Consider the following 72089-nt stretch of genomic DNA (forward strand, 5'->3'; position numbering starts at 1 on the left):
ATGCCGCAGTAAAAAATGACTTATTTATCTAAATTTTTAAATGAAGTGCTACTACTTATCTAAATTTTTAATTATAGCGCTACCACAGCGCCCAATTTAATCGCTGAGTTCCAGCAATCAAATCAAATTAAGAAGAATTTTATTTCATGGAGTCCAATTGTGTCATTTATCTCATTTATAAGGTCAATGTCCAAAATCAGTTTAATTAAGTCCCACATTCAATCGCTTCACGGTTAAAAGCGTTGCAACCTAGTAATGTCAGAAGAACATTGCTTAATACATGTTGGTACGAATATGTGACGCAACCGTTGTTACTCAAACGGACTGATACTGTTAGAAAGTCCATGAAATGTAGTTTTTAAATCTGTCTCTATTTCTTCAGCGGGCGCTAACGGCTAGGATTGGTCCCACAGTACAAATTGACTTAATTATCTAAATTTTTAAACAAAGCGCTGCCACAGCGCCCTGTGTAACTGCTAAGTTCCAGTAATCAAGTCAAATTAGGAAGAATGTTATTTTTTGGAGTCCAATTGTGTCATTTATCTCATTTAAAAAGTCAATGTGCAAAAACAGTTCAATTAAGTCCCACAGTCAAAATCTTCACTGTTAAAAGCGATGCAAGCTAGTAATGTCAGAAAAAATCGCCAAATACATGTTGGTACGAATGTGTGACGCAACCATTGTAGCTTAAAGGGACTGATACAGTTAGAAATTCAATGATATGTAGTTTTGGAAACTGTCTCTCTGTTATAGGAGCGCGCTAACGGCTAGGATTGGTCCCACAGTAAAAAATGGCTTATTTATCTAAATTTTTATTTAAAGCGCTACCACAGCGCCCAGTGTAATCGCTAAGTTCCAGCAATCAAGTCAAATTAAGAAGAATGTTACCTTTTAGAGTCCAATTGTGTCATTTATCTCATTTAAAAAGTCAATGTGCAAAAACAGTTCAATTAAGTCCCACAGTCAAAATCTTCACTGTTAAAAGCGATGCAAGCTAGTAATGTCAGAAAATATCGCCAAATACATGTTGGTACGAATGTGTGACGCAACCATTGTAGCTTAAAGGGACTGATACAGTTAGAAATTCAATGATATGTAGTTTTGGAAACTGTCTCTCTGTTATAGGAGCGCGCTAACGGCTAGGATTGGTCCCACAGTAAAAAATGGCTTATTTATCTAAATTTTTATTTAAAGCGCTACCACAGCGCCCAGTGTAATCGCTAAGTTCCAGCAATCAAGTCAAATTAAGAAGAATGTTACTTTTTAGAGTCCAATTGTGTCATTTATGTCATTTATAAAGTCAAAGTCCAAAATCAGTTCAACTAAGTCTCACAGTCAATCGTTTCACTGTTAAAAGCGGTGCAAGCTAGTAATGTCAGAAAAATATCGCTAAATACATGTTGGTACGAATATGTGACGCAGCCGTTTTAACACAAACAGATTGATACCGATAGTAATTTATGGAAATGTAATTTTTGAAACAGTCTCTATTTCTTCACGCGCGCTAACGGCTAGGATTGATGCCGCAGTAAAAAATGACTTATTTATCTAAATTTTTAAATGAAGTGCTACTACTTATCTAAATTTTTAATTATAGCGCTACCACAGCGCCCAATTTAATCGCTGAGTTCCAGCAATCAAATCAAATTAAGAAGAATTTTATTTCATGGAGTCCAATTGTGTCATTTATCTCATTTATAAGGTCAATGTCCAAAATCAGTTTAATTAAGTCCCACATTCAATCGCTTCACGGTTAAAAGCGTTGCAACCTAGTAATGTCAGAAGAACATTGCTTAATACATGTTGGTACGAATATGTGACGCAACCGTTGTTACTCAAACGGACTGATACTGTTAGAAAGTCCATGAAATGTAGTTTTTAAATCTGTCTCTATTTCTTCAGCGGGCGCTAACGGCTAGGATTGGTCCCACAGTACAAATTGACTTAATTATCTAAGTTTTTAAACAAAGCGCTGCCACAGCGCCCTGTGTAACTGCTAAGTTCCAGTAATCAAGTCAAATTAGGAAGAATGTTATTTTTTGGAGTCCAATTGTGTCATTTATCTCATTTAAAAAGTCAATGTGCAAAAACAGTTCAATTAAGTCCCACAGTCAAAATCTTCACTGTTAAAAGCGATGCAAGCTAGTAATGCCAGAAAAAATCGCCAAATACATGTTGGTACGAATGTGTGACGCAACCATTGTAGCTTAAAGGGACTGATACAGTTAGAAATTCAATGATATGTAGTTTTGGAAACTGTCTCTCTGTTATAGGAGCGCGCTAACGGCTAGGATTGGTCCCACAGTAAAAAATGGCTTATTTATCTAAATTTTTATTTAAAGCGCTACCACAGCGCCCAGTGTAATCGCTGAGATACAGCAATCATGTCAAAATAAGAAGAATGTTATTTTTTGGAGTCCAATTGTGTCATTTATCTCATTTATAAAGTCAAAGTCCAAAATCAGTTCAATTAAGTCTCACAGTCACTCGTTTCACTGTTAAAAGCGGTGCAAGCTAGTAATGTCAGAAAAATATCGCTAAATACATGTTGGTACGAATGTGTTATGCAGCCGTTTTAACTCAAACGGATTGATACCGATAGAAATTTATAGAAATGTAATTTTTGAAACAGTCTCTATTTTTTCACGCGCGCTAACGGCTAGGATTGATGCCGCAGTAAAAAATGACTTATTTATCTAAATTTTTAAATGAAGTGCTACTACTTATCTAAATTTTTAATTAAAGCGCTACCACAGCGCCCAATTTAATCGCTGAGTTACAGCAATCAAGTCAAATTAAGAAGAATTTTATTTCTTGGAGTCCAATTGTGTCATTTATCTCATTTATAAGGTCAATGTCCAAAATCAGTTCAATTAAGTCCCACATTCAATCGCTTCACGGTTAAAAGCGTTGCAACCTAGTAATGTCAGAAGAACATTGCTTAATACATGTTGGTACGAATATGTGACGCAACCGTGGTTACTCAAACGGACTGATATCGTTAGAAAGTGCATGAAATGTAGTTTTTAAATCTGTCTCAATTTCTTCAGCGGGCGCTAACGGCTAGGATTGGTCCCACAGTACAAATTGACTTAAGTATCTAAATTTTTAAACAAAGCGCTGCCACAGCGCCCTGTGTAACTGCTATGTTCCAGTAATCAAGTCAAATTAGGAAGAATGTTATTTTTTGGAGTCCAATTGTGTCATTTATCTCATTTATAAAGTCAAAGTCCAAAATCTGTTCAATTAAGTCTCACAGTCAATGGTTTCACTGGTAAAAGCGATGCAACCTAGTAATATCAGAAACATATCGCTAAATACATGTTGGTACACATATGTGACGCAACCGTTGTTACTCAAACGGACTGATGCCGTTAGAAAGTCCATGAAATGTAGTTTTTAAATCTGTCTCTATTTCTTCAGCGGGCGTTAACGGCTAGGATTGTTCCAACAGTACAAATTGACTTAATTATCTAAATTTTTAAACAAAGCGCTGCCACAGCGCCCTGTGTAACTGCTAAGTTCCAGTAATCAAGTCAAATTAGGAAGAATGTTATTTCTTGGAGTCCATTTGTGTCAATTATCTCATTTAAAAAGTCAATGTGCAAAAACAGTTCAATTAAGTCCCACAGTCAAAATCTTCACTGTTAAAAGCGATGCAAGCTAGTAATGTCAGAAAAATATCGCTAAATACATGTTGGTACGTATATGTAGAAATTTATGGAAATGTAATTTTTGAAACAGTCTCTATTTCTTCACGCGCACTAACGGCTAGGATTGATGCCGCAGTAAAAAATGACTTATTTATCTAAATTTTTAAATGAAGTGCTACTACTTATCTAAATTTTTAATTATAGCGCTACCACAGCGTCCAATTTAATCGCTGAGTTCCAGCAATCAAGTCAAATTAAGAAAAATTTTATTTCTTGGAGTCCAATTGTGTCATTTATCTCATTTATAAGGTCAATGTCCAAAATCAGTTCAATTAAGTCCAACATTCAATCGCTTCACGGTTAAAAGCGTTGCAACCTAGTAATGGGAGAAGAACATTGCTTAATACATGTTGGTACGAATATGTGACGCAACCGTGGTTACTCAAACGGACTGATACCGTTAGAAAGTCCATGAAATGTAGTTTTTAAATCTGTCTCTATTTCTTCAGCGGGCGCTAACGGCTAGGATTGGTCCAACAGTACAAATTGACTTAATTATCTAAATTTTTAAACAAAGCGCTACCACAGCGACCTGTGTAACTGCTAAGTTCCAGTAATCAAGTAAAATTAGGAAGAATGTTATTTTTTGGAGTCCAATTGTGTCATTTATCTCATTTAAAAAGTCAATGTGCAAAAAAAGTTCAATTAAGTCCCACAGTCAAAATCTTCACTGTTAAAAGCGATGCAAGCTAGTAATGTCAGATAATATCGCTAAATACATGTTGGTACGAATATGTGACGCAACTGTTGTAGCTTAAAAGCACTGATACCGTTAGAAATTCAATGAAATGTAGTTTATGTAACTGTGTCTTTTTCCCCAGCGCGCGCTGACGGCTAGGATTGGTCCCACAGAAAAAAATGACTTATTTATCTAAACTTTTAAATAAAGTGCTATTACAGCGCCCAGTGTAATCGCTGAGTTCCAGCAATCAAGTCAAGTTAAGAATAAAGTTATTTCTTGGAGTACACTTGCCTCATTTGTTACATTCACAAGGTCAATGTCCAAAATCAGCTCAATTAAGTCTCACAGTCAATCGTTTCACTGTTAAAAGCGATGCAAGCTAGTTATGTCAAAAAAATGTCGCTAAATACATGTTGGTACGAATATGAGACGCAAGCGTTGTACCTGAAACGGACTGATACCGTTAGAAAGTCAATGAAATGTAGTTTTGGAAACTGTCTCTATTTTCTCAGCACGCGCTAACGGCTAGGATTGGTCCAACAGTACAAATAGACTCATTTATCTAAATTTTCAAATGAAGCGCTGCCACAGCGCCCAGTGTAATCGCTGAGATACAGCAAGCATGTCATATCAAGAAGAATGTTACTTCTTAGAGTCCAATTGTGTAATTTATCTCATTTATAAAGTCAAAGTCCAAAATCAGTACAATTAAGTCTCACAGTCAATGGTTTCACTGGTAAAAGCGATGTAACCAAGTAATATCAGAAACATATCGCTAAATACATATTGGTACACATATGTGACGCAACCGTTGAAACTCAAACGGACTGATGCCGTTAGAAAGTCAATGAAATGTAGTTTTGAAAACTGTCTCTATTTCTTCAGCGGGCGTTAACGGCTAGGATTGTTCCCACAGTACAAATTGACTTACTAATCTAAATTTTTAAACAAAGCGCTGCCACAGCGCCCTGTGTAACTGCTAAGTTCCAGTAATCAAGTCAAATTAGGAAGAATGTTATTTCTTGGAGTCCAATTGTGTCAATTATCTCATTTAAAAAGTCAATGTGCAAAAACAGTTCAATTAAGTCCCACAGTCAAAATCTTCACTGTTAAAAGCGATGCAAGCTAGTAATGTCAGAAAATATCGCTAAATACATGTTGGTACGAATATGTGACGCAACCGTTGTAGCTTACAAGGATTGATACCATTAGAAATTCAATGAAATGTAGTTTATGTAACTGTGTCTTTTTCCCCAGCGCGCGCTGACGGCTAGGATTGGTCCCACAGAAAAAAATGACCTATTTATCTAAGCTTTTAAATAAAGCGCTATTACAGCGCCCAGTGTAATCGCTGAGTTCCAGCAATCAAGTCAAGTTAAGAATAAAGTTATTTCTTGGAGTACACTTGCCTCATTTGTTACATTCACAAGGACAAAGTCTAAAATCAGTTCAATTAAGTCTCACAGTCAATCTTTTCACTGTTAAAAGCGATACAAGTTAGTAATGTCAGAAAAATATCGCTAAATACATGTTGGTACGAATATGAGACGCAACCGTTGTACCTGAAACAGACTGATAACGTTAGAAAGTCAATGAAATGTAGTTTTGGAAACTGTCTTCATTTTCTCAGCGCGCGCTAACGGCTAGGATTGGTCCCACAATAACAAATGACTTATTTATGTAAATTTTTAAATGAAACTCTACCACAGCGCCCAGTGTAATCGCTGAGATACAGCAAGCATGTCATATCAAGAAGAATGTTACTTCTTAGAGTCCAATTGTGTAATTTATCTCATTTATAAAGTCAAAGTCCAAAATCAGTACAATTAAGTCTCACAGTCAATGGTTTCACTGGTAAAAGCGATGTAACCAAGTAATATCAGAAACATATCGCTAAATACATGTTGGTACACATATGTGACGCAACCGTTGAAACTCAAACGGACTGATGCCGTTAGAAAGTCAATGAAATGTAGTTTTGAAAACTGTCTCTATTTCTTCAGCGGGCGTTAACGGCTAGGATTGTTCCCACAGTACAAATTGACTTATTAATCTAAATTTTTAAACAAAGCGCTGCCACAGCGCCCTGTGTAACTGCTAAGTTCCAGTAATCAAGTCAAATTAGGAAGAATGTTATTTCTTGGAGTCCAATTGTGTCAATTATCTCATTTAAAAAGTCAATGTGCAAAAACAGTTCAATTAAGTCCCACAGTCAAAATCTTCACTGTTAAAAGCGATGCAAGCTAGTAATGTCAGAAAATATCGCTAAATACATGTTGGTACGAATATGTGACTCAACCGTTGTAGCTTACAAGGATTGATACCATTAGAAATTCAATGAAATGTAGTTTATGTAACTGTGTCTTTTTCCCCAGCGCGCGCTGACGGCTAGGATTGGTCCCACAGAAAAAAATGACCTATTTATCTAAGCTTTTAAATAAAGCGCTATTACAGCGCCCAGTGTAATCGCTGAGTTCCAGCAATCAAGTCAAGTTAAGAATAAAGTTATTTCTTGGAGTACACTTGCCTCATTTGTTACATTCACAAGGACAAAGTCTAAAATCAGTTCAATTAAGTCTCACAGTCAATCGTTTCACTGTTAAAAGCGATACAAGCTAGTAATGTCAGAAAAATATCGCTAAATACATGTTGGTACGAATATGAGACGCAACCGTTGTACCTGAAACAGACTGATAACGTTAGAAAGTCAATGAAATGTAGTTTTGGAAACTGTCTCCATTTTCTCAGCGCGCGCTCACAGCTAGGATTGGTCCCACAATAACAAATGACTTATTTATGTAAATTTTTAAATGAAACTCTACCACAGCGCCCAGTGTAATCGCTGAGATACAGCAATCATGTCCAAATAAGAAGAATGTTTTTTTCAGAGTCCAATAGTGTCATTTATCTCATTTATAAAGTCAAAGTCCAAAATCAGTTCAATTAAGTCTCACAGTCAATTGTTTCACTGTTAAAAGCGGTGCAAGCTAGTAATGTCAGAAAAATATCGCTAAATACATGTTGGTACGTATATGTAGAAATTTATGGAAATGTAATTTTTGAAACAGTCTCTATTTCTTCACGCGCGCTAACGGCTAGGATTGATGCCGCAGTAAAAAATGACTTATTTATCTAAATTTTTAAATGAAGTGCTACTACTTATCTAAATTTTTAATTATAGCGCTACCACAGCGTCCAATTTAATCGCTGAGTTCCAGCAATCAAGTCAAATTAAGAAAAATTTTATTTCTTGGAGTCCAATTGTGTCATTTATCTCATTTATAAGGTCAATGTCCAAAATCAGTTCAATTAAGTCCCATATCAATCGCTTCACGGTTAAAAGCGTTGCAACCTAGTAATGGGAGAAGAACATTGCTTAATACATGTTGGTACGAATATGTGACGCAACCGTGGTTACTCAAACGGACTGATACCGTTAGAAAGTCCATGAAATGTAGTTTTTAAATCTGTCTCTATTTCTTCAGCGGGCGCTAACGGCTAGGATTGGTCCAACAGTACTAATTGACTTAATTATCTAAATTTTTAAACAAAGCGCTACCACAGCGACCTGTGTAACTGCTAAGTTCCAGTAATCAAGTCAAATTAGGAAGAATGTTATTTTTTGGAGTCCAATTGTGTCATTTATCTCATTTAAAAAGTCAATGTGCAAAAAAAGTTCAATTAAGTCCCACAGTCAAAATCTTCACTGTTAAAAGCGATGCAAGCTAGTAATGTCAGAAAATAACGCTAAATACATGTTGGTACGAATATGTGACGCAACCGTTGTAGCTTAAAAGCACTGATACCGTTAGAAATTCAATGAAATGTAGTTTATGTAACTGTGTCTTTTTCTCCAGCGCGCGCTGACGGCTAGGATTGGTCCCACAGAAAAAAATGACTTATTTATCTAAACTTTTAAATAAAGTGCTATTACAGCGCCCAGTGTAATCGCTGAGTTCCAGCAATCAAGTCAAGTTAAGAATAAAGTTATTTCTTGGAGTACACTTGCCTCATTTGTTACATTCACAAGGTCAATGTCCAAAATCAGCTCAATTAAGTCTCACAGTCAATCGTTTCACTGTTAAAAGCGATGCAAGCTAGTAATGTCAGAAAAATGTCGCTAAATACATGTTGGTACGAATAAGAGACGCAAGCGTTGTACCTGAAACGGACTGATACCGTTAGAAAGTTAATGAAATGTAGTTTTGAAAACTGTCTCTATTTTCTCAGCACGCGCTAACGGCTAGGATTGGTCCAACAGTACAAATAGACTCATTTATCTAAATTTTCAAATGAAACGCTGCCACAGCGCCCAGTGTTATCGCTGAGATACAGCAAGCATGTCATATCAAGAAGAATGTTACTTCTTAGAGTCCAATTGTGTAATTTATCTCATTTACAAAGTCAAAGTCCAAAATCAGTACAATTAAGTCTCACAGTCAATGGTTTCACTGGTAAAAGCGATGTAACCAAGTAATATCAGAAACATATCGCTAAATACATGTTGGTACACATATGTGACGCAACCGTTGAAACTCAAACGGACTGATGCCGTTAGAAAGTCAATGAAATGTAGTTTTGAAAACTGTCTCTATTTTCTAAGCTTGCGCTAACGGCAAGGATTGGTCCCACAGTAACAAATGACTTATTTATCTAAATTTTTAAATGAAACGCTACAACAGCGCCCAGTGTAATCGCTGAGTTCCAGCATTCAAGTCAAATTAAGAAGAATTTTATTTCTTGGAGTCCAATTGTGTCATTTATCTCATTTGTAAGGTCAATGTCCAAAATCATTTCAATTAAGTCCCACATTCAATCGCTTCACGTTTAAAAGCGTTGCAACCTAGTAATGTCAGAAGAACATCGTTAATACATGTTGGTACGAATATGTGACGCAACCGTTGTTACTCAAACGAACTGATACCGTTAGAAAGTCAATGAAATGTAGTTTTTAAATCTGTCTCTATTTTTTCAGCGGGCGTTAACGGCTAGGATTGGTCCCACAGTACAAATTGACTTAATTATCTAAATTTTTAAACAAAGCGCTGCCACAGCGCCCTGTGTAACTGCTAAGTTCCAGTAATCAAGTCAAAATAAGAAGAATGTTATTTTTCAGAGTCCAATTGTGTCATTTATTTCATTTATAAAGTCAAAGTTCACAACCAGTTCAATTAAGTCTCACAGTCAATCGTTTCACTGTTAAAAGCGATCCAAGCTAGTAATGTCAGAAGAATATCGCTAAATACATGTTGGTGCAAATATGAAACGCAAGCATTGTACCTGAAACGGACTGATACCGTGAGAATTTCAATGAAATGTAGTTTTGGAAACTGTCTCTCTTTTCTAGGCGCGCGCTAACGGCTAGGATTGGTCCCACAGTAACAAATGACTTATTTAACTAAATTTTTAAATGAATTGCTACCACAGCGCCCAGGGTAATCGCTGAGATACAGCAATCATGTCAAATTAAGAGGAATGTTAATTTTTAGAGTACAATTGTGTCATTTATCTCACTTATAAAGTCAAAGTCCAAAATTAGTTCAATTAAGTCTCACAGTCAATCGTTTCACTGTTAAAAGCGATGCAAGCTAGTAATGTCAGAAAAATATCGCTTAATCCATGTTGGTACAAATATGAGACGCAAGCGTTGTAGCTGAAACGGAATGATACCGTTAGAAAGTCAATGAAATGTAGTTTTTGAAACTGTCTCCATTTTCTCAGCGCGCGCTAACGGCTAGGATTGGTCCCACAATAACAAATGACTTATTTATCTAAATTTTTAAATGAAACTCTACCACAGCGCCCAGTGTAATCGCTGAGATACAGCAATCATGTCAAAATAAGAAGAATGCTATTTTTCAGAGTCCAATTGTGTCATTTAACTCATTTATAAAGTCAAAGTCCAAAATCAGTTCAATTAAGTCTCACAGTCAATCGTTTCACTGTTAAAAGCGGTGCAAGCTAGTAATGTCAGAAAAATATCGCTAAATACATGTTGGTACGAATATGTGACGTAGCCGTTTTAACTCAAACGGATTGATACCGATAGAAATTTATAGCAATGTAATTTTTGAAACAGTCTCTATTTCTTCACGCGCGCTAACGGCTAGGATTGATGCCGCAATAAAAAATGACTTATTTATCTAAATTTTTACATGAAGTGCTACTACTTATCCGAATTTTTATTTTTAGCGCTACAACAGCGCCCAATTTAATCGCTGAGTTCCAGCAATCAAGTCAAATTAAGAAGAATTTTATTTCTTGGAGTCCAATTGTGTCATTTATCTCATTTATAAGGTCAATGTCCAAAATCAGTTCAATTAAGTCCTACATTCAATCTCTTCACGGTTAAAAGCGTTGCAGCCTAGTAATGTCAGAAGAACATTGCTTAATACATGTTGGTACGAATATGTGACGCAACCGTGGTTACTCAAACGGACTGATATCGTTAGAAAGTTCATGAAATGTAGTTTTTAAATCTGTCTCAATTTCTTCAGCGGGCGCTAACGGCTAGGATTGGTCCCACAGTACAAATTGACTTAAGTATCTAAATTTTTAAACAAACCGCTGCCACAGCGCCCTGTGTAACTGCTAAGTTCCAGTAATCAAGTCAAATTAGGAAGAATGTTATTTTTTGGAGTCCAATTGTGTCATTTATCTCATTTATAAAGTCAAAGTCCAAAATCTGTTCAATTAAGTCTCTCAGTCAATGGTTTCACTGGTAAAAGCGATGCAACCTAGTAATATCAGAAACATATCGCTAAATACATGTTGGTACACATATGTGACGCAACCGTTGAAACTCAAACGGACTGATGCCGTTAGAAAGTCAATGAAATGTAGTTTTTGAAACTGTCTCTATTTTCTCAGCTCGCGCTAACGGAAAGGATTGGTCCCACAGTAACAAATGACTTATTTATCTAAATTTTTAAATGAAACGCTACCACAGCGCCCAGTGTAATCGCTGAGATACAGCAATCATGTCAAAATAAGAAGAATGTTATTTTTTAGAGTCCAATTGTGTCATTTATTTCATTTATAAAGTCAAAGTCCAAAATCAGTTCAATTAAGTCTCACAGTCAATTGTTTCACTGTTAAAAGCGGTGCAAGCTAGTAATGTCAGAAAAATATCGCTAAATACATGTTGGTACGAATATGTAGAAATTTATGGAAATGTAATTTTTGAAACAGTCTCTATTTCTTCACGCGCGCTAACGGCTAGGATTGATGCCGCAGTAAAAAATGACTTATTTATCTAAATTTTTAAATGAAGTGCTACTACTTATCTAAATTTTTAATTATAGCGCTACCACAGCGTCCAATTTAATTGCTGAGTTCCAGCAATCAAGTCAAATTAAGAAAAATTTTATTTCTTGGAGTCCAATTGTGTCATTTATCTCATTTATAAGGTCAATGTCCAAAATCAGTTCAATTAAGTCCAACATTCAATCGCTTCACGGTTAAAAGCGTTGCAACCTAGTAATGTGAGAAGAACATTGCTTAATACATGTTGGTACGAATATGTGACGCAACCGTGGTTACTCAAACGGACTGATACCGTTAGAAAGTCCATGAAATGTAGTTTTTAAATCTGTCTCTATTTCTTCAGCGGGCGCTAACGGCTAGGATTGGTCCAACAGTACAAATTGACTTAATTATCTAAATTTTTAAACAAAGCGCTGCCACAGCGCCCTGTGTAACTGCTAACTTCCAGTAATCAAGTCAAAATAAGAAGAATGTTATTTTTCAGAGTCCAATTGTGTCATTTATCTCATTTATAAAGTCAATGTGCAAAAACACTTCAATTAAGTCCCACAGTCAAAATCTTCACTGTTAAAAGAGATGCAAGCTAGTAATGTCAGAAAATATCGCTAAATACATGTTGGTACGAATATGTGACGCAACCGTTGTAGCTCAAAAGCACTGATACCGTTAGAAATTCAATGAAATGTAGTTTATGTAACTGTGTCTTTTTCCCCAGCGCGCGCTGACGGCTGGGATTGGTCCCACAGAAAAAAATGACTTATTTATCTAAACTTTTAAATAAAGCGCTATTACAGCGCCCAGTGTAATCGCTGAGTTCCAGCAATCAAGTCAAGTTAAGAATAAAGTTATTTCTTGGAGTACACTTGCCTCATTTGTTACATTCACAAGGTCAAAGTCCAAAATCAGCTCAATTAAGTCTCACAGTCAATCGTTTCACTGTTAAAAGCGATGCAAGCTAGTAATGTCAGAAAAATGTCGCTAAATACATGTTGGTACGAATATGAGACGCAAGCGTTGTACCTGAAACGGACTGATGCCGTTAGAAAGTTAATGAAATGTAGTTTTGGAAACTGTCTCTATTTTCTCAGCACGCGCTAACGGCTAGGATTGGTCCAACAGTACAAATAGACTCATTTATCTAAATTTTCAAATGAAACGCTGCCACAGTGCCCAGTGTAATCGCTGAGATACAGCAAGCATGTCATATTAAGAAGAATGTTACTTCTTAGAGTCCAATTGTGTCATTTATCTCATTTATAAAGTCAAAGTCCAAAATCAGTTCAATTAAGTCTCACAGTCAATGGTTTCACTGGTAAAAGCGATGCAACCTAGTAATATCAGAAACATATCGCTAAATACATGTTGGTACACATATGTGACGCAACCGTTGAAACTCAAACGGACTGATGCCGTTAGAAAGTCAATGAAATGTAGTTTTGAAAACTGTCTCTATTTTCTCAGCTCGCGCTAACGGCAAGGATTGGTCCCACAGTAACAAATGACTTATTTATCTAAATTTTTAAATGAAACGCTACCACAGCGCCCAGTGTAATCGCTGAGTTCCAGCAATCAAGTCAAATTAATAAGAATTTTATTTCTTGGAGTCCAATTGTGTCATTTATCTCATTTGTAAGGTCAATGTCCAAAATCATTTCAATTAAGTCCCACATTCAATCGCTTCACGGTTGAAAGCGTTGCAACCTAGTAATGTCAGAAGAACATTGCTTAATACATGTTGGTACGAATATGTGACGCAACCGTTGTTACTCAATCGGACTGATACCGTTAGAAAGTCCATGAAATGTAGTTTTTAAATCTGTCTCTATTTCTTCAGCGGGCGCTAACGGCTAGGATTGGTCCCACAGTACAAATTGACTTAATTATCTAAATTTTTAAACAAAGCGCTGCCACAGCGCCCTGTGTAACTGCTAAGTTCCAGTAATCAAGTCAAATTAGGAAGAATGTTATTTTTTGGAGTCCAATTGTGTCATTTATCTCATTTAAAAAGTCAATATGCAAAAACAGTTCAATTAAGTCCCACAGTCAAAATCTTCACTGTTAAAAGCGATCCAAGCTAGTAATGTCAGAAGAATATCGCTAAATACATGTTGGTACAAATATGAAGCGCAAGCATTGTACCTGAAACGGACTGATACCGTGAGAAAGTCAATGAAATGTAGTTTTGGAAACTGTCTCTCTTTTCTAGGCGCGCGCTAACGGCTAGGATTGGTCCCACAGTAACAAATGACTTATTTATCTAAATTTTTAAATGAATTGCTACCACAGCGCCCAGTGTAATCGCTGAGATACAGCAATCATGTCAAATTAAGAGGAATGTTAATTTTTAGAGTACAATTGTGTCATTTATCTCATTTATAAAGTCAAAGTCCAAAATCAGTTCAATTAAGTCTCACAGTCAATCGTTTCACTGTTAAAAGCGATGCAAGCTAGTAATGTCAGAAAAATATCGCTAAATCCATGTTGGTACAAATATGAGACGCAAGCGTTGTAGCTGAAACGGAATGATACCGTTAGAAAGTCAATGAAATGTAGTTTTTGAAACTGTCTCAATTTTCTCAGCGCGCGGTAACGGCTTGGATTGGTCCCACAATAACAAATGACTTATTTATCAAAATTTTTAAATGAAACTCTACCACAGCGCCCAGTGTAATCGCTGAGATACAGCAATCAGGTCAAAATAAGAAGAATGCTATTTTTCAGAGTCCAATTGTGTCATTTATCTCATTTATAAAGTCAAAGTCCAAAATCAGTTCAATTAAGTCTCACAGTCAATCGTTTCACTGTTAAAAGCGGTGCAAGCTAGTAATGTCAGAAAAATATCGCTAAATACATGTTGGTACGAATATGTGACGCAGCCGTTTTAACTCAAACGGATTGATACCGATAGAAATTTATAGAAATGTAATTTTTGAAACAGTCTCTATTTCTTCACGCGCGCTAACGGCTAGGATTGATGTCGCAGTAAAAAATGACTTATTTATCTAAATTTTTATTTATAGCGCTACCACAGCGCCCAATTTAATCGCTGACTTCCAGCAATCAAGTCATATTAAGAAGAATGTTACTTTTTAGAGTCCAATTGTGTCATTTATCTCATTTATAAGGTCAATGTCCAAAATCAGTTCAATTAAGTCCCACATTCAATCGCTTCACGGTTAAAAGCGTTGCAACCTAGTAATGTCAGATGAACATTGCTTAATACATGTTGGTACGAATATGTGACGCAACCGTGGTTACTCAAACGGACTGATATCGTTAGAAAGTCCATGAATTGTAGTTTTTAAATCTGTCTCAATTTCTTCAGCGGGCGCTAACGGCTAGGATTGGTCCCACAGTACAAATTGACTTAAGTATCTAAATTTTTAAACAAAGCGCTGCCACAGCGCCCTGTGTAACTGCTAAGTTCCAGTAATCAAGTCAAATTAGGAAGAATGTTATTTTTTGGAGTCCAGTTGTGTCATTTATCTCATTTATAAAGTCAAAGTCCAAAATCTGTTCAATTAAGTCTCACAGTCAATGGTTTCACTGGTAAAAGCGATGCAACCTAGTAATATCAGAAACATATCGCTAAATACATGTTGGTACACATATGTGACGCAACCGTTGAAACTCAAACGGACTGATGCCGTTAGAAAGTCAATGAAATGTAGTTTTGAAAACTGTCTCTATTTTCTCAGCTCGCGCTAACGGCAAGGATTGGTCCCACAGTAACAAATGACTTATTTATCTAAATTTTTAAATGAAACGCTACCACAGCGCCCAGTGTAATCGCTGAGTTCCAGCAATCAAGTCAAATAAAGAAGAATTTTATTTCTTGGAGTCCAATTGTGTTATTTATCTCATTTGTAATGTTAATGTCCAAAATCAGTTCAATTAAGTCCCACATTCAATCGCTTCACGTTAAAAGCGTTGCAATCTAGTAATGTCAGAAGAACATCGTTAATACATGTTGGTACGAATATGTGACGCAACCGTTGTTACTCAAACGGACTGATGCCGTTAGAAAGTCCATGAAATGTAGTTTTTAAATCTGTCTCTATTTCTTCAGCGGCGCTAACGGCTAGGATTGTTCCCACAGTACAAATTGACTTAATTATCTAAATTTTTAAACAAAGCGCTGCCACAGCGCCCTGTGTAACTGCTAAGTTCCAGTAATCAAGTCAAATTAGGAAGAATGTTATTTCTTGGAGTCCAATTGTGTCAATTATCTCATTTAAAAAGTCAATGTGCAAAAACAGTTCAATTAAGTCCCACAGTCAAAATCTTCACTGTTAAAAGCGATGCAAGCTAGTAATGTCAGAAAATATCGCTAAATACATGTTGGTACGAATATGTGACACAACCGTTGTAGCTTAAAGGGATTGATACCATTAGAAATTCAATGAAATGTAGTTTATGTAACTGTGTCTTTTTCCCCAGCGCGCGCTGACGGCTAGGATTGGTCACACAGAAAAAAATGACCTATTTATCTAAGCTTTTAAATAAAGCGCTATTACAGCGCCCAGTGTAATCGCTGAGTTCCAGCAATCAAGTCAAGTTAAGAATAAAGTTATTTCTTGGAGTACACTTGCCTCATTTGTTACATTCACAAGAACAAAGTCTAAAATCAGTTCAATTAAGTCTCACAGTCAATCGTTTCACTGTTAAAAGCGATACAAGCTAGTAATGTCAGAAAAATATCGCTAAATACATGTTGGTACGAATATGAGACGCAACCGTTGTACCTGAAACAGACTGATAACGTTAGAAAGTCAATGAAATGTAGTTTTGGAAACTGTCTCCATTTTCTCAGCGCGTGCTAACGGCTAGGAGTGGTCCCACAATAACAAATGACTTATTTATGTAAATTTTTAAATGAAACTCTACCACAGCGCCCAGTGTAATCGCTGAGATACAGCAATCATGTCAAAATAAGAAGAATGTTATTTTTCAGAGTCCAATTGTGTCATTTATCTCATTTATAAAGTCAAAGTCCAAAATCAGTTCAATTAAGTCTCACAGTCAATTGTTTCACTGTTAAAAGCGGTGCAAGCTAGTAATGTCAGAAAAATATCGCTAAATACATGTTGGTACGAATATGTGACGCAGCCGTTTTAACTCAAACGGATTGATACCGATAGAAATTTATGGAAATGTAATTTTTGAAACAGTCTCTATTTCTTCACGCGCGCTAACGGCTAGGATTGATGCCGCAGTAAAAAATGACTTATTTATCTAAATTTTTAAATGAAGTGCTACTACTTATCTAAATTTTTAATTATAGCGCTACCACAGCGCCCAATTTAATCGCTGAGTTTCAGCAATCAAGTCAAATTAAGAAAAATTTTATTTCTTGGAGTCCAATTGTGTCATTTATCTCATTTATAAGGTCAATGTCCAAAATCAGTTCAATTAAGTCCAACATTCAATCGCTTCACGGTTAAAAGCGTTGCAACCTAGTAATGTGAGAAGAACATTGCTTAATACATGTTGGTACGAATATGTGACGCAACCGTGGTTACTCAAACGGACTGATACCGTTAGAAAGTCCATGAAATGTAGTTTTTAAATCTGTCTCTATTTCTTCAGCGGGCGCTAACGGCTAGGATTAGTCCAACAGTACAAATTGACTTAATTATCTAAATTTTTAAACAAAGCGCTGCCACAGCGCCCTGTGTAACTGCTAAGTTCCAGTAATCAAGTCAAAATAAGAAGAATGTTATTTTTCAGAGTCCAATTGTGTCATTTATCTCATTTATAAATTCAATGTGGAAAAACAGTTCAATTAAGTCCCACAGTCAAAATCTTCACTGTTAAAAGCGATGCAAGCTAGTAATGTCAGAAAAATGTCGCTAAATACATGTTGGTACGAATATGAGACGCAAGCGTTGTACCTGAAACGGACTGATACCGTTAGAAAGTTAATGAAATGTAGTTTTGGAAACTGTCTCTATTTTCTCAGCACGCGCTAACGGCTAGGATTGGTCCAACAGTACAAATAGACTCATTTCTCTAAATTTTCAAATGAAACGCTGCCATAGCGCCCAGTGTAATCGCTGAGATACAGCAAGCATGTCATATCAAGAAGAAAGTTACTTCTTAGAGTCCAATTGTGTAATTTATCTCATTTATAAAGTCAAAGTCCAAAATCAGTACAATTAAGTCTCACAGTCAATGGTTTCACTGGTAAAATCGATGTAACCAAGTAATATCAGAAACATATCGCTAAATACATGTTGGTACACATATGTGACGCAACCGTTGAAACTCAAACGGACTGATGCCGTTAGAAAGTCAATGAAATGTAGTTTTGAAAACTGTCTCTATTTTCTCAGCTTGCGCTAACGGCAAGGATTGGTCCCACAGTAACAAATGACTTATTTATCTAAATTTTTAAATGAAACGCTACCACAGCGCCCAGTGTAATCGCTGAGTTCCAGCAATCAAGTCAAATTAAGAAGAATTTTATTTCTTGGAGTCCAATTGTGTCATTTATCTCATTTGTAAGGTCAATATCCAAAATCATTTCAATTAAGTCCCACATTCAATCGCTTCACGTTTAAAAGCGTTGCAACCTAGTAATGTCAGAAGAACATCGTTATTACATGTTGGTACGAATATGTGACGCAACAGTTGTTACTCAAACGGACTGATGCCGTTAGAAAGTCCATGAAATGTAGTTTTTAAATCTGTCTCTATTTCTTCAGCGGTCGCTAACGGCTAGGATTGGTCCCACAGTACAAATTGACTTAATTATCTAAATTTTTAAACAAAGCGCTGCCACAGCGCCCTGTGTAACTGCTAAGTTCCAGTAATCAAGACAAAATAAGAAGAATGTTATTTTTCAGAGTCCAATTGTGTCATTTATCTCATTTAAAAAGTCAATGTGCAAAAACAGTTCAATTAAGTCCCACAGTGAAAATCTTCACTGTTAAAAGCGATGCAAGCTAGTAATATCAGAAAATATCGCTAAATACATGTTGGTACGAATATGTGACGCAACCGTTGTAGCTTAAAAGCACTGATACCGTTAGAAATTCAATGAAATGTAGTTTATGTAACTGTGTCTTTTTCCCCAGCGCGCGCTGACGGCTAGGATTGGTCCCACAGAAAAAAATGACTTATTTATCTATACTTTTAAATAAAGCGCTATTACAGCGCCCAGTGTAATCGCTGAGTTCCAGCAATCAAGTCAAGTTAAGAATAAAGTTATTTCTTGGAGTACACTTGCCTCATTTGTTACATTCACAAGGTCAAAGTCCAAAATCAGCTCAATTAAGTCTCACAGTCAATCGTTTTACTGTTAAAAGCGATGCAAGCTAGTAATGTCAGAAAAATGTCGCTAAATACATGTTGGTACGAATATGAGACGCAAGCGTTGTACCTGAAACGGACTGATACCGTTAGAAAGTTAATGAAATGTAGTTTTGGAAACTGTCTCTATTTTCTCTGCGGGCGCTAACGGCTAGGATTGGTCCCACAGTACAAATTGACTTAATTATCTAAATTTTTAAACAAAGCGCTGCCACAGCGACCTGTGTAACTGCTAAGTTCCAGTAATCAAGTCAAATTAGGAAGAATGTTATTTTTTGGAGTCCAATTGTGTCATTTATCTCATTTAAAAAGTCAATGTGCAAAAAAAGTTCAATTAAGTCCCACAGTCAAAATCTTCACTGTTAAAAGCGATGCAAGCTAGTAATGTCAGAAAATATCGCTAAATACATGTTGGTACGATAATGTGACGCAACCGTTGTAGCTTAAAAGCACTGATACCGTTAGAAATTCAATGAAATGTAGTTTATGTAACTGTGTCTTTTTCCCCAGCGCGCGCTGACGGCTAGGATTGGTCCCACAGAAAAACATGACTTATTTATCTAAACTTTTAAATAAAGCGCTATTACAGCGCCCAGTGTAATCGCTGAGTTCCAGCAATCAAGTCAAGTTAAGAATAAAGTTATTTCTTGGAGTACACTTGCCTCATTTGTTACATTCACAAGGTCAAAGTCCAAAATCAGCTCAATTATGTCTCACAGTCAATCGTTTCACTGTTAAAAGCGATGCAAGCTAGTAATGTCAGAAAAATGTCGCTAAATACATGTTGGTACGAATATGAGACGCAAGCGTTGTACCTGAAACGGACTGATACCGTTAGAAAGTTAATGAAATGTAGTTTTGGAAACTGTCTCTATTTTCTCAGCACGCGCTAACGGCTAGGATTGGTCCAACAGTACAAATAGACTCATTTATCTAAATTTTCAAATGAAACGCTGCCACAGCGCCCAGTGTAATCGCTTAGATACAGCAAGCATGTCATATTAAGAAGAATGTTACTTCTTAGAGTCCAATTGTGTCATTTATCTCATTTAAAAAGTCAAAGTCCAAAATCAGTTCAATTAAGTCTCACAGTCAATGGTTTCACTGGTAAAAGCGATGCAACCTTGTAATATCAGAAACATATCGCTAAATACATGTTGGTACACATATGTGACGCAACCGTTGAAACTCAAACGGACTGATGCCGTTAGAAAGTCAATGAAATGTAGTTTTGAAAACTGTCTCTATTTTCTCAGCTCGCGCTAACGGCAAGGATTGGTCCCACAGTAACAAATGACTTATTTATCTAAATTTTTAAATGAAACGCTGCCACAGCGCTCAGTGTAATCGCTGAGATACAGCAAGCATGGCATATTAAGAAGAATGTTACTTCTTAGAGTCCAATTGTGTCATTTATCTCATTTGTAAGGTCAATGTCCAAAATCAGTTCAATTAAGTCTCACATTCAATCGCTTCACGGTTAAAAGCGTTGCAACCTAGTAATGTCAGAAGAACATCGTTAATACATGTTGGTACGAATATGTGACGCAACCGTTGTTACTCAAACGGACTGATGCCGTTAGAAAGTCCATGAAATGTAGTTTTGGAAACTGTCTCTATTTTCTCAGCACGCGCTAACGGCTAGGATTGGTCCAACAGTACAAATTGACTCATTTATCTAAATTTTCAAATGAAACGCTGCCACAGCGCCCAGTGTAATCACTGAGATACAGCAATCAAGTGAAATTAAGAAGAATTTTGTTTTTTGGAGTCCAATTGTGTCATTTATTTCATTTATAAGGTCAATGTCCAAAATCAGTTCAATTAAGTCCCACATTCAATCGCTTCGCGGTTAAAAGCGTTGCAACCTAGTAATGTCAGAAGAACATCGCTTAATACATGTTGGTACGAATATGTGACGCAACCGTTGTTACTCAAACGGACTGATGCCATTAGAAAGTCCATAAAATGTAGTTTTTAAATCTGCCTCTATTTCTTCAGCGGGCGCTAACGGCTAGGATTGGTCCCACAGTACAAATTGACTTAATTATCTAAATTTTTAAACAAAGCGCTGCCACAGCGCCCTGTGTAATCGCTGAGATACAGCAAGCATGTCATATTAAGAAGAATGTTACTTCTTATAGTCCAATTGTGTCATTTATTTCATTTATAAAGTCAAAGTCCAAAATCAGTTCAATTAAGTCTCACAGTAAATGGTTTCACTGGTAAAAGCGATGCAACCTAGTAATATCAGAAACATATCGCTAAATACATGTTGGTACACATATGTGACGCAACCGTTGAAACTCAAATGGACTGATGCCGTTAGAAAGTCAATGAAATGTAGTTTTGGAAACTGTCTCTATTTTCTCAGCGCGCGCTAACAGCTAGTATTGGTCCCACAGTAACAAATGACTTATTTATCTAAATTTTTAAATGAAACTCTACCACTGCGCCCAGTGTAATCGCTGAGATACAGCAATCATGTCAAATTAAGAAGAATGTTATTTTTTAGAGTCCAATTGTGTCATTTATGTAATTTATAAAGTCAACGTCCAAAATCAGTTCAATTAAGTCTCACAGTCAATCGTTTCACTGTTAAAAGCGATGCAAGCTAGTAATGTTAGAAAAATATCGCTAAATACATGTTGGTACGAATATGAGACGCAAGCGTTGTACCTGAAACGGACTGATACCGTTAGAAAGTTAATGAAATGTAGTTTATGTAACTGTGTCTTTTTCCCCAGCGCGCGCTGACGGCTAGGATTGGTCCCACAGAGAAAAATGACTTATTTATCTAAACTTTTAAATAAAGCGCTATTACAGCGCCCAGTGTAATTGCTGAGTTCCACCAATCAAGTCAAGTTAAGAATAAAGTTATTTCTTGGAGTACACTTGCCTCATTTGTTACATTCACAAGGTCAAAGTCCAATATCAGTTCAATTAAGTCTCTCAGTCAATCGTTTCACTGTTAAAAGCGATGCAAGCTAGTAATGTCAGAAAAATATCGCTAAATACATGTTCGTACGAATATGAGACGCAAGCGTTGTACCTGAAACGGACTGATACCGTTAGAAAGTTAATGAAATGTAGTTTTGGAAACTGTCTCTATTTTCTCAGCACGCCCTAACGGCTAGGATTGGTCCAACAGTACAAATTGACTCATTTATCTAAATTTTCAAATGAAACGCTGCCACAGCGCCCAGTGTAATCGCTGAGATACAGCAATCAAGTCAAATTAAGAAGAATTTTATTTCTTGGAGTCCAAATGTGTCATTTATCTCATTTATAAGGTCAATGTCCAAAATCAGTTCAATTAAGTCCCACATTCAATCGCTTCGCGGTTAAAAGCGTTGCAACCTAGTAATGTCAGAAGAACATCGCTTAATACATTTTGGTACGAATATGTGACGCAACCGTTGTTACTCAATCGGACTGATGCCATTAGAAAGTCCATGAAATGTAGTTTTTAAATCTGTCTCTATTTCTTCAGCGGGTGCTAACGGCTAGGATTGGTCCCACAGTACAAATTGACTTAATTATCTAAATTTTTAAACAAAGCGCTGCCACAGCGCCCTGTGTAATCGCTGAGATACAGCAAGCATGTCATATTAAGAAGAATGTTACTTCTTATAGTCCAATTGTGTCATATATCTCATTTATAAAGTCAAAGTCCAAAATCAGTTCAATTAAGTCTCACAGTCAATCGTTTCACTGTTAAAAGCGATGCAAGCTAGTAATGTCAGAAACATATCGCTGAATACATATTGGTACGAATGTAAGACGCAAGCGTTGTACCTGAAAGGAACTCATACCGTTAGAAAGTCAATGAAATGTAGTTTTGGAAACTGTCTCTATTTTCTCAGCGCGCGCTAACAGCTAGTATTGGTCCTACAGTAACAAATGACTTATTTATCTAAATTTTTAAAGGAAACTCTACCACTGCGCCCAGTGTAATCGCTGAGATACAGCAATCATGTCAAATTAAGAAGAATGTTATTTTTTAGAGTCCAATTGTGTCATTTATCTCATTTATAAAGTCAAAGTCCAAAATCAGTTCAATTAAGTCTCACAGTCAATCGTTTCACTGTTAAAAGCGATGCAAGCTAGTAATGTCAGAAAAATATCGCTAAATACATGTTGGTACGAATATGAGACGCAAGCGTTGTACCTGAAACGGACTGATACCGTTAGAAAGTTAATGAAATGTAGTTTTGGAAACTGTCTCTATTTTGTCAGCACGCGCTAACGGCTAGGATTGGTCCAACAGTACAAATTGACTCATTTATCTAAATTTTCAAATGAAACTCTACCACTGCGCCCAGTGTAATCGCTGAGATACAGCAATCATGTCAAATTGAGAAGAATGTTATTTTTTAGAGTCCAATTGTGTCATTTATCTCATTTATAAAGTCAAAGTCCAAAATCAGTTCAATTAAGTCTTACAGTCAATCGTTTCACTGTTAAAAGCGATGCAAGCTGGTAATGTCAGAAAAATATCGCTAAATACATGTTGGTACGAATATGAGACGCAAGCGTTGTACCTGAAACGGACTGATACCGTTAGAAAGTTAATGAAATGTAGTTTTGGAAACTGTCTCTATTTTCTCAGCACGCGCTAACGGCTAGGATTGGTCCAACAGTACAAATTGACTCATTTATCTAAATTTTCAAATGAAACGCTGCCACAGCGCCCAGTGTAATCGCTGAAATACGGCAAGCATGTCATATTAAGAAGAATGTTACTTCTTATAGACCAATTGTGTAATTTATCTCATTTATAAAGTCAAAGTCCAAAATCAGTTCAATGAAGTCTCACAGTCAATGGTTTCACTGGCAAAAGCGATTCAACCTAGTAATATCAGAAACATATCGCTAAATACATGTTGGTACACATATGTGACGCAACCGTTGAAACTCAAACGGACTGATGCCGTTAGAAAGTCAATGAAATGTAGTTTTGAAAACTGTCTCTATTTTCTCAGCGCGTGCTAACAGCTAGTATTAGTCCCACAGTAACAAATGACTTATTTATCTAAATTTTTAAAGGAAACTCTACCACTGCGCACAGTGTAATAGCTGAGATACAGCAATCATGTTAAATTAAGAAGAATGTTATTTTTTAGAGTCCAATTGTGTCATTTATCCATTTATAAAGTCAAAGTCCAAAATTAGTTCAATTAAGTCTCACAGTCAATCGTTTCACTGTTAAAAGCGATGCAAGCTAGTAATGTCAGAAAAATATCGCTAAATACATGTTGGTACGAATATGAGACGCAAGCGTTGCACCTGAAACGGACTGATACCGTTAGAAAGTTAATGAAATGTAGTTTTGGAAACTGTCTCTATTTTCTCAGCACGCGCTAACGGCTAGGATTGGTCCAACAGTACAAATTGACTCATTTATCTAAATTTTCAAATGAAACGCTGCCACAGCGCCCAGTGTAATCGCTGAGATACAGCAAGCATGTCATATTAAGAAGAATGTTACTTCTTATAGACCAATTGTGTCATTTATCTCACTTATAAAGTCAAAGTCCAAAATCAGTTCAATTAAGTCTCACAGTCAATGGTTTCACTAGTAAAAGCGATGCAACCTAGTAATATCAGAAACATATCGCTAAATACATGTTGGTACACATATGTGACGCAACCGTTGAAACTCAAACGGACTGATGCCGTTAGAAAGTCAATGAAATGTAGTTTTGAAAACTGTCTCTATTTTCTCAGCGCGCGCTAACGGCAAAGATTGGTCCCACAGTAACAAATGACTTATTTATCTAAATTTTTAAATGAAACGCTACCACAGCGCCCAGTGTAATCGCTGAGATACAGCAATTATGTCAAATTAAGAAGAATGTTATTTTTTAGAGTCCAATTGTGTCATTTATCTCATTTATAAAGTCAAAGTCCAAAATCAGTTCAATTAAGTCTCACAGTCAATCGTTTCACTGTTAAAGGCGATGCAAGCTAGTAATGTCAGAAAAATATCGCTAAATACATGTTGGTACGAATATGAGACGCAAGCGTTGTACTTGAAAGGAACTCATACCGTTAGAAAGTCAATGAAATGTAGTTTTGGAAACTGTCTCTATTTTCTCAGCGCGCGCTAACAGCTAGTATTGGTCCCACAGTAACAAATGACTTATTTATCTAAATTTTTAAAGGAAACTCTACCACTGCGCACAGTGTAATCGCTGAGATACAGCAATCATGTTAAATTAAGAAGAATGTTATTTTTTAGAGTCCAATTGTGTCATTTATCTCATTTATAAAGTCAAAGTCCAAAATCAGTTCAATTAAGTCTCACAGTCAATCGTTTCACTGTTAAAAGCGATGCAAGCTAGTAATGTCAGAAAAATATCGCTAAATACATGTTGGTACGAATATGAGACGCAAGCGTTGCACCTGAAACGGACTGATACCGTTAGAAAGTTAATGAAATGTAGTTTTGGAAACTGTCTCTATTTTCTCAGCACGCGCTAACGGCTAGGATTGGTCCAACAGTACAAATTGACTCATTTATCTAAATTTTAAAATGAAACGCTGCCACAGCGCCCTGTGTAATCGCTGAGATACAGCAATCAAGTCAAATTAAGAAGAATTTTATTTCTTGGAGTCCAAATGTGTCATTTATCTCATTTATAAGGTCAATGTCCAAAATCAGTTCAATTAAGTCCCACATTCAATCGCTTCGCGGTTAAAAGCGTTGCAACTTAGTAATGTCAGAAGAACATCGCTTAATACATTTTGGTACGAATATGTGACGCAACCGTTGTTACTCAATCGGACTGATGCCATTAGAAAGTCCATGAAATGTAGTTTTTAAATCTGTCTCTATTTCTTCAGCGGGTGCTAACGGCTAGGATTGGTCCCACAGTACAAATTGACTTAATTATCTAAATTTTTAAACAAAGCGCTGCCACAGCGCCCTGTGTAATCGCTGAGATACAGCAAGCATGTCATATTAAGAAGAATGTTACTTCTTATAGTCCAATTGTGTCATATATCTCATTTATAAAGTCAAAGTCCAAAATCAGTTCAATTAAGTCTCACAGTCAATGGTTTCACTGGTAAAAGCGATGCAACCTAGTAATATCAGAAACATATCGCTATATACATGTTGGTACACATATGTGACCCAACCGTTGAAACTCAAACGGACTGATGCCGTTAGAAAGTCAATGAAATGTAGTTTTGAAAACTGTCTCCATTTTCTCAGCGCGCGCTAACTGCAAAGATTGGTCCCACAGTAACAAATGACTTATTTATCTAAATTTTTAAATGAAACGCTACCACAGCGCCCAGTGTAATCGCTGAGATACAGCAATCATGTCAAATTAAGAAGAATGTTATTTTTAGAGTCCAATTGTGTCATTTATCTCATTTATAAAGTCAAAGTCCAAAATCAGTTCAATTAAGTCTCACAGTCAATCGTTTCACTGTTAAAAGTGGTGCAAGCTAGTAATGTCAGAAACATATCGCTGAATACATATTGGTACGAATGTAAGACGCAAGCGTTGTACCTGAAAGGAACTCATACCGTTAGAAAGTCAATGAAATGTAGTTTTGGAAACTGTCTCTATTTTCTCAGCGCGCGCTAACAGCTAGTATTGGTCCTACAGTAACAAATGACTTATTTATCTAAATTTTTAAAGGAAACTCTACCACTGCGCCCAGTGTAATCGCTGAGATACAGCAATCATGTCAAATTAAGAAGAATGTTATTTTTTAGAGTCCAATTGTGTCATTTATCTCATTTATAAAGTCAAAGTCCAAAATCAGTTCAATTAAGTCTCACAGTCAATCGTTTCACTGTTAAAAGCGATGCAAGCTAGTAATGTCAGAAAAATATCGCTAAATACATGTTGGTACGAATATGAGACGCAAGCGTTGTACCTGAAACGGACTGATACCGTTAGAAAGTTAATGAAATGTAGTTTTGGAAACTGTCTCTATTTTGTCAGCACGCGCTAACGGCTAGGATTGGTCCAACAGTACAAATTGACTCATTTATCTAAATTTTCAAATGAAACTCTACCACTGCGCCCAGTGTAATCGCTGAGATACAGCAATCATGTCAAATTGAGAAGAATGTTATTTTTTAGAGTCCAATTGTGTCATTTATCTCATTTATAAAGTCAAAGTCCAAAATCAGTTCAATTAAGTCTTACAGTCAATCGTTTCACTGTTAAAAGCGATGCAAGCTGGTAATGTCAGAAAAATATCGCTAAATACATGTTGGTACGAATATGAGACGCAAGCGTTGTACCTGAAACGGACTGATACCGTTAGAAAGTTAATGAAATGTAGTTTTGGAAACTGTCTCTATTTTCTCAGCACGCGCTAACGGCTAGGATTGGTCCAACAGTACAAATTGACTCATTTATCTAAATTTTCAAATGAAACGCTGCCACTGCGCACAGTGTAATCGCTGAGATACAGCAATCATGTCAAATTAAGAAGAATGTTATTTTTAGAGTCCAATTGTGTCATTTATCTCATTTATAAAGTCAAAGTCCAAAATCAGTTCAATTAAGTCTCACAGTCAATCGTTTCACTGTTAAAAGTGGTGCAAGCTAGTAATGTCAGAAACATATCGCTGAATACATATTGGTACGAATGTAAGACGCAAGCGTTGTACCTGAAAGGAACTCATACCGTTAGAAAGTCAATGAAATGTAGTTTTGGAAACTGTCTCTATTTTCTCAGCGCGCGCTAACAGCTAGTATTGGTCCTACAGTAACAAATGACTTATTTATCTAAATTTTTAAAGGAAACTCTACCACTGCGCCCAGTGTAATCGCTGAGATACAGCAATCATGTCAAATTAAGAAGAATGTTATTTTTTAGAGTCCAATTGTGTCATTTATCTCATTTATAAAGTCAAAGTCCAAAATCAGTTCAATTAAGTCTCACAGTCAATCGTTTCACTGTTAAAAGCGATGCAAGCTAGTAATGTCAGAAAAATATCGCTAAATACATGTTGGTACGAATATGAGACGCAAGCGTTGTACCTGAAACGGACTGATACCGTTAGAAAGTTAATGAAATGTAGTTTTGGAAACTGTCTCTATTTTGTCAGCACGCGCTAACGGCTAGGATTGGTCCAACAGTACAAATTGACTCATTTATCTAAATTTTCAAATGAAACTCTACCACTGCGCCCAGTGTAATCGCTGAGATACAGCAATCATGTCAAATTGAGAAGAATGTTATTTTTTAGAGTCCAATTGTGTCATTTATCTCATTTATAAAGTCAAAGTCCAAAATCAGTTCAATTAAGTCTTACAGTCAATCGTTTCACTGTTAAAAGCGATGCAAGCTGGTAATGTCAGAAAAATATCGCTAAATACATGTTGGTACGAATATGAGACGCAAGCGTTGTACCTGAAACGGACTGATACCGTTAGAAAGTTAATGAAATGTAGTTTTGGAAACTGTCTCTATTTTCTCAGCACGCGCTAACGGCTAGGATTGGTCCAACAGTACAAATTGACTCATTTATCTAAATTTTCAAATGAAACGCTGCCACAGCGCCCAGTGTAATCGCTGAAATACGGCAAGCATGTCATATTAAGAAGAATGTTACTTCTTATAGACCAATTGTGTAATTTATCTCATTTATAAAGTCAAAGTCCAAAATCAGTTCAATGAAGTCTCACAGTCAATGGTTTCACTGGCAAAAGCGATTCAACCTAGTAATATCAGAAACATATCGCTAAATACATGTTGGTACACATATGTGACGCAACCGTTGAAACTCAAACGGACTGATGCCGTTAGAAAGTCAATGAAATGTAGTTTTGAAAACTGTCTCTATTTTCTCAGCGCGTGCTAACAGCTAGTATTAGTCCCACAGTAACAAATGACTTATTTATCTAAATTTTTAAAGGAAACTCTACCACTGCGCACAGTGTAATAGCTGAGATACAGCAATCATGTTAAATTAAGAAGAATGTTATTTTTTAGAGTCCAATTGTGTCATTTATCCATTTATAAAGTCAAAGTCCAAAATTAGTTCAATTAAGTCTCACAGTCAATCGTTTCACTGTTAAAAGCGATGCAAGCTAGTAATGTCAGAAAAATATCGCTAAATACATGTTGGTACGAATATGAGACGCAAGCGTTGCACCTGAAACGGACTGATACCGTTAGAAAGTTAATGAAATGTAGTTTTGGAAACTGTCTCTATTTTCTCAGCACGCGCTAACGGCTAGGATTGGTCCAACAGTACAAATTGACTCATTTATCTAAATTTTCAAATGAAACGCTGCCACAGCGCCCAGTGTAATCGCTGAGATACAGCAAGCATGTCATATTAAGAAGAATGTTACTTCTTATAGACCAATTGTGTCATTTATCTCACTTATAAAGTCAAAGTCCAAAATCAGTTCAATTAAGTCTCACAGTCAATGGTTTCACTAGTAAAAGCGATGCAACCTAGTAATATCAGAAACATATCGCTAAATACATGTTGGTACACATATGTGACGCAACCGTTGAAACTCAAACGGACTGATGCCGTTAGAAAGTCAATGAAATGTAGTTTTGAAAACTGTCTCTATTTTCTCAGCGCGCGCTAACGGCAAAGATTGGTCCCACAGTAACAAATGACTTATTTATCTAAATTTTTAAATGAAACGCTACCACAGCGCCCAGTGTAATCGCTGAGATACAGCAATTATGTCAAATTAAGAAGAATGTTATTTTTTAGAGTCCAATTGTGTCATTTATCTCATTTATAAAGTCAAAGTCCAAAATCAGTTCAATTAAGTCTCACAGTCAATCGTTTCACTGTTAAAGGCGATGCAAGCTAGTAATGTCAGAAAAATATCGCTAAATACATGTTGGTACGAATATGAGACGCAAGCGTTGTACTTGAAAGGAACTCATACCGTTAGAAAGTCAATGAAATGTAGTTTTGGAAACTGTCTCTATTTTCTCAGCGCGCGCTAACAGCTAGTATTGGTCCCACAGTAACAAATGACTTATTTATCTAAATTTTTAAAGGAAACTCTACCACTGCGCACAGTGTAATCGCTGAGATACAGCAATCATGTTAAATTAAGAAGAATGTTATTTTTTAGAGTCCAATTGTGTCATTTATCTCATTTATAAAGTCAAAGTCCAAAATCAGTTCAATTAAGTCTCACAGTCAATCGTTTCACTGTTAAAAGCGATGCAAGCTAGTAATGTCAGAAAAATATCGCTAAATACATGTTGGTACGAATATGAGACGCAAGCGTTGCACCTGAAACGGACTGATACCGTTAGAAAGTTAATGAAATGTAGTTTTGGAAACTGTCTCTATTTTCTCAGCACGCGCTAACGGCTAGGATTGGTCCAACAGTACAAATTGACTCATTTATCTAAATTTTAAAATGAAACGCTGCCACAGCGCCCTGTGTAATCGCTGAGATACAGCAATCAAGTCAAATTAAGAAGAATTTTATTTCTTGGAGTCCAAATGTGTCATTTATCTCATTTATAAGGTCAATGTCCAAAATCAGTTCAATTAAGTCCCACATTCAATCGCTTCGCGGTTAAAAGCGTTGCAACCTAGTAATGTCAGAAGAACATCGCTTAATACATTTTGGTACGAATATGTGACGCAACCGTTGTTACTCAATCGGACTGATGCCATTAGAAAGTCCATGAAATGTAGTTTTTAAATCTGTCTCTATTTCTTCAGCGGGTGCTAACGGCTAGGATTGGTCCCACAGTACAAATTGACTTAATTATCTAAATTTTTAAACAAAGCGCTGCCACAGCGCCCTGTGTAATCGCTGAGATACAGCAAGCATGTCATATTAAGAAGAATGTTACTTCTTATAGTCCAATTGTGTCATATATCTCATTTATAAAGTCAAAGTCCAAAATCAGTTCAATTAAGTCTCACAGTCAATGGTTTCACTGGTAAAAGCGATGCAACCTAGTAATATCAGAAACATATCGCTATATACATGTTGGTACACATATGTGACCCAACCGTTGAAACTCAAACGGACTGATGCCGTTAGAAAGTCAATGAAATGTAGTTTTGAAAACTGTCTCTATTTTCTCAGCGCGCGCTAACTGCAAAGATTGGTCCCACAGTAACAAATGACTTATTTATCTAAATTTTTAAATGAAACGCTACCACAGCGCCCAGTGTAATCGCTGAGATACAGCAATCATGTCAAATTAAGAAGAATGTTATTTTTAGAGTCCAATTGTGTCATTTATCTCATTTATAAAGTCAAAGTCCAAAATCAGTTCAATTAAGTCTCACAGTCAATCGTTTCACTGTTAAAAGTGGTGCAAGCTAGTAATGTCAGAAACATATCGCTGAATACATATTGGTACGAATGTAAGACGCAAGCGTTGTACCTGAAAGGAACTCATACCGTTAGAAAGTCAATGAAATGTAGTTTTGGAAACTGTCTCTATTTTCTCAGCGCGCGCTAACAGCTAGTATTGGTCCTACAGTAACAAATGACTTATTTATCTAAATTTTTAAAGGAAACTCTACCACTGCGCCCAGTGTAATCGCTGAGATACAGCAATCATGTCAAATTAAGAAGAATGTTATTTTTTAGAGTCCAATTGTGTCATTTATCTCATTTATAAAGTCAAAGTCCAAAATCAGTTCAATTAAGTCTCACAGTCAATCGTTTCACTGTTAAAAGCGATGCAAGCTAGTAATGTCAGAAAAATATCGCTAAATACATGTTGGTACGAATATGAGACGCAAGCGTTGTACCTGAAACGGACTGATACCGTTAGAAAGTTAATGAAATGTAGTTTTGGAAACTGTCTCTATTTTCTCAGCACGCGCTAACGGCTAGGATTGGTCCAACAGTACAAATTGACTCATTTATCTAAATTTTCAAATGAAACTCTACCACTGCGCCCAGTGTAATCGCTGAGATACAGCAATCATGTCAAATTAAGAAGAATGTTATTTTTTAGAGTCCAATTGTGTCATTTATCTCATTTATAAAGTCAAAGTCCAAAATCAGTTCAATTAAGTCTTACAGTCAATCGTTTCACTGTTAAAAGCGATGCAAGCTGGTAATGTCAGAAAAATATCGCTAAATACATATTGGTACGAATATGAGACGCAAGCGTTGTACCTGAAACGGACTGATACCGTTAGAAAGTTAATGAAATGTAGTTTTGGAAACTGTCTCTATTTTCTCAGCACGCGCTAACGGCTAGGATTGGTCCAACAGTACAAATTGACTCATTTATCTAAATTTTCAAATGAAACGCTGCCACAGCGCCCAGTGTAATCGCTGAAATACGGCAAGCATGTCATATTAAGAAGAATGTTACTTCTTATAGACCAATTGTGTAATTTATCTCATTTATAAAGTCAAAGTCCAAAATCAGTTCAATGAAGTCTCACAGTCAATGGTTTCACTGGCAAAAGCGATTCAACCTAGTAATATCAGAAACATATCGCTAAATACATGTTGGTACACATATGTGACGCAACCGTTGAAACTCAAACGGACTGATGCCGTTAGAAAGTCAATGAAATGTAGTTTTGAAAACTGTCTCTATTTTCTCAGCGCGTGCTAACAGCTAGTATTAGTCCCACAGTAACAAATGACTTATTTATCTAAATTTTTAAAGGAAACTCTACCACTGCGCACAGTGTAATAGCTGAGATACAGCAATCATGTTAAATTAAGAAGAATGTTATTTTTTAGAGTCCAATTGTGTCATTTATCCATTTATAAAGTCAAAGTCCAAAATCAGTTCAATTAAGTCTCACAGTCAATCGTTTCACTGTTAAAAGCGATGCAAGCTAGTAATGTCAGAAAAATATCGCTAAATACATGTTGGTACGAATATGAGACGCAAGCGTTGCACCTGAAACGGACTGATACCGTTAGAAAGTTAATGAAATGTAGTTTTGGAAACTGTCTCTATTTTCTCAGCACGCGCTAACGGCTAGGATTGGTCCAACAGTACAAATTGACTCATTTATCTAAATTTTCAAATGAAACGCTGCCACAGCGCCCAGTGTAATCGCTGAGATACAGCAAGCATGTCATATTAAGAAGAATGTTACTTCTTATAGACCAATTGTGTCATTTATCTCACTTATAAAGTCAAAGTCCAAAATCAGTTCAATTAAGTCTCACAGTCAATGGTTTCACTAGTAAAAGCGATGCAACCTAGTAATATCAGAAACATATCGCTAAATACATGTTGGTACACATATGTGACGCAACAGTTGAAACTCAAACGGACTGATGCCGTTAGAAAGTCAATGAAATGTAGTTTTGAAAACTGTCTCTATTTTCTCAGCGCGCGCTAACGGCAAAGATTGGTCCCACAGTAACAAATGACTTATTTATCTAAATTTTTAAATGAAACGCTACCACAGCGCCCAGTGTAATCGCTGAGATACAGCAATTATGTCAAATTAAGAAGAATGTTATTTTTTAGAGTCCAATTGTGTCATTTATCTCATTTATAAAGTCAAAGTCCAAAATCAGTTCAATTAAGTCTCACAGTCAATCGTTTCACTGTTAAAGGCGATGCAAGCTAGTAATGTCAGAAAAATATCGCTAAATACATGTTGGTACGAATATGAGACGCAAGCGTTGTACTTGAAAGGAACTCATACCGTTAGAAAGTCAATGAAATGTAGTTTTGGAAACTGTCTCTATTTTCTCAGCGCGCGCTAACAGCTAGTATTGGTCCCACAGTAACAAATGACTTATTTATCTAAATTTTTAAAGGAAACTCTACCACTGCGCACAGTGTAATCGCTGAGATACAGCAATCATGTTAAATTAAGAAGAATGTTATTTTTTAGAGTCCAATTGTGTCATTTATCTCATTTATAAAGTCAAAGTCCAAAATCAGTTCAATTAAGTCTCACAGTCAATCGTTTCACTGTTAAAAGCGATGCAAGCTAGTAATGTCAGAAAAATATCGCTAAATACATGTTGGTACGAATATGAGACGCAAGCGTTGCACCTGAAACGGACTGATACCGTTAGAAAGTTAATGAAATGCAGTTTTGGAAACTGTCTCTATTTTCTCAGCACGCGCTAACGGCTAGGATTGGTCCAACAGTACAAATTGACTCATTTATCTAAATTTTAAAATGAAACGCTGCCACAGCGCCCTGTGTAACTGCTAAGTTCCAGTAATCAAGTCAAATTAGGAAGAATGTTATTTCTTGGAGTCCAATTGTGTCAATTATCTCATTTAAAAAGTCAATGTGCAAAAAACAGTTCAATTAAGTCCCACAGTCAAAATCTTCACTGTTAAAAGCGATGCAAGCTAGTAATGTCAGAAAATATCGCTAAATACATGTTGGTACGAATATGTGACGCAACCGTTGTAGCTTACAAGGATTGATACCATTAGAAATTCAATGAAATGTAGTTTATGTAACTGTGTCTTTTTCCCCAGCGCGCGCTGACGGCTAGGATTGGTCCCACAGAAAAAAATGACTTATTTATCTAAACTTTTAAATAAAGCGCTATTACAGCGCCCAGTGTAATCGCTGAGTTCCAGCAATCAAGTCAAGTTAAGAATAAAGTTATTTCTTGGAGTACACTTGCCTCATTTGTTACATTCACAAGGTCAAAGTCCAAAATCAGCTCAATTATGTCTCACAGTCAATCGTTTCACTGTTAAAAGCGATGCAAGCTAGTAATGTCAGAAAAATATTGCTAAATACATGTTGGTACGAATATGTGACGCAGCCGTTTTAACTCAAACGGATTGATACCGATAGAAATTTATGGAAATGTAATTTTTGAAACAGTCTCTATTTCTTCACGCGCGCTAACGGCTAGGATTGATGCCGCAGTAAAAAATGACTTATTTATCTAAATTTTTAAATGAAGTGCTACTACTTATCTAAATTTTTAATTATAGCGCTACCACAGCGCCCAATTTAATCGCTGAGTTTCAGCAATCAAGTCAAATTAAGAAAAATTTTATTTCTTGGAGTACACTTGCCTCATTTGTTACATTCACAAGGTCAAAGTCCAAAATCAGCTCAATTATGTCTCCAGTCAATCGTTTCACTGTTAAAAGCGATGCAAGCTAGTAATGTCAGAAAAATGTCGCTAAATACATGTTGGTACGAATATGAGACGCAAGCGTTGTAGCTTAAAAGCACTGATACCATTAGAAATTCAATGAAATGTAGTTTATGTAACTGTGTCTTTTTCCCCAGCGCGCGCTGACGGCTATGATTGGTCCCACAGAAAAAAATGACTTATTTATCTAAACTTTTAAATAAAGCGCTATTACAGCGCCCAGTGTAATCGCTGAGTTCCAGCAATCAAGTCAAGTTAAGAATGAAGTTATTTCTTGGAGTACACTTGCCTCATTTGTTACATTCACAAGGTCAATGTCCAAAATCAGCTCAATTAAGTCTCACAGTCAATCGTTTCACTGTTAAAAGCGATGCAAGCTAGTAATGTCAGAAAAATGTCGCTAAATACATGTTGGTACGAATATGAGACGCAAGCGTTGTACCTGAAACGGACTGATACCGTTAGAAAGTTAATGAAATGTAGTTTTGGAAACTGTCTCTATTTTCTCAGCACGCGCTAACGGCTAGGATTGGTCCAACAGTACAAATAGACTCATTTATCTAAATTTTCAAATGAAACGCTGCCACAGCGCCCAGTGTAATCGCTGAGATACAGCAAGCATGTCATATCAAGAAGAATGTTACTTCTTAGAGTCCAATTGTGTAATTTATCTCATTTATAAAGTCAAAGTCCAAAATCAGTACAATTAAGTCTCACAGTCAATGGTTTCACTGGTAAAATCGATGTAACCAAGTAATATCAGAAACATATCGCTAAATACATGTTGGTACACATATGTGACGCAACCGTTGAAACTCAATCGGACTGATGCCGTTAGAAAGTCAATGAAATGTAGTTTTGAAAACTGTCTCTATTTTCTCAGCTTGCGCTAACGGCAAGGATTGGTGCCACAGTAACAAATGACTTATTTATCTAAATTTTTAAATGAAACGCTACCACAGCGCCCAATGTAATCGCTGAGTTCCAGCAATCAAGTCAAATTAAGAAGAAATTTATTTCTTGGAGTCCAATTGTGTCATTTATCTCATTTGTAAGGTCAATATCCAAAATCATTTCAATTGAGTCCCACATTCAATCGCTTCACGTTTAAAAGCGTTGCAACCTAGTAATGTCAGAAGAACATCGTTATTACATGTTGGTACGAATATGTGACGCAACAGTTGTTACTCAAACGGACTGATGCCGTTAGAAAGTCCATGAAATGTAGTTTTTAAATCTGTCTCTATTTCTTCAGCGGTCGCTAACGGCTAGGATTGGTCCCACAGTACAAATTGACTTAATTATCTAAATTTTTAAACAAAGCGCTGCCACAGCGCCCTGTGTAACTGCTAAGTTCCAGTAATCAAGTCAAAATAAGAAGAATGTTATTTTTTGGAGTCCAATTGTGTCATTTATCTCATTTAAAAAGTCAATGTGCAAAAAAAGTTCAATTAAGTCCCACAGTCAAAATCTTCACTGTTAAAAGCGATGCAAGCTAGTAATGTCAGAAAATATCGCTAAATACATGTTGGTACGAATATGTGACGCAACCGTTGTAGCTTAAAAGCACTGATACCGTTAGAAATTCAATGAAATGTAGTTTATGTAACTGTGTCTTTTTCCCCAGCGCGCGCTGACGGCTAGGATTGGTCCCACAGAAAAAAATGACTTATTTATCTAAACTTTTAAATAAAGCGCTATTACAGCGCCCAGTGTAATCGCTGAGTTCCAGCAATCAAGTCAAGTTGAGAATAAAGTTATTTCTTGGAGTACACTTGCCTCATTTGTTACATTCACAAGGTCAAAGTCCAAAATCAGCTCAATTATGTCTCCAGTCAATCGTTTCACTGTTAAAAGCGATGCAAGCTAGTAATGTCAGAAAAATGTCGCTAAATACATGTTGGTACGAATATGAGACGCAAGCGTTGTACCTGAAACGGACTGATACCGTTAGAAAGTTAATGAAATGTAGTTTTGGAAACTGTCTCTATTTTCTCAGCACGCGCTAACGGCTAGGATTGGTCCAACAGTACAAATAGACTCATTTATCTAAATTTTCAAATGAAACGCTGCCACAGCGCCCAGTGTAATCGCTGAGATACAGCAAGCATGTCATATTAAGAAGAATGTTACTTCTTAGAGTCCAATTGTGTCATTTATCTCATTTAAAAAGTCAAAGTCCAAAATCAGTTCAATTAAGTCTCACAGTCAATGGTTTCACTGGTAAAAGCGATGCAACCTTGTAATATCAGAAACATATCGCTAAATACATGTTGGTACACATATGTGACGCAACCGTTGAAACTCAAACGGACTGATGCCGTTAGAGAGTCAATGAAATGTAGTTTTGAAAACTGTCTCTATTTTCTCAGCTCGCGCTAACGGCAAGGATTGGTCCAACAGTACAGATTGACTCATTTATCTAAATTTTCAAATGAAACGCTGCCACAGCGCCCAGTGTAATCACTGAGATACAGCAATCAAGTGAAATTAAGAAGAATGTTACTTTTTAGAGTCCAATTGTGTCATTTATCTCACTTATAAGGTCAATGTCCAAAATCAGTTCAATTAAGTCCCACATTCAATCGCTTCACGGTTAAAAGCGTTGCAACCTAGTAATGTCAGAAGAACATCGCTTAATACATGTTGGTACGAATATGTGACGCAACCGTTGTTACTCAAACGGACTGATGCCATTAGAAAGTCCATAAAATGTAGTTTTTAAATCTGTCTCTATTTCTTCAGCGGGCGCTAACGGCTAGGACTGGTCCCACAGTACAAATTGACTTAATTATCTAAATTTTTAAACAAAGCGCTGCCACAGCGCCCTGTGTAATCGCTGAGATACAGCAAGCATGTCATATTAAGAAGAATGTTACTTCTTATAGTCCAATTGTGTCATTTATCTCATTTATAAAGTCAAAGTCCAAAATCAGTTCAATTAAGTCTCACAGTAAATGGTTTCACTGGTAAAAGCGATGCAACCTAGTAATATCAGAAACATATCGCTAAATACATGTTGGTACACATATGTGACGCAACCGTTGAAACTCAAATGGACTGATGCCGTTAGAAAGTCAATGAAATTTAGTTTTGGAAACTGTCTCTATTTTCTCAGCGCGCGCTAACAGCTAGTATTGGTCCCACAGTAACAAATGACTTATTTATCTAAATTTTTAAAGGAAACTCTACCACTGCGCCCAGTGTAATCGCTGAGATACAGCAATCATGTCAAATTAAGAAGAATGTTATTTTTTAGAGTCCAATTGTGTCATTTATCTAATTTATAAAGTCAACGTCCAAAATCAGTTCAATTAAGTCTCACAGTCAATCGTTTCACTGTTAAAAGCGATGCAAGCTAGTAATGTTAGAAAAATATCGCTAAATACATGTTGGTACGAATATGAGACGCAAGCGTTGTACCTGAAACGGACTGATACCGTTAGAAAGTTAATGAAATGTAGTTTATGTAACTGTGTCTTTATCCCCAGCGCGCGCTGACAGCTAGGATTGGTCCCACAGAGAAAAATGACTTATTTATCTAAACTTTTAAATAAAGCGCTATTACAGCGCCCAGTGTAATTGCTGAGTTCCACCAATCAAGTCAAGTTAAGAATAAAGTTATTTCTTGGAGTACACTTGCCTCATTTGTTACATTCACAAGGTCAAAGTCCAAAATCAGTTCAATTAAGTCTCTCAGTCAATCGTTTCACTGTTAAAAGCGATGCAAGCTAGTAATGTCAGAAAAATATCGCTAAATACATGTTGGTACGAATATGAGACGCAAGCGTTGTACCTGAAACGGACTGATACCGTTAGAAAGTTAATGAAATGTAGTTTTGGAAACTGTCTCTATTTTCTCAGCACGCGCTAACGGCTAGGATTGGTCCAACAGTACAAATTGACTCATTTATCTAAATTTTCAAATGAAACGCTGCCACAGCGCCCAGTGTAATCGCTGAGATACAGCAATCAAGTCAAATTAAGAAGAATTTTATTTCTTGGAGTCCAATTGTGTCATTTATCTCATTTATAAGGTCAATGTCCGAAATCAGTTCAATTAAGTCCCACATTCAATCGCTTCGCGGTTAAAAGCGTTGCAACCTAGTAATGTCAGAAGAACATCGCTTAATACATTTTGGTACGAATATGTGACGCAACCGTTGTTACTCAAACGGACTGATGCCATTAGAAAGTCCATGAAATGTAGTTTTTAAATCTGTCTCTATTTCTTCAGCGGGTGCTAACGGCTAGGATTGGTCCCACAGTACAAATTGACTTAATTATCTAAATTTTTAAACAAAGCGCTGCCACAGCGCCCTGTGTAATCGCTGAGATACAGCAAGCATGTCATATTAAGAAGAATGTTACTTCTTATAGTCCAATTGTGTCATATATCTCATTTATAAAGTCAAAGTCCAAAATCAGTTCAATTAAGTCTCACAGTCAATGGTTTCACTGGTAAAAGCGATGCAACCTAGTAATATCAGAAACATATCGCTATATACATGTTGGTACACATATGTGACCCAACCGTTGAAACTCAAACGGACTGATGCCGTTAGAAAGTCAATGAAATGTAGTTTTGAAAACTGTCTCTATTCTCTCAGCGCGCGCTAACTGCAAAGATTGGTCCCACAGTAAGAAATGACTTATTTATCTAAATTTTTAAATGAAACGCTACCACAGCGCCCAGTGTAATCGCTGAGATACAGCAATCATGTCAAATTAAGAAGAATGTTATTTTTAGAGTCCAATTGTGTCATTTATCTCATTTATAAAGTCAAAGTCCAAAATCAGTTCAATTAAGTCTCACAGTCAATCGTTTCACTGTTAAAAGTGGTGCAAGCTAGTAATGTCAGAAACATATCGCTGAATACATATTGGTACGAATGTAAGACGCAAGCGTTGTACCTGAAAGGAACTCATACCGTTAGAAAGTCAATGAAATGTAGTTTTGGAAACTGTCTCTATTTTCTCAGCGCGCGCTAACAGCTAGTATTGGTCCCACAGTAACAAATGACTTATTTATCTAAATTTTTAAAGGAAACTCTACCACTGCGCCCAGTGTAATCGCTGAGATACAGCAATCAAGTCAAATTAAGAAGAATTTTATTTCTTGGAGTCCAATTGTGTCATTTATCTCATTTATAAGGTCAATGTCCAAAATCAGTTCAATTAAGTCCCACATTCAATCGCTTCGCGGTTAAAAGCGTTGCAACCTAGTAATGTCAGAAGAACATCGCTTAATACATTTTGGTACGAATATGTGACGCAACCGTTGTTACTCAAACGGACTGATGCCATTAGAAAATCCATGAAATGTAGTTTTTAAATCTGTCTCTATTTCTTCAGCGGGTGCTAACGGCTAGGATTGGTCCCACAGTACAAATTGACTTAATTATCTAAATTTTTAAACAAAGCGCTGCCACAGCGCCCTGTGTAATCGCTGAGATACAGCAAGCATGTCATATTAAGAAGAATGTTACTTCTTATAGTCCAATTGTGTCATATATCTCATTTATAAAGTCAAAGTCCAAAATCAGTTCAATTAAGTCTCACAGTCAATGGTTTCACTGGTAAAAGCGATGCAACCTAGTAATATCAGAAACATATCGCTATATACATGTTGGTACACATATGTGACCCAACCGTTGAAACTCAAACGGACTGATGCCGTTAGAAAGTCAATGAAATGTAGTTTTGAAAACTGTCTCTATTTTCTCAGCGCGCGCTAACTGCAAAGATTGGTCCCACAGTAACAAATGACTTATTTATCTAAATTTTTAAATGAAACGCTACCACAGCGCCCAGTGTAATCGCTGAGATACAGCAATCATGTCAAATTAAGAAGAATGTTATTTTTAGAGTCCAATTGTGTCATTTATCTCATTTATAAAGTCAAAGTCCAAAATCAGTTCAATTAAGTCTCACAGTCAATCGTTTCACTGTTAAAAGTGGTGCAAGCTAGTAATGTCAGAAACATATCGCTGAATACATATTGGTACGAATGTAAGACGCAAGCGTTGTACCTGAAAGGAACTCATACCGTTAGAAAGTCAATGAAATGTAGTTTTGGAAACTGTCTCTATTTTCTCAGCGCGCGCTAACAGCTAGTATTGGTCCCACAGTAACAAATGACTTATTTATCTAAATTTTTAAAGGAAACTCTACCACTGCGCCCAGTGTAATCGCTGAGATACAGCAATCATGTCAAATTAAGAAGAATGTTATTTTTTAGAGTCCAATTGTGTCATTTATCTCATTTATAAAGTCAAAGTCCAAAATCAGTTCAATTAAGTCTCACAGTCAATCGTTTCACTGTTAAAAGCGATGCAAGCTAGTAATGTCAGAAAAATATCGCTAAATACATGTTGGTACGAATATGAGACGCAAGCGTTGTACCTGAAACGGACTGATACCGTTAGAAAGTTAATGAAATGTAGTTTTGGAAACTGTCTCTATTTTCTCAGCACGCGCTAACGGCTAGGATTGGTCCAACAGTACAAATTGACTCATTTATCTAAATTTTCAAATGAAACTCTACCACTGCGCCCAGTGTAATCGCTGAGATACAGCAATCATGTCTAATTAAGAAGAATGTTATTTTTTAGAGTCCAATTGTGTCATTTATCTCATTTATAAGGTCAAAGTCCAAAATCAGTTCAATTAAGTCTCACAGTCAATCGTTTCACTGTTAAAAGCGATGCAAGCTAGTAATGTCTGAAAAATATCGCTAAATACATGTTGGTACGAATATGAGACGCAAGCGTTGTACCTGAAACGGACTGATACCGTTAGAAAGTTAATGAAATGTAGTTTTGGAAACTGTCTCTATTTTCTCAGCACGCGCTAACGGCTAGGATTGGTCCAACAGTACAAATTGACTCATTTATCTAAATTTTCAAATGAAACGCTGCCACAGCGCCCAGTGTAATCGCTGAGATACGGCAAGCATGTCACATTAAGAAGAATGTTACTTCTTATAGACCAATTGTGTAATTTATCTCATTTATAAAGTCAAAGTCCAAAATCAGTTCAATTAAGTCTCACAGTCAATGGTTTCACTGATAAAAGCGATGCAACCTAGTAATATCAGAAACATATCGCTAAATACATGTTGGTACACATATGTGACGCAACCGTTGAAACTCAAACGGACTGATGCCGTTAGAAAGTCAATGAAATGTAGTTTTGAAAACTGTCTCTATTTTCTCAGCGCGCGCTAACAGCTAGTATTAGTCCCACAGTAACAAATGACTTATTTATATAAATTTTTAAAGGAAACTCTACCACTGCGCACAGTGTAATAGCTGAGATACAGCAATCATGTTAAATTAAGAAGAATGTTATTTTTTAGAGTCCAATTGTGTCATTTATCTCATTTATAAAGTCAAAGTCCAAAATCAGTTCAATTAAGTCTCACAGTCAATCGTTTCACTGTTAAAAGCGATGCAAGCTAGTAATGTCAGAAAAGTATCGCTAAATACATGCTGGTACGAATATGAGACGCAAGCGTTGCACCTGAAACGGACTGATACCGTTAGAAAGTTAATGAAATGTAGTTTTGGAAACTGTCTCTATTTTCTCAGCACGCGCTAACGGCTAGGATTGGTCCAACAGTACAAATTGACTCATTTATCTAAATTTTCAAATGAAACGCTGCCACAGCGCCCAGTGTAATCGCTGAGATACAGCAAGCATGTCATATTAAGAAGAATGTTACTTCTTATAGACCAATTGTGTCATTTATCTCATTTATAAAGTCAAAGTCCAAAATCAGTTCAATTAAGTCTCACAGTCAATGGTTTCACTAGTAAAAGCGATGCAACCTAGTAATATCAGAAACATATCGCTAAATACATGTTGGTACACATATGTGACGCAACCGTTGAAACTCAAACGGACTGATGCCGTTAGAAAGTCAATGAAATGTAGTTTTGAAAACTGTCTCTATTTTCTCAGCGCGCGCTAACGGCAAAGATTGGTCCCACAGTAACAAATGACTTATTTATCTAAATTTTTAAATGAAACGCTACCACAGCGCCCAGTGTAATCGCTGAGATACAGCAATTATGTCAAATTAAGAAGAATGTTATTTTTTAGAGTCCAATTGTGTCATTTATCTCATTTATAAAGTCAAAGTCCAAAATCAGTTCAATTAAGTCTCACAGTCAATCGTTTCACTGTTAAAGGCGATGCAAGCTAGTAATGTCAGAAAAATATCGCTAAATACATGTTGGTACGAATATGAGACGCAAGCGTTGTACTTGAAAGGAACTCATACCGTTAGAAAGTCAATGAAATGTAGTTTTGGAAACTGTCTCTATTTTCTCAGCGCGCGCTAACAGCTAGTATTGGTCCCACAGTAACAAATGACTTATTTATCTAAATTTTTAAAGGAAACTCTACCACTGCGCACAGTGTAATCGCTGAGATACAGCAATCATGTTAAATTAAGAAGAATGTTATTTTTTAGAGTCCAATTGTGTCATTTATCTCATTTATAAAGTCAAAGTCCAAAATCAGTTCAATTAAGTCTCACAGTCAATCGTTTCACTGTTAAAAGCGATGGAAGCTAGTAATGTCAGAAAAATATCGCTAAATACATGTTGGTACGAATATGAGACGCAAGCGTTGCACCTGAAACGGACTGATACCGTTAGAAAGTTAATGAAATGTAGTTTTGGAAACTGTCTCTATTTTCTCAGCACGCGCTAACGGCTAGGATTGGTCCAACAGTACAAATTGACTCATTTATCTAAATTTTCAAATGAAACGCTGCCACAGCGCCCAGTGTAATCGCTGAGATACAGCAAGCATGTCATATTAAGAAGAATGTTACTTCTTATAGACCAATTGTGTCATTTATCTCATTTATAAAGTCAAAGTCCAAAATCAGTTCTATTAAGTCTCACAGTCAATGGTTTCACTGGTAAAAGCGATGCAACCTAGTAATATCAGAAACATATCGCTAAATACATGTTGGTACACATATGTGACGCAACCCTTGAAACTCAAACGGACTGATGCCGTTGGAAAGTCAATGAAATGTAGTTTTGAAAACTGTCTCTATTTTCTCAGCGCGCGCTAACGGCAAAGATTGGTCCCACAGTAACAAATGACTTATTTATCTAAATTTTTAAAGGAAACTCTACCACTGCGCACAGTGTAATAGCTGAGATACAGCAATCATGTTAAATTAAGAAGAATGTTATTTTTTAGAGTCCAATTGTGTCATTTATCTCATTTATAAATTCAAAGTCCAAAATCAGTTCAATTAAGTCTCACAGTCAATCGTTTCACTGTTAAAAGCGATGCAAGCTAGTAATGTCAGAAAAGTATCGCTAAATACATGTTGGTACGAATATGAGACGCAAGCGTTGCACCTGAAACGGACTGATACCGTTAGAAAGTTAATGAAATGTAGTTTTGGAAACTGTCTCTATTTTCTCAGCACGCGCTAACGGCTAGGATTGGTCCAACAGTACAAATTGACTCATTTATCTAAATTTTCAAATGAAACGCTGCCACAGCGCCCAGTGTAATCGATGAGATACAGCAAGCATGTCATATTAAGAAGAATGTTACTTCTTATAGACCAATTGTGTCATTTATCTCATTTATAAAGTCAAAGTCCAAAATCAGTTCAATTAAGTCTCACAGTCAATGATTTCACTAGTAAAAGCGATGCAACCTAGTAATATCAGAAACATATCGCTAAATACATGTTGGTACACATATGTGACGCAACCGTTGAAACTCAAACGGACTGATGCCGTTAGAAAGTCAATGAAGTGTAGTTTTGAAAACTGTCTCTATTTTCTCAGCGCGCGCTAACGGCAAAGATTGGTCCCACAGTAACAAATGACTTATTTATCTAAATTTTTAAATGAAACGCTACCACAGCGCCCAGTGTAATCGCTGAGATACAGCAATTATGTCAAATTAAAAAGAATGTTATTTTTTAGAGTCCAATTGTGTCATTTATCTCATTTATAAAGTCAAAGTCCAAAATCAGTTCAATTAAGTCTCACAGTCAATCGTTTCACTGTTAAAGGCGATGCAAGCTAGTAATGTCAGAAAAATATCGCTAAATACATGTTGGTACGAATATGAGACGCAAGCGTTGTACTTGAAAGGAACTCATACCGTTAGAAAGTCAATGAAATGTAGTTTTGGAAACTGTCTCTATTTTCTCAGCGCGCGCTAACAGCTAGTATTGGTCCCACAGTAACAAATGACTTATTTATCTAAATTTTTAAAGGAAACTCTACCACTGCGCACAGTGTAATCGCTGAGATACAGCAATCATGTTAAATTAAGAAGAATGTTATTTTTTAGAGTCCAATTGGGTCATTTATCTCATTTATAAAGTCAAAGTCCAAAATCAGTTCAATTAAGTCTCACAGTCAATCGTTTCACTGTTAAAAGCGATGCAAGCTAGTAATGTCAGAAAAATATCGCTAAATACATGTTGGTACGAATATGAGACGCAAGCGTTGCACCTGAAACGGACTGATACCGTTAGAAAGTTAATGAAATGTAGTTTTGGAAACTGTCTCTATTTTCTCAGCACGCGCTAACGGCTAGGATTGGTCCAACAGTACAAATTGACTCATTTATCTAAATTTTCAAATGAAACGCTGCCACAGCGCCCAGTGTAATCGCTGAGATACAGCAATTATGTCAAATTAAGAAGAATGTTATTTTTTAGAGTCCAATTGTGTCATTTATCTCATTTATAAAGTCAAAGTCCAAAATCAGTTCAATTAAGTCTCACAGTCAATCGTTTCACTGTTAAAGGCGATGCAAGCTAGTAATGTCAGAAACATATCGCTGAATACATATTGGTACGAATTTGTGAGTCAACCGTTGTTACTCAAACGGACTGATGCCGTTAGAAAGTCCATGAAATGTAGTTTTTAAATCTGTCTCAATTTCTTCAGCGCGCGCTAACTGCTAGGATTGGTCCCACAGTATAAATTGACTTAATTATCTAAATTTTTAAACAAAGCGCTGCCACAGCGCCCTGTGCAACTGCTGAGTTCCAGTAATCAAGTCAAATTAAGAAGAATGTTATTTTTTGGAGTCCAATTGTGTCATTTATCCCATTTTTAAAGACATTGTGCAAAATCAGTTCAATTAAGTCCCACAGTCAATCGTTTCACTGTTAAAAGCGGTGCAAGCTAGTAATGACAGAAAAATATCGCTAAAAACATGTTGGTACGAATATGAGACGCAAGCGTTGTACCTGAAACGAACTGATACCGTTAGAAATTCAATGAAATGTAGTTTATGTAACTGTGTCTTTTTCCCCAGCGCGCGCTGACGGCTAGGATTGGTCCCACAGAAAAAAATGACTTATTTATCTAAACTTTTAAATAAAGCGCTACCACAGCGCCCAGTGTAATCGCTGAATTCCAGCAATCAAGTCAAGTTAAGAATAAAGTTATTTCTTGGAGTACACTTGCCACATTAGTTACATTCACAAGGTCAAAGTCCTAAATCAGTTCAATTAAGTCTACATGATTGCTGTATGTATAAGATACATACTTATACATACAGCAATCATGTCAAATTAAGAAGAATGTTATTTTTTAGAGTCCAATTGTGTCATTTATCTCATTTATAAAGTCAAAGTCCAAAATCAGTTCAATCAAGTCTCACAGTCAATCGTTTCACTGTTGAAAGTGGTGCAAGCTAGTAATGTCAGAAACATATCGCTGAATACATATTGGTAGGAATTTGTGAGTCAACCGTTGTTACTCAAACGGACTGATGCCGTTAGAAAGTCCATGAAATGTAGTGTTTAAATCTGTCTCAATTTCTTCAGCGCGCGCTAACTGCTAGGATTGGTCCCACAGTACAAAATGACTTATTTATCTAAACTTTTAAATAAAGCGCTACCACAGCGCCCAGTGTAATCGCTGAGTTCCAGCAATCAAGTCAAGTTAAGAATAAAGTTATTTCTTGGAGTACACTTGCCACATTTGTTACATTCACAAGGTCAAAGTCCTAAATCAGTTCAATTAAGTCTCACAGTCAATCATTTCACTGTTAAAAGCGATGAAAGCTAGTAATGTCAGAAAAATATCGGTAAATACATGTTGGTACGAATATGAGACGCAAGCGTTGTACCTGAAACGGACTGATGCCGTTAGAAAGTCAATGAAATGTAGTTTTGACAACTGTCTCTATTTTCTCAGCGCGCGCTAACGGCAATGATTGGTCCCACAGTAACAAATGATTTATTTATCTAAATTTTTAAATGAAACGCTACCACAGCGCCCAGTGTAATCGCTGAGATACAGCAATCATGTCAAATTAAGAAGAATGATATTTTTTAGAGTCCAATTGTGTCATTTATCTCATTTATAAAGTCAAAGTCCAAAATCAGTTCAATTAAGTCTCACAGTCAATCGTTTCACTGTTAAAAGTGGTGCAAGCTAGTAATGTCAGAAACATATCGCTGAATACATATTGGTACGAATTTGTGAGTCAACCGTTGTTACTCAAACGGACTGATGCCGTTAGAAAGTCCATGAAATGTAGTTTTTAAATCTGTCTCAATTTCTTCAGCGCGCGCTAACTGCTAGGATTGGTCCCACAGTATAAATTGACTTAATTATCTAAATTTTTAAACAAAGCGCTGCCACAGCGCCCTGTGCAACTGCTGAGTTCCAGTAATCAAGTCAAATTAAGAAGAATGTTATTTTTTGGAGTCCAATTGTGTCATTTATCCCATTTTTAAAGACATTGTGCAAAATCAGTTCAATTAAGTCCCACAGTCAATCGTTTCACTGTTAAAAGCGGTGCAAGCTAGTAATGACAGAAAAATATCGCTAAAAACATGTTGGTACGAATATGAGACGCAAGCGTTGTACCTGAAACGAACTGATACCGTTAGAAATTCAATGAAATGTAGTTTATGTAACTGTGTCTTTTTCCCCAGCGCGCGCTGACGGCTAGGATTGGTCCCACAGAAAAAAATGACTTATTTATCTAAACTTTTAAATAAAGCGCTACCACAGCGCCCAGTGTAATCGCTGAATTCCAGCAATCAAGTCAAGTTAAGAATAAAGTTATTTCTTGGAGTACACTTGCCACATTAGTTACATTCACAAGGTCAAAGTCCTAAATCAGTTCAATTAAGTCTACATGATTGCTGTATGTATAAGATACATACTTATACATACAGCAATCATGTCAAATTAAGAAGAATGTTATTTTTTAGAGTCCAATTGTGTCATTTATCTCATTTATAAAGTCAAAGTCCAAAATCAGTTCAATCAAGTCTCACAGTCAATCGTTTCACTGTTGAAAGTGGTGCAAGCTAGTAATGTCAGAAACATATCGCTGAATGCATATTGGTAGGAATTTGTGAGTCAACCGTTGTTACTCAAACGGACTGATGCCGTTAGAAAGTCCATGAAATGTAGTGTTTAAATCTGTCTCAATTTCTTCAGCGCGCGCTAACTGCTAGGATTGGTCCCACAGTACAAAATGACTTATTTATCTAAACTTTTAAATAAAGCGCTACCACAGCGCCCAGTGTAATCGCTGAGTTCCAGCAATCAAGTCAAGTTAAGAATAAAGTTATTTCTTGGAGTACACTTGCCACATTTGTTACATTCACAAGGTCAAAGTCCTAAATCAGTTCAATTAAGTCTCACAGTCAATCATTTCACTGTTAAAAGCGATGAAAGCTAGTAATGTCAGAAAAATATCGGTAAATACATGTTGGTACGAATATGAGACGCAAGCGTTGTACCTGAAACGGACTGATGCCGTTAGAAAGTCAATGAAATGTAGTTTTGACAACTGTCTCTATTTTCTCAGCGCGCGCTAACGGCAATGATTGGTCCCACAGTAACAAATGATTTATTTATCTAAATTTTTAAATGAAACGCTACCACAGCGCCCAGTGTAATCGCTGAGATACAGCAATCATGTCAAATTAAGAAGAATGATATTTTTTAGAGTCCAATTGTGTCATTTATCTCATTTATAAAGTCAAAGTCCAAAATCAGTTCAATCAAGTCTCACAGTCAATCGTTTCACTGTTAAAAGTGGTGCAAGCTAGTAATGTCAGAAACATATCGCTGAATACATATTGGTAGGAATTTGTGAGTCAACCGTTGTTACTCAAACGGACTGATGCCGTTAGAAAGTCCATGAAATGTAGTTTTTAAATCTGTCTCAATTTCTTCAGCGCGCGCTAACTGCTAGGATTGGTCCCACAGTACAAAATGCCTTATTTATCTAAACTTTTAAATAAAGCGCTACCACAGCGCCCAGTGTAATCGCTGAGTTCCAGCAATCAAGTCAAGTTAAGAATAAAGTTATTTCTTGGAGTACACTTGCCACATTTGTTACATTCACAAGGTCAAAGTCCTAAATCAGTTCAATTAAGTCTCACAGTCAATCATTTCACTGTTAAAAGCGATGCAAGCTAGTAATGTCAGAAAAATATCGGTAAATACATGTTGGTACGAATATGAGACGCAAGCGTTGTACCAGAAACGGACTGATTCCTTTAGAAAGTCAATGAAATGTAGTTTTGTAAACTGTCTCTATTTTCTCAGCGCTCGCTAACGGCTAGGATTGGTCACACAGTAACAAATGACTTATTTATCTAAAATTTTAAATGAAACGCTACCACAGCGTCCAGTGTAATCGCTGAGATACAGCAAGCATGTCATATTATTGGTACGAATATTGGTACGAATTTGTGAGTCAACCGTTGTTACTCAAACGGACTGATGCCGTTAGAAAGTCCATGAAATGTAGTTTTTAAATCTGTCTCAATTTCTTCAGCGCGCTAACTGCTAGGATTGGTCCCACAGTACAAAATGACATATTTATCTAAACTTTTAAATAAAGCGCTACCACAGCGCCCAGTGTAATCGCTGAGTTCCAGCAATCAAGTCAAGTTAAGAATAAAGTTATTTCTTGGAGTACACTTGCCACATTTGTTACATTCACAAGGTCAAAGTCCTAAATCAGTTCAATTAAGTCTCACAGTCAAACATTTCACTGTTAAAAGCAATGCAAGCTAGTAATGTCAGAAAAATATCGGTAAATACATGTTGGTACGAATATGAGACGCAAGCGTTGTACCTAAAACGGACTGATTCCTTTAGAAAGTCAATGAAATGTAGTTTTGGAAACTGTCTCTATTTTCTCAGCGCGCGCTAACGGCTAGGATTGGTCACACAGTAACAAATGACTTATTTATCTAAATTTTTAAATGAAACGCTACCACAGGGTCCAGTGTTATCGCTGAGATACAGCAATCATGTCAAATTAGGAAGAATGTTATTTTCTAGAGTCCAATTGTGCCATTTATCTCATTTATAAAGTCAAAGTCCAAAATCAGCTTACATAAGTCTCACAGTCAATCGTTTCACTGTTAAAAGCGATGCAACCTAGTAATGTCTGAAAAATGTCGCTAAATACATGTTGGTACGAATATGAGACGCAGGCGTTGTACCTGAAACGAACTGATACCGTTAGAAAGTCAATGAAATGTAGTTTTGAAAACTGTCTCTATTTTCTCAGCGAGCGCTAACGGCTAGGATTGGTCCCACAGTAACCAATGACCTTTTTATCTGAATTTTGAAATGAACCTCTACCACAGCGCCCAGTGTAATCGCTGAGATACAGCAATCATGTCACATTAAGAAGAATTTTATTTTTTAGACTCCAATTGTGTCATTTATCTCATTTATAAAGTCAAAGTCCAAAATCAGTTCAATTAAATCTCACAGTCAATCGTTTCACTGTTAAAAGCGATGCAAGCTAGTAATGTCAGAAAAATATCGCTGAATACATGTTGGTACGAATATGAGACGCAGGAGTTGTACCTGAAACGAACTGATACCGTTAGAAAGTCAATGAAATGTAGTTTTGAAAACTGTCTCTATTTTCTCAGCGCGCGCTAACGGCAAAGATTGGTCCCACAGTAACAAATGATTTATTTATCTAAATTTTTAAATGAAACGCTACCACAGCGCCCAGTGTAATCGCTGAGATACAGCAATCATGTCAAATTAAGAAGAATGTTATTTTTTAGAGTCCAATTGTGTCATTTATCTCATTTATAAAGTCAAAGTCCATAATCAGTTCAATCAAGTCTCACGGTCAATCGTTTCACTGTTGAAAGTGGTGCAAGCTAGTAATGTCAGAAACATATCGCTGAATACATATTGGTAGGAATTTGTGAGTCAACCGTTGTTACTCAAACGGACTGATGCCGTTAGAAAGTCCATGAAATGTAGTTTTTAAATCTGTCTCAATTTCTTCAGCGCGCGCTAACTGCTAGGATTGGTCCCACAGTACAAAATGACTTATTTATCTAAACTTTTAAATAAAGCGCTACCACAGCGCCCAGTGTAATCGCTGAGTTCCAGCAATCAAGTCAAGTTAAGAATAAAGTTATTTCTTGGAGTACACTTGCCACATTTGTTACATTCACAAGGTCAAAGTCCTAAATCAGTTCAATTAAGTCTCACAGTCAATCATTTCACTGTTAAAAGCGATGAAAGCTAGTAATGTCAGAAAAATATCGGTAAATACATGTTGGTACGAATATGAGACGCAAGCGTTGTACCTGAAACGGACTGATGCCGTTAGAAAGTCAATGAAATGTAGTTTTGAAAACTGTCTCTATTTTCTCAGCGCGCGCTAACGGCAAAGATTGGTCCCACAGTAACAAATGATTTATTTTTCTAAATTTTTAAATGAAACGCTACCACAGCGCCAAGTGTAATCGCTGAGATACAGCAATCATGTCAAATTAAGAAGAATGTTATTTTTTAGAGTCCAATTGTGTCATTTATCTCATTTATAAAGTCAAAGTCCAAAATCAGTTCAATCAAGTCTCACAGTCAATCGTTTCACTGTTAAAAGTGGTGCAAGCTAGTAATGTCAGAAACATATCGCTGAGTACATATTGGTAGGAATTTGTGAGTCAACCGTTGTTACTCAAACGGACTGATGCCGTTAGAAAGTCCATGAAATGTAGTTTTTAAATCTGTCTCAAATTCTTCAGCGCGCGCTAACTGCTACGATTGGTCCCACAGTACAAAATGACTTATTTATCTAAACTTTTATATAAAGCGCTACCACAGCGCCCAGTGTAATCGCTGAGTTCCAGCAATCAAGTCAAGTTAAGAATAAAGTTATTTCTTGGAGTACACTTGCCACATTTGTTACATTCACAAGGTCAAAGTCCTAAATCAGTTCAATTAAGTCTCACAGTCAATCATTTCACTGTTAAAAGCGATGCAAGCTAGTAATGTCAGAAAAATATCGGTAAATACATGTTGGTACGAATATGAGACGCAAGCGTTGTACCAGAAACGGACTGATTCCTTTAGAAAGTCAATGAAATGTAGTTTTGGAAACTGTCTCTATTTTCTCAGCGCGCGCTAACGGCTAGGATTGGTCACACAGTAACAAATGACTTATTTATCTAAAATTTTAAATGAAACGCTACCACAGCGTCCAGTGTAATCGCTGAGATACAGCAAGCATGTCATATTATTGGTACGAATATTGGTACGAATTTGTGAGTCAACTGTTGTTACTCAAACGGACTGATGCCGTTAGAAAGTCCATGAAATGTAGTTTTTAAATCTGTCTCAATTTCTTCAGCGCGCTAACTGCTAGGATTGGTCCCACAGTACAAAATGACTTATTTATCTAAACTTTTAAATAAAGCGCTACCACAGCGCCCAGTGTAATCGCTGAGTTCCAGCAATCAAGTCAAGTTAAGAATAAAGTTATTTCTTGGAGTACACTTGCCACATTTGTTACATTCACAAGGTCAAAGTCCTAAATCAGTTCAATTAAGTCTCACAGTCAAACATTTCACTGTTAAAAGCGATGCAAGCTAGTAATGTCAGAAAAATATCGGTAAATACATGTTGGTACGAATATGAGACGCAAGCGTTGTACCTGAAACGGACTGATTCCTTTAGAAAGTCAATGAAATGTAGTTTTGGAAACTGTCTCTATTTTCTCAGCGCGCGTTAACGGCTAGGATTGGTCACACAGTAACAAATGACTTATTTATCTAAATTTTTAAATGAAACGCTACCACAGCGTCCAGTGTAATCGCTGAGATACAGCAATCATGTCACATTAAGAAGAATTTTATTTTTTAGAGTCCAATTGTGTCATTTATCTCATTTATAAAGTCAAAGTCCAAAATCAGTTCAATTAAATCTCACAGTCAATCGTTTCACTGTTAAAAGCGATGCAACCTAGTAATATCAGAAACATATCGCTAAATACATGTTGGTACACATATGTGACGCAACCGTTGAAATTCAAACGGACTGATGCCGTTAGAAAGTCAATGAAATGTAGTTTTGAAAACTGTCTCTATTTTCTCAGCGCGCGCTAACGGCAAAGATTGGTCCCACAGTAACAAATGATTTATTTATCTAAATTTTTAAATGAAACGCTACCACAGCGCCCAGTGTAATCGCTGAGATACAGCAATCATGTCAAATTAAGAAGAATGTTATTTTTTAGAGTCCAATTGTGTCATTTATCTTATTTCTAAAGTCCAAGTCCATAATCAGTTCAATCAAGTCTCACAGTCAATCGTATCACTGTTAAAAGTGGTGCAAGCTAGTAATGTCAGAAACATATCGCTGAATACATATTGGTAGGAATTTGTGAGTCAACCGTTGTTACTCAAACGGACTGATGCCGTTAGAAAGTCCATGAAATGTAGTTTTTAAATCTGTCTCAATTTCTTCAGCGCGCGCTAACTGCTAGGATTGGTCCCACAGTACAAAATGACTTATTTATCTAAACTTTTAAATAAAGCGCTACCACAGCGCCCAGTGTAATCGCTGAGTTCCAGCAATCAAGTCAAGTTAAGAATAAAGTTATTTCTTGGAGTAAACTTGCCACATTTGTTACATTCACAAGGTCAAAGTCCAAAATCAGTTCAATCAAGTCTCACAGTCAATCGTTTCACTGTTAAAAGTGGTGCAAGCTAGTAATGTCAGAAACATATCGCTGAATACATATTGGTAGGAATTTGTGAGTCAACCGTTGTTACTCAAACGGACTGATGCCGTTAGAAAGTCCATGAAATGTAGTTTTTAAATCTGTCTCAATTTCTTCAGCGCGCGCTAACTGCTAAAATTGGTCCCACAGTACAAAATGACTTATTTATCTAAACTTTTAAATAAAGCGCTACCACAGCGCCCAGTGTAATCGCTGAGTTCCAGCAATCAAGTCAAGTTAAGAATAAAGTTATTTCTTGGAGTACACTTGCCACATTTGTTACAAGGTCAAAGTCCTAAATCAGTTCAATTAAGTCTCACAGTCAATCATTTCACTGTTAATAGCGATGCAAGCTAGTAATGTCAGAAAAATATCGGTAAATACATGTTGGTACGAATATGAGACGCAAGCGTTGTACCTGAAACGGACTGATTCCTTTAGAAAGTCAATTAAATGTAGTTTTGGAAACTGTCTCTATTTTCTCAGCGCGCGCTAACGGCTAGGATTGGTCACACAGTAACAAATGACTTATTTATCTAAATTTTTAAATGAAACGCTACCACAGCGTCCAGTGTAATCGCTGAGATACAGCAAGCATGTCATATTATTGGTACGAATATTGGTACGAATTTGTGAGTCAACCGTTGTTACTCAAACGGACTGATGCCGTTAGAAAGTCCATGAAATGTAGTTTTTAAATCTGTCTCAATTTCTTCAGCGCGCTAACTGCTAGGATTGGTCCCACAGTACAAAATGACTTATTTATCTAAACTTTTTAATAAAGCGCTACCACAGCGCCCAGTGTAATCGCTGAGTTCCAGCAATCAAGTCAAGTTAAGAATAAAGTTATTTCTTGGAGTACACTTACCACATTTGTTACTTTCACAAGGTCAAAGTCCTAAATCAGTTCAATTAAGTCTCACAGTCAATCATTTCACTGTTAAAAGCGATGTAAGCTAGTAATGTCAGAAAAATATCGGTAAATACATGTTGGTACGAATATGAGACGCAAGCGTTGTACCTGAAACGGACTGATTCCTTTAGAAAGTCAATGAAATGTAGTTTTGGAAACTGTCTCTGTTTTCTCAGCGCGCGCTAACGGCTAGGATTGGTCACACAGTAACAAATGACTTATTTATCTAAATTTTTAAATGAAACGCTACCACAGCGTCCAGTGTAATCGCTGAGATACAGCAATCATGTCAAATTAGGAAGAATGTTATTTTCTAGAGTCCAATTGTGTCATTTATCTCATTTATAAAGTCAAAGTCCAAAATCAGTTCAATTAAATCTCACAGTCAATCGTTTCACTGTTAAAAGGGATGCAACCTAGTAATATCAGAAACATATCGCTAAATACATGTTGGTACACATATGTGACGCAACCGTTGAAACTCAAACGGACTGATGCCGTTAGAAATTCAATGAAATGTAGTTTTGAAAACTGTCTCTATTTTCTCAGCGCGCGCTAACGGCAAAGATTGGTCCCACAGTAACAAATGATTTATTTATCTAAATTTTTAAATGAAACGCTACCACAGCGCCCAGTGTAATCGCTGAGATACAGCAATCATGTCAAATTAAGAAAAATGTTATTTTTTAGAGTCCAATGGTGTCATTTATCTCATTTATAAAGTCAAAGTGCAACAAAAGTTCAATTAAGTCCCACAGTCAATCGTTTCACTGTTAAAAGCGATGCAACCTAGTAATGTCTGAAAAATATCGCTAAATACATGTTGGTACGAATTTGAGACGCAGGCGTTGTACCTGAAACGAATTGATACCGTTAGAAAGTCAATGAAATGTAGTTTTGGAAACTGTCTCTATTTTCTCAGCGAGCGCTAACGGCTAGGATTGGTCCCACAGTAACCAATGACCTTTTTATCTGAATTTTGAAATGAACCTCTACCACAGCGCCCAGTGTAATCGCTGAGATACAGCAATCATGTCACATTAAAAAGAATTTTATTTTTTAGAGTCCAATTGTGTCATTTATCTCATTTATAAAGTCAAAGTCCAAAATCAGTTCAATTAAATCTCACAGTCAATCGTTTCACTGTTAAAAGCGATGCAAGCTAGTAATGTCAGAAAAATATCGCTGAATACATGTTGGTACGAATATGAGACGCAGGCGTTGTACCTGAAACGAACTGATACTGCTAGAAAGTCCATGAAATGTAGTTTTTAAATCTGTCTCAATTTCTTCAGCGCGCGCTAACTGCTAGGATTGGTCCCACAGTACAAAATGACTTATTTATCTAAACTTTTAAATAAAGCGCTACCACAGCGCCCAGTGTAATCGCTGAGTTCCAGCAATCAAGTCAAGTTAAGAATAAAGTTATTTCTTGGAGTAAACTTGCCACATTTGTTACATTCACAAGGTCAAAGTCCTAAATCAGTTCAATTAAGTCTCACAGTCAATCATTTCACTGTTAAAAGCGATGAAAGCTAGTAATGTCAGAAAAATATCGGTAAATACATGTTGGTACGAATATGAGACGCAAGCGTTGTACCTGAAACGGACTGATGCCGTTAGAAAGTCAATGAAATTTAGTTTTGAAAACTGTCTCTATTTTCTCAGCGCGCGCTAACGGCAAAGATTGGTCCCACAGTAACAAATGATTTATTTATCTAAATTTTTAAATGAAACGCTACCACAGCGCCCAGTGTGATCGCTGAGATACAGCAATCATGTCAAATTAAGAAGAATGTTATTTTTTAGAGTCCAATTGTGTCATTTATCTCATTTATAAAGTCAAAGTCCAAAATCAGTTCAATCAAGTCTCACAGTCAATCGTTTCACTGTTAAAAGTGGTGCAAGCTAGTAATGTCAGAAACATATCGCTGAATACATATTGGTAGGAATTTGTGAGTCAACCGTTGTTACTCAAACGGACTGATGCCGTTAGAAAGTCCATGAAATGTAGTTTTTAAATCTGTCTCAATTTCTTCAGCGCGCGCTAACTGCTAAAATTGGTCCCACAGTACAAAATGACTTATTTATCTAAACTTTTAAATAAAGCGCTACCACAGCGCCCAGTGTAATCGCTGAGTTCCAGCAATCAAGTCAAGTTAAGAATAAAGTTATTTCTTGGAGTACACTTGCCACATTTGTTACATTCACAAGGTCAAAGTCCTAAATCAGTTCAATTAAGTCTCACAGTCAATCATTTCACTGTTAATAGCGATGCAAGCTAGTAATGTCAGAAAAATATCGGTAAATACATGTTGGTACGAATATGAGACGCAAGCGTTGTACCTGAAACGGACTGATTCCTTTAGAAAGTCAATTAAATGTAGTTTTGGAAACTGTCTCTATTTTCTCAGCGCGCGCTAACGGCTAGGATTGGTCACACAGTAACAAATGACTTATTTATCTAAATTTTTAAATGAAACGCTACCACAGCGTCCAGTGTAATCGCTGAGATACAGCAAGCATGTCATATTATTGGTACGAATATTGGTACGAATTTGTGAGTCAACCGTTGTTACTCAAACGGACTGATGCCGTTAGAAAGTCCATGAAATGTAGTTTTTAAATCTGTCTCAATTTCTTCAGCGCGCTAACTGCTAGGATTGGTCCCACAGTACAAAATGACTTATTTATCTAAACTTTTAAATAAAGCGCTACCACAGCGCCCAGTGTAATCGCTGAGTTCCAGCAATCAAGTCAAGTTAAGAATAAAGTTATTTCTTGGAGTACACTTACCACATTTGTTACTTTCACAAGGTCAAAGTCCTAAATCAGTTCAATTAAGTCTCACAGTCAATCATTTCACTGTTAAAAGCGATGTAAGCTAGTAATGTCAGAAAAATATCGGTAAATACATGTTGGTACGAATATGAGACGCAAGCGTTGTACCTGAAACGGACTGATTCCTTTAGAAAGTCAATGAAATGTAGTTTTGGAAACTGTCTCTGTTTTCTCAGCGCGCGCTAACGGCTAGGATTGGTCACACAGTAACAAATGACTTATTTATCTAAATTTTTAAATGAAACGCTACCACAGCGTCCAGTGTAATCGCTGAGATACAGCAATCATGTCAAATTAGGAAGAATGTTATTTTCTAGAGTCCAATTGTGTCATTTATCTCATTTATAAAGTCAAAGTCCAAAATCAGTTCAATTAAATCTCACAGTCAATCGTTTCACTGTTAAAAGGGATGCAACCTAGTAATATCAGAAACATATCGCTAAATACATGTTGGTACACATATGTGACGCAACCGTTGAAACTCAAACGGACTGATGCCGTTAGAAATTCAATGAAATGTAGTTTTGAAAACTGTCTCTATTTTCTCAGCGCGCGCTAACGGCAAAGATTGGTCCCACAGTAACAAATGATTTATTTATCTAAATTTTTAAATGAAACGCTACCACAGCGCCCAGTGTAATCGCTGAGATACAGCAATCATGTCAAATTAAGAAAAATGTTATTTTTTAGAGTCCAATGGTGTCATTTATCTCATTTATAAAGTCAAAGTGCAAAAAAAGTTCAATTAAGTCCCACAGTCAATCGTTTCACTGTTAAAAGCGATGCAACCTAGTAATGTCTGAAAAATATCGCTAAATACATGTTGGTACGAATTTGAGACGCAGGCGTTGTACCTGAAACGAATTGATACCGTTAGAAAGTCAATGAAATGTAGTTTTGGAAACTGTCTCTATTTTCTCAGCGAGCGCTAACGGCTAGGATTGGTCCCACAGTAACCAATGACCTTTTTATCTGAATTTTGAAATGAACCTCTACCACAGCGCCCAGTGTAATCGCTGAGATACAGCAATCATGTCACATTAAAAAGAATTTTATTTTTTAGAGTCCAATTGTGTCATTTATCTCATTTATAAAGTCAAAGTCCAAAATCAGTTCAATTAAATCTCACAGTCAATCGTTTCACTGTTAAAAGCGATGCAAGCTAGTAATGTCAGAAAAATATCGCTGAATACATGTTGGTACGAATATGAGACGCAGGCGTTGTACCTGAAACGAACTGATACTGCTAGAAAGTCCATGAAATGTAGTTTTTAAATCTGTCTCAATTTCTTCAGCGCACGCTAACTGCTAGGATTGGTCCCACAGTACAAAATGACTTATTTATCTAAACTTTTAAATAAAGCGCTACCACAGCGCCCAGTGTAATCGCTGAGTTCCAGCAATCAAGTCAAGTTAAGAATAAAGTTATTTCTTGGAGTAAACTTGCCACATTTGTTACATTCACAAGGTCAAAGTCCTAAATCAGTTCAATTAAGTCTCACAGTCAATCATTTCACTGTTAAAAGCGATGAAAGCTAGTAATGTCAGAAAAATATCGGTAAATACATGTTGGTACGAATATGAGACGCAAGCGTTGTACCTGAAATGGACTGATGCCGTTAGAAAGTCAATGAAATTTAGTTTTGAAAACTGTCTCTATTTTCTCAGCGCGCGCTAACGGCAAAGATTGGTCCCACAGTAACAAATGATTTATTTATCTAAATTTTTAAATGAAACGCTACCACAGCGCCCAGTGTGATCGCTGAGATACAGCAATCATGTCAAATTAAGAAGAATGTTATTTTTTAGAGTCCAATTGTGTCATTTATCTCATTTATAAAGTCAAAGTCCAAAATCAGTTCAATCAAGTCTCACAGTCAATCGTTTCACTGTTAAAAGTGGTGCAAGCTAGTAATGTCAGAAACATATCGCTGAATACATATTGGTAGGAATTTGTGAGTCAACCGTTGTTACTCAAACGGACTGATGCCGTTAGAAAGTCCATGAAATGTAGTTTTTAAATCTGTCTCAATTTCTTCAGCGCGCGCTAACTGCTAAAATTGGTCCCACAGTACAAAATGACTTATTTATCTAAACTTTTAAATAAAGCGCTACCACAGCGCCCAGTGTAATCGCTGAGTTCCAGCAATCAAGTCAAGTTAAGAATAAAGTTATTTCTTGGAGTACACTTGCCACATTTGTTACATTCACAAGGTCAAAGTCCTAAATCAGTTCAATTAAGTCTCACAGTCAATCATTTCACTGTTAATAGCGATGCAAGCTAGTAATGTCAGAAAAATATCGGTAAATACATGTTGGTACGAATATGAGACGCAAGCGTTGTACCTGAAACGGACTGATTCCTTTAGAAAGTCAATTAAATGTAGTTTTGGAAACTGTCTCTATTTTCTCAGCGCGCGCTAACGGCTAGGATTGGTCACACAGTAACAAATGACTTATTTATCTAAATTTTTAAATGAAACGCTACCACAGCGTCCAGTGTAATCGCTGAGATACAGCAAGCATGTCATATTATTGGTACGAATATTGGTACGAATTTGTGAGTCAACCGTTGTTACTCAAACGGACTGATGCCGTTAGAAAGTCCATGAAATGTAGTTTTTAAATCTGTCTCAATTTCTTCAGCGCGCTAACTGCTAGGATTGGTCCCACAGTACAAAATGACTTATTTATCTAAACTTTTAAATAAAGCGCTACCACAGCGCCCAGTGTAATCGCTGAGTTCCAGCAATCAAGTCAAGTTAAGAATAAAGTTATTTCTTGGAGTACACTTACCACATTTGTTACTTTCACAAGGTCAAAGTCCTAAATCAGTTCAATTAAGTCTCACAGTCAATCATTTCACTGTTAAAAGCGATGTAAGCTAGTAATGTCAGAAAAATATCGGTAAATACATGTTGGTACGAATATGAGACGCAAGCGTTGTACCTGAAACGGACTGATTCCTTTAGAAAGTCAATGAAATGTAGTTTTGGAAACTGTCTCTGTTTTCTCAGCGCGCGCTAACGGCTAGGATTGGTCACACAGTAACAAATGACTTATTTATCTAAATTTTTAAATGAAACGCTACCACAGCGTCCAGTGTAATCGCTGAGATACAGCAATCATGTCAAATTAGGAAGAATGTTATTTTCTAGAGTCCAATTGTGTCATTTATCTCATTTATAAAGTCAAAGTCCAAAATCAGTTCAATTAAATCTCACAGTCAATCGTTTCACTGTTAAAAGGGATGCAACCTAGTAATATCAGAAACATATCGCTAAATACATGTTGGTACACATATGTGACGCAACCGTTGAAACTCAAACGGACTGATGCCGTTAGAAATTCAATGAAATGTAGTTTTGAAAACTGTCTCTATTTTCTCAGCGCGCGCTAACGGCAAAGATTGGTCCCACAGTAACAAATGATTTATTGATCTAAATTTTTAAATGAAACGCTACCACAGCGCCCAGTGTAATCGCTGAGATACAGCAATCATGTCAAATTAAGAAAAATGTTATTTTTTAGAGTCCAATTGTGTCATTTATCTCATTTATAAAGTCAAAGTGCAAAAAAAGTTCAATTAAGTCCCACAGTCAATCGTTTCACTGTTAAAAGCGATGCAACCTAGTAATGTCTGAAAAATATCGCTAAATACATGTTGGTACGAATTTGAGACGCAGGCGTTGTACATGAAACGAATTGATACCGTTAGAAAGTCAATGAAATGTAGTTTTGGAAACTGTCTCTATTTTCTCAGCGAGCGCTAACGGCTAGGATTGGTCCCACAGTAACCAATGACCTTTTTATCTGAATTTTGAAATGAACCTCTACCACAGCGCCCAGTGTAATCGCTGAGATACAGCAATCATGTCACATTAAAAAGAATTTTATTTTTTAGAGTCCAATTGTGTCATTTATCTCATTTATAAAGTCAAAGTCCAAAATCAGTTCAATTAAATCTCACAGTCAATCGTTTCACTGTTAAAAGCGATGCAAGCTAGTAATGTCAGAAAAATATCGGTAAATACATGTTGGTACGAATATGAGACGCAAGCGTTGTACCTGAAACGGACTGATTCCTTTAGAAAGTCAATGAAATGTAGTTTTGGAAACTGTCTCTGTTTTCTCAGCGCGCGCTAACGGCTAGGATTGGTCACACAGTAACAAATGACTTATTTATCTAAATTTTTAAATGAAACGCTACCACAGCGTCCAGTGTAATCGCTGAGATACAGCAATCATGTCAAATTAGGAAGAATGTTATTTTCTAGAGTCCAATTGTGTCATTTATCTCATTTATAAAGTCAAAGTCCAAAATCAGTTCAATTAAATCTCACAGTCAATCGTTTCACTGTTAAAAGGGATGCAACCTAGTAATATCAGAAACATATCGCTAAATACATGTTGGTACACATATGTGACGCAACCGTTGAAACTCAAACGGACTGATGCCGTTAGAAATTCAATGAAATGTAGTTTTGAAAACTGTCTCTATTTTCTCAGCGCGCGCTAACGGCAAAGATTGGTCCCACAGTAACAAATGATTTATTTATCTAAATTTTTAAATGAAACGCTACCACAGCGCCCAGTGTAATCGCTGAGATACAGCAATCATGTCAAATTAAGAAAAATGTTATTTTTTAGAGTCCAATGGTGTCATTTATCTCATTTATAAAGTCAAAGTGCAAAAAAAGTTCAATTAAGTCCCACAGTCAATCGTTTCACTGTTAAAAGCGATGCAACCTAGTAATGTCTGAAAAATATCGCTAAATACATGTTGGTACGAATTTGAGACGCAGGCGTTGTACCTGAAACGAATTGATACCGTTAGAAAGTCAATGAAATGTAGTTTTGGAAACTGTCTCTATTTTCTCAGCGAGCGCTAACGGCTAGGATTGGTCCCACAGTAACCAATGACCTTTTTATCTGAATTTTGAAATGAACCTCTACCACAGCGCCCAGTGTAATCGCTGAGATACAGCAATCATGTCACATTAAAAAGAATTTTATTTTTTAGAGTCCAATTGTGTCATTTATCTCATTTATAAAGTCAAAGTCCAAAATCAGTTCAATTAAATCTCACAGTCAATCGTTTCACTGTTAAAAGCGATGCAAGCTAGTAATGTCAGAAAAATGTCGCTGAATACATGTTGGTACGAATATGAGACGCAGGCGTTGTACCTGAAACGAACTGATACTGCTAGAAAGTCCATGAAATGTAGTTTTTAAATCTGTCTCAATTTCTTCAGCGCGCGCTAACTGCTAGGATTGGTCCCACAGTACAAAATGACTTATTTATCTAAACTTTTAAATAAAGCGCTACCACAGCGCCCAGTGTAATCGCTGAGTTCCAGCAATCAAGTCAAGTTAAGAATAAAGTTATTTCTTGGAGTAAACTTGCCACATTTGTTACATTCACAAGGTCAAAGTCCTAAATCAGTTCAATTAAGTCTCACAGTCAATCATTTCACTGTTAAAAGCGATGAAAGCTAGTAATGTCAGAAAAATATCGGTAAATACATGTTGGTACGAATATGAGACGCAAGCGTTGTACCTGAAACGGACTGATGCCGTTAGAAAGTCAATGAAATTTAGTTTTGAAAACTGTCTCTATTTTCTCAGCGCGCGCTAACGGCAAAGATTGGTCCCACAGTAACAAATGATTTATTTATCTAAATTTTTAAATGAAACGCTACCACAGCGCCCAGTGTGATCGCTGAGATACAGCAATCATGTCAAATTAAGAAGAATGTTATTTTTTAGAGTCCAATTGTGTCATTTATCTCATTTATAAAGTCAAAGTCCAAAATCAGTTCAATCAAGTCTCACAGTCAATCGTTTCACTGTTAAAAGTGGTGCAAGCTAGTAATGTCAGAAACATATCGCTGAATACATATTGGTAGGAATTTGTGAGTCAACCGTTGTTACTCAAACGGACTGATGCCGTTAGAAAGTCCATGAAATGTAGTTTTTAAATCTGTCTCAATTTCTTCAGCGCGCGCTAACTGCTAAAATTGGTCCCACAGTACAAAATGACTTATTTATCTAAACTTTTAAATAAAGCGCTACCACAGCGCCCAGTGTAATCGCTGAGTTCCAGCAATCAAGTCAAGTTAAGAATAAAGTTATTTCTTGGAGTACACTTGCCACATTTGTTACATTCACAAGGTCAAAGTCCTAAATCAGTTCAATTAAGTCTCACAGTCAATCATTTCACTGTTAATAGCGATGCAAGCTAGTAATGTCAGAAAAATATCGGTAAATACATGTTGGTACGAATATGAGACGCAAGCGTTGTACCTGAAACGGACTGATTCCTTTAGAAAGTCAATTAAATGTAGTTTTGGAAACTGTCTCTATTTTCTCAGCGCGCGCTAACGGCTAGGATTGGTCACACAGTAACAAATGACTTATTTATCTAAATTTTTAAATGAAACGCTACCACAGCGTCCAGTGTAATCGCTGAGATACAGCAAGCATGTCATATTATTGGTACGAATATTGGTACGAATTTGTGAGTCAACCGTTGTTACTCAAACGGACTGATGCCGTTAGAAAGTCCATGAAATGTAGTTTTTAAATCTGTCTCAATTTCTTCAGCGCGCTAACTGCTAGGATTGGTCCCACAGTACAAAATGACTTATTTATCTAAACTTTTAAATAAAGCGCTACCACAGCGCCCAGTGTAATCGCTGAGTTCCAGCAATCAAGTCAAGTTAAGAATAAAGTTATTTCTTGGAGTACACTTACCACATTTGTTACTTTCACAAGGTCAAAGTCCTAAATCAGTTCAATTAAGTCTCACAGTCAATCATTTCACTGTTAAAAGCGATGTAAGCTAGTAATGTCAGAAAAATATCGGTAAATACATGTTGGTACGAATATGAGACGCAAGCGTTGTACCTGAAACGGACTGATTCCTTTAGAAAGTCAATGAAATGTAGTTTTGGAAACTGTCTCTGTTTTCTCAGCGCGCGCTAACGGCTAGGATTGGTCACACAGTAACAAATGACTTATTTATCTAAATTTTTAAATGAAACGCTACCACAGCGTCCAGTGTAATCGCTGAGATACAGCAATCATGTCAAATTAGGAAGAATGTTATTTTCTAGAGTCCAATTGTGTCATTTATCTCATTTATAAAGTCAAAGTCCAAAATCAGTTCAATTAAATCTCACAGTCAATCGTTTCACTGTTAAAAGGGATGCAACCTAGTAATATCAGAAACATATCGCTAAATACATGTTGGTACACATATGTGACGCAACCGTTGAAACTCAAACGGACTGATGCCGTTAGAAATTCAATGAAATGTAGTTTTGAAAACTGTCTCTATTTTCTCAGCGCGCGCTAACGGCAAAGATTGGTCCCACAGTAACAAATGATTTATTTATCTAAATTTTTAAATGAAACGCTACCACAGCGCCCAGTGTAATCGCTGAGATACAGCAATCATGTCAAATTAAGAAAAATGTTATTTTTTAGAGTCCAATTGTGTCATTTATCTCATTTATAAAGTCAAAGTGCAAAAAAAGTTCAATTAAGTCCCACAGTCAATCGTTTCACTGTTAAAAGCGATGCAACCTAGTAATGTCTGAAAAATATCGCTAAATACATGTTGGTACGAATTTGAGACGCAGGCGTTGTACATGAAACGAATTGATACCGTTAGAAAGTCAATGAAATGTAGTTTTGGAAACTGTCTCTATTTTCTCAGCGAGCGCTAACGGCTAGGATTGGTCCCACAGTAACCAATGACCTTTTTATCTGAATTTTGAAATGAACCTCTACCACAGCGCCCAGTGTAATCGCTGAGATACAGCAATCATGTCACATTAAAAAGAATTTTATTTTTTAGAGTCCAATTGTGTCATTTATCTCATTTATAAAGTCAAAGTCCAAAATCAGTTCAATTAAATCTCACAGTCAATCGTTTCACTGTTAAAAGCGATGCAAGCTAGTAATGTCAGAAAAATATCGCTGAATACATGTTGGTACGAATATGAGACGCAGGCGTTGTACCTGAAACGAACTGATACTGCTAGAAAGTCAATGAAATGTAGTTTTGGAAACTGTCTCTATTTTCTCAGCGAACGCTAACGGCTAGGATTGGTCCCACAGTAACCAATGACCTTTTTATCTGAATTTTGAAATGAACCTCTACCACAGCGCCCAGTGTAATCGCTGAGATACAGCAATCATGTCACATTAAGAAGAATTTTATTTTTTAGAGTCCAATTGTGTCATTTATCTCATTTATAAAGTCAAAGTCCAAAATCAGTTCAATTAAATCTCACAGTCAATCGTTTCACTGTTAAAAGCGATGCAACCTAGTAATATCAGAAACATATCGCTAAATACATGTTGGTACACATATGTGACGCAACCGTTGAAACTCAAACGGACTGATGCCGTTAGAAATTCAATGAAATGTAGTTTTGAAAACTGTCTCTATTTTCTCAGCGCGCCCTAACGGCAAAGATTGGTCCCACAGTAACAAATGATTTATTTATCTAAATTTTTAAATGAAACGCTACCACAGCGCCCAGTGCAATCGCTGAGATACAGCAATCATGTCAAATTAAGAAGAATGTTATTTTTTAGAGTCCAATTGTGTCATTTATCTCATTTATAAAGTCAAAGTGCAAAAAAAGTTCAATTAAGTCCCACAGTCAATCGTTTCACTGTTAAAAGCGATGCAACCTAGTAATGTCTGAAAAATATCGCTAAATACATGTTGGTACAAATATGAGACGCAGGCGTTGTACCTGAAACGAACTGATACCGTTAGAAAGTCAATGAAATGTAGTTTTGGAAACTGTCTCTATTTTCTCAGCGAGCGCTAACGGCTAGGATTGGTGCCACAGTAACCAATGACCTTTTTATCTGAATTTTGAAATGAACCTCTACCACAGCGCCCAGTGTAATCGCTGAGATACAGCAATCATGTCACATTAAGAAGAATTTTATTTTTTAGAGTCCAATTGTGTCATTTTTCTCATTTATAAAGTCAAAGTCCAAAATCAGTTCAATTAAATCTCACAGTCAATCGTTTCACTGTTAAAAGCGATGCAAGCTAGTAATGTCAGAAAAATATCGCTGAATACATGTTGGTACGAATATGAGACGCAGGCGTTGTACCTGAAACGAACTGATACCGTTAGAAAGTCAATGAAATGTAGTTTTGGAAACTGTCTCTATTTTCTCAGCGAGCGCTAACGGCTAGGATTAGTCCCACAGTAACCAATGACCTTTTTATCTGAATTTTGAAATGAACCTCTACCACAGCGCCCAGTGTAATCGCTGAGATACAGCAATCATGTCACATTAAGAAGAATTTTATTTTTTAGAGTCCAATTGTGTCATTTATCTCATTTATAAAGTCAAAGTGCAAAAAAAGTTCAATTAAGTCCCACAGTCAAAATCTTCACTGTTAAAAGCGATGCAAGCTAGTAATGTCAGAAAATATCGCTAAATACATGTTGGTACGAATATGTGACGCAACCGTCAGAAAAATGTCGCTAAATACATGTTGGTACGAATATGAGACGCAAGCGTTGTACCTGAAACGGACTGATACCGTTAGAAATTTAATGAAATGTAGTTTTGGAAACTGTCTCTATTTTCTCAGCGAGCGCTAACGGCTAGGATTGGTGCCACAGTAACCAATGACCTTTTTATCTGAATTTTGAAATGAACCTCTACCACAGCGCCCAGTGTAATCGCTGAGATACAGCAATCATGTCACATTAAGAAGAATTTTATTTTTTAGAGTCCAATTGTGTCATTTTTTTCATTTATAAAGTCAAAGACCAAAATCAGTTCAATTAAATCTCACAGTCAATCGTTTCACTGTTAAAAGCGATGCAAGCTAGTAATGTCAGAAAAATATCGCTGAATACATGTTGGTACGAATATGAGACGCAGGCGTTGTACCTGAAACGAACTGATACCGTTAGAAAGTCAACGAAATGTAGTTTTGGAAACTGTCTCTATTTTCTCAGCGAGCGCTAACGGCTAGGATTAGTCCCACAGTAACCAATGACCTTTTTATCTGAATTTTGAAATGAACCTCTACCACAGCGCCCAGTGTAATCGCTGAGATACAGCAATCATGTCACATTAAGAAGAATTTTATTTTTTAGAGTCCAATTGTGTCATTTATCTCATTTATAAAGTCAAAGTGCAAAAAAAGTTCAATTAAGTCCCACAGTCAAAATCTTCACTGTTAAAAGCGATGCAAGCTAGTAATGTCAGAAAATATCGCTAAATACATGTTGGTACGAATATGTGACGCAACCGTCAGAAAAATGTCGCTAAATACATGTTGGTACGAATATGAGACGCAAGCGTTGTACCTGAAACGGACTGATACCGTTAGAAATTTAATGAAATGTAGTTTTGGAAACTGTCTCTATTTTCTCAGCACGCGCTAACGGCTAGGATTGGTCACACAGTAACAAATGACTTATTTATCTAAATTTTTAAATGAAACGCTACCACAGCGTCCAGTGTAATCGCTGAGATAGAGCAATCATGTCAAATTAGGAAGAATGTTATTTTCTAGAGTCCAATTGTGTCATTTATCTCATTTATAAAGTCAAAGTCCAAAATCAGTTTATATAAGTCTCACAGTCAATCGTTTCACTGTTAAAAGCGATGCAACCTAGTAATGTCTGAAAAATATCGCTAAATACATGTTGGTACACATATGTGACGCAACCGTTGAAACTCAAACGGACTGATGCCGTTAGAAAGTCAATGAATTGTAGTTTTGAAAACTGTCTCTATTTTCTCAGTGGGCGCTAACGGCTAGGATTGGTCCCACAGTACAAATTGACTTAATTATCTAAATTTTTAAACAAAGCGCTGCCACAGCGACCTGTGTAACTGCTAAGTTCCAGTAATCAAGTCAAATTAGGAAGAATGTTATTTTTTGGAGTCCAATTGTGTCATTTATCTCATTTAAAAAGTCAATGTGCAAAAAAAGTTCAATTAAGTCCCACAGTCAAAATCTTCACTGTTAAAAGCGATGCAAGCTAGTAATGTCAGAAAATATCGCTAAATACATGTTGGTACGAATATGTGACGCAACCGTTGTAGCTTAAAAGCACTGATACCGTTAGAAATTCAATGAAATGTAGTTTATGTAACTGTGTCTCTTTCCCCAGCGCGCGCTGACGGCTAGGATTGGTCCCACAGAAAAAAATGACTTATTTATCTAAACTTTTAAATAAAGCGCTATTACAGCGCCCAGTGTAATCGCTGAGTTCCAGCAATCAAGTCAAGTTAGGAATAAAGTTATTTCTTGGAGTACACTTGCCTCATTTGTTACACTCACAAGGTCAAAGTCCAAAATCAGCTCAATTATGTCTCAGAGTCAATCGTTTCACTGTTAAAAGCGATGCAAGCTAGTAATGTCAGAAAAATGTCGCTAAATACATGTTGGTACGAATATGAGACGCAAGCGTTGTACCTGAAACGGACTGATACCGTTAGAAAGTTAATGAAATGTAGTTTTGGAAACTGTCTCTATTTTCTCAGCACGCGCTAACGGCTAGGATTGGTCCAACAGTACAAATAGACTCATTTATCTAAATTTTCAAATGAAACGCTGCCACAGCGCCCAGTGTAATCGCTGAGATACAGCAAGCATGTCATATTAAGAAGAATGTTTCTTCTTATAGTCCAATTGTGTCATTTATCTCATTTATAAAGTCAAAGTCCAAAATCAGTTCAATTAAGTCTCACAGTCAATGGTTTCACTGGTAAAAGCGATGCAACCTAGTAATATCAGAAACATATCGCTAAATACATGTTGGTACACATATGTGACGCAACCGTTGAAACTCAAACGGACTGATGCCGTTAGAAAGTCAATGAAATTTAGTTTTGAAAACTGTCTCTATTTTCTCAGCTCGCGCTAACGGCAAGGATTGGTCCCACAGTAACAAATGACTTATTTATCTAAATTTTTAAATGAAACGCTGCCACAGCGCTCAGTGTAATCGCTGAGATACAGCAATCATGTCAAATTAAGAAGAATGTTATTTTTTAGAGTAAAATTGTGTCATTTATCTCATTTATAAAGTCAAAGTCCAAAATCAGTTCAATTAAGTCTCACAGTCAATCATTTCACTGTTAAAAGCGATGCAAGCTAGTAATGTCAGAAAAATATCGCTAAATACATGTTGGTACGAATATGAGACGCAAGCGTTGTACCTGAAACGGACTGATACCGTTAGAAAGTTAATGAAATGTAGTTTTGGAAACTGTCTCTATTTTCTCAGCACGCGCTAACGGCTAGGATTGGTCCAACAGTACAAATTGACTCATTTATCTAAATTTTCAAATGAAACGCTGCCACAGCGCCCAGTGTAATCGCTGAGATAAAGCAATCAAGTGAAATTAAGAAGAATTTTATTTCTTGGAGTCCAATTGTGTCATTTATTTCATTTATAAGGTCAATGTCCAAAATCAGTTCAATTAAGTCCCACATTCAATCGCTTCGCGGTTAAAAGCGTTGCAACCTAGTAATGTCAGAAGAACATCGCTTAATACATGTTGGTACGAATATGTGACGCAACCGTTGTTACTCAAACGGACTGATGCCATTAGAAAGTCCATGAAATGTAGTTTTTAAATCTGTCTCTATTTCTTCAGCGGGCGCTAACGGCTAGGATTGGTCCCACAGTACAAATTGACTTAATTATCTAAATTTTTAAACAAAGCGCTGCCACAGCGCCCTGTGTAATCGCTGAGATACAGCAAGCATGTCATATTAAGAAGAATGTTACTTCTTATAGTCCAATTGTGTCATTTATCTCATTTATAAAGTCAAAGTCCAAAATCAGTTCAATTAAGTCTCACAGTCAATGGTTTCACTGGTAAAAGCGATGCAACCTAGTAATATCAGAAACATATCGCTAAATACATGTTGGTACACATATGTGACGCAACCGTTGAAACTCAAACGGACTGATGCCGTTAGAAAGTCAATGAAATGTAGTTTTGAAAACTGTCTCTATTTTCTCAGCGCGCGCTAACGGCAAAGATTGGTCCCACAGTAACAAATGACTTATTTATCTAAATTTTTAAATGAAACGCTACCACAGCGCCCAGTGTAATCGCTGAGATACAGCAATCATGTAAAATTAAGAAGAATGTTATTTCTTAGAGTCCAATTGTGTCATTTATCTCAATTATAAAGTCAAAGTCCAAAATCAGTTCAATTAGGTCTCACAGTTAATCGTTTCACTGTTAAAAGTGGTGCAAGCTAGTAATGTCAGAAACATATCGCTGAATACATATTGGTACGAATTTGAGACGCAAGAGTTGTACCTGAAACGAACTGATACCGTTAGAAAGTCAATGAAATGTAGTTTTGGAAACTGTCTCTATTTTCTCAGCGCGCTAACAGCTAGGATTGGTCCCACAGTAACAAATGACTTATTTATCTAAATTTTTAAACAAAGCGCTGCCACAGCGCCCTGTGTAATCGCTGAGATACAGCAAGCATGTCATATTAAGAAGAATGTTACTTCTTATAGTCCAATTGTGTCATTTATCTCATTTATAAAGTCAAAGTCCAAAATCAGTTCAATTAAGTCTCACAGTCAATGGTTTCACTGGTAAAAGCGATGCAACCTAGTAATATCAGAAACATATCGCTAAATACATGTTGGTACACATATGTGACGCAACCGTTGCAACTCAAACGGACTGATGCCGTTAGAAAGTCAATGAAATGTAGTTTTGAAAACTGTCTCTATTTTCTCAGCGCGCGCTAACGGCAAAGATTGGTCCCACAGTAACAAATGACTTATTTATCTAAATTTTTAAATGAAACGCTACCACAGCGCCCAGTGTAATCGCTGAGATACAGCAATCATGTAAAATTAAGAAGAATGTTATTTCTTAGAGTCCAATTGTGTCATTTATCTCAATTATAAAGTCAAAGTCCAAAATCAGTTCAATTAGGTCTCACAGTTAATCGTTTCACTGTTAAAAGTGGTGCAAGCTAGTAATGTCAGAAACATATCGCTGAATACATATTGGTACGAATTTGAGACGCAAGAGTTGTACCTGAAACGAACTGATACCGTTAGAAAGTCAATGAAATGTAGTTTTGGAAACTGTCTCTATTTTCTCAGCGCGCTAACAGCTAGTATTGGTCCCACAGTAACAAATGACTTATTTATCTAAATTTTTAAAGGAAACTCTACCACTGCGCCCAGTGTAATCGCTGAGATACAGCAATC

This window comes from Hydractinia symbiolongicarpus, chromosome 4, assembly GCF_029227915.1.
Source record: "Hydractinia symbiolongicarpus strain clone_291-10 chromosome 4, HSymV2.1, whole genome shotgun sequence".
NCBI classification, from domain to species: domain Eukaryota; kingdom Metazoa; phylum Cnidaria; class Hydrozoa; order Anthoathecata; family Hydractiniidae; genus Hydractinia; species Hydractinia symbiolongicarpus.